Genomic DNA, 72,089 nt, shown 5'->3' with positions numbered 1-72,089 from the left:
CCAGATATGCGATGATACCATTGGTATCCTAGGAGCCCCCATCCCCTGGTTTACTCAAGGTGAATTTCGATAGCAGCATCTCAGAGGGTGGTAGCAGATATGGCATGAATTTTGTGATCAGAGATCAGGACTCCAGGCTGTTGGCAGCTGGAGGACGGCGCATTTTTGATGAGTCTATCCTAGTGGCGGAGTTGCGTGCGGCGTGGGAGGGCCTCGTCCATGCCAGAGTACACTTGGGTGCCCGATGGATCCTTTTTGAGGGCGACTCGGCTACTATGATCGATTGGATCCAAAGTGAGCATGCCAGGACAGATTTATACCCCCTAGTCCGTGATATTCACCATCTTATGGAGGGGTTTGACTCTATTCGAGTTTCGAATATGTTTCGGGAGGCGAACAATGCTGTAGACTAGGTCGCCTCCTCTGCAGCACATCATTCTGGTGCCATCTTATGGGGACTCTTGGAGTGCGTGCCACTAGCACTAGAGCGCATTTTGTATTGTGATTTTTCTAGGCGCACTCACGGTCGCATGTAGTGAGACGCCGTTTCACCAAAAAAAAAGTGTGTACATACACAACGTGATTGGGAAGCATATGCATCAGTTTATTGAGCTAGTTATCAGGTATTAATGTTTTTGTAGATCTACGTAAGTGAAAGTCAATTATCTTCCAAGAAACTTTTTTTATCACTTAATAATAAATGCAAGAACTTGTTTCTCAATAATAAGTACTATATAAATACATTCTTGTCGATCTCTGGTGATGTGGAATATGATGGATGCTTATAATAATCACCCAAAAGTGAATCACTTAGATATACTTGTAACATTATAATTAGAGTTGATCATGGGCCGGCGTTGGGCATAGGAAAGGTCAAATTATAAATAGGCCTGACCCGAAGCCCGATTAAAAATGAATAGAGTTTAGGCTCGAGGCCTGGCCTGTGATCAGCTCTAATTACAATATATCATACTTATCACACGTTTGTCATGAAAAAACTTTGTTAATCATACAAATGTTTTTAGAGTTTTTTGCCCATGTATACCCTTCTAAATATACGAAATTGTATGAATATCTTCGTAAAATTACTATTTGCATGTATATCCTTTTTTTTGCATATGTACCCATACTATCTACGTTATTAAAAATTAAACGGCTTAAAACTAAAATAACTAAAATATCCTTATGGATAGATATACAAAAAAAAAGTTATAAGGGTATACACACAAAATAGCAACTATATGAGAATATTTATGCAATTTCTCATATTTAGAAAGATATACATTCAAAAAAATATTAAAAAAAGATAAAAACTCGACTGAAACTTGCTAAATATTTTATAATTTAGTTGGATCAACAAGTCAAAAAAAATCAAGTCCTATTGTCAATTTTCTTTTTTAAGATCTTGACTCGGTCAAGTTGGAATATTAGGTGATCATTTTGGTAATGCTATTCTCTATTTGATTTTGATATAATTATCATTATTAAATCCATGACATCTATAAATTTTTCATTATTTTTAAAAGATTAAAACATATCAAATTTAATTAATTTTAGATGGTTAGATTAGTAAAATATTTTTTAGTAATTTATAAATATTAAGTTGTTGTTTGTTTTTGAGGCGAAAATTTCGTAAAACTAATATGATTTATTCTATAAGAGTTGATATTAACATGAGATCATGTGATATTATAATATTAATTTTTTGTCATCTTTTTTTTTATTGAGAACAACTGAATTATCTTTACTAGATTTTGATTATTTTTTATTAGATTTTTTAAAGTGTGTAGCCTCCTAAATATGTGTGTTTGCATGAATACCCTTACAAAGTTGCTATTTGCATATGTATCGTTATAAAGTCTTCTTTTTGCACGTCTACCCATAAGGATATTTTAGTTATTTTAAATTTAAATTGTGTATTTTTTAAGGGCATTACATGGTATGGGTGTATGTGTGTGTGTGTGTGTATATTTAAGGGTATACATGCAAATAACAATTTCACGAGGATATTCATACAATTTAGTATTTAATATATGTTGGAGGGTATACATGCAAAAAATCCTGCATTCTTATGATTTTTTTAAATTTTTTTTGTAAGTCATAGGTCTTCATATTGCAATCTAACAATTTTTTTTGGCTATTAGCCAAATTGGTTTCTTATGAAAATTATACATTGCTTCTTATGATCATTATTTCACAATGATGCTATTAAGATCATAACCTTCACTATAGATTATAATATGAAGCGATCATTTTTCCCCCATGAGAAGTGATCTATTGTAAGGCTTTTTTAATCAATACAAACTTAGAACTTAATAGACCTACTATTCCTATCATATAGGATAAATCTAGCTATAAATTTACACAAAGTTACAAAAACAAGAAATGATCTAGTTACTTTAACTAAGCTAGTTGATATGCCCCTTGAGATGTTTATTTCTCTAACCATTGTCTTTCATATTTCATTATACTAAACTTCTTGCTTTTGACAATATTGCAATGTTTAAGGAAATGAGATGGTTAATAGAATAAGAAAAAGTTGTTTGATAAATATTTGACTAGTGTATTTGTAGATTAAGTGTAAATGTATGGCCAGAGGGCCAAATTGGTGAATTATTTGATTTAAACTTCAAATATGGTAATCCATTTTTTATATTTAATTTGTGCATACAAACACACACACACACACACATATATATGTATGTATGTATGTATGCATGTGTCTTTGTTTGTTTGTATATATATATATATATGTATGTATATATTTATCTATATATGTACATACGTACTTATATACATATATATGTTTGTATGCATACTTATATACATATACATACGTACGTATGCAATTACGTAAATATGTATGTATGTACATACTTATATGTATGTATGTATGTATGTATTATCCGTATGTGCATACATATGTGGTATATTATATGCATCGAGAGAACTTAACTTATAAAGAAAATATTATTTTCAAATAGTGTGGCAATGAAAATTGACCAACTATATCATATTTTATAATGAGTTAGAGCTTGCTTTGGTTTGGCTTTCCAACTTAGTTGATTGACCTATTGTAGAACGAGTTAAAAATAATATAGTTTTTTTTTTTTGGAAAACTAATGGAGGAGGACTTAAAAATAATATAATTTGAAGAGCAAGAGCTGACTAGTCATTGCTTATGTTATATGCAACTTAATTTGATAGATGATTATTAGCATGTAATTTGATTTGATTTTATTGAATGGCTTAGAAGTGAGGATTCTTTTATAGTATATATTGGAGTGCTATTGATTACTAACTATTTTAATAAGTACTTAAACTAAGATTTTTTATTGAAAATTAAATGTGAGAATCAAAAAGTTTGTAGCAATTTTTGATTGAGTATCCCAATTTGGGCTAGTCATTCGCAAAGATACTAATAATTGAATCATGACAAAATTTGTCATGGCTTACGGTCGATAGCTATAAATAGATTAAATTTCCTCATTTGACCGAATTCTTGAACAATATAAATAATAATTCAATAAGGGTATTTTTGGTATTTTATTATCAAATTTTTTCGAGGTCCAAAGACCAATTGTCGTTTCCAAATACTTTAATTTGCAAGCACTCAGATTCTCGATATCTTTAGGGTGCGTAAAAAGTGTAAGTTTTATATTCCCTCCATTATGAACTTTTGCTCTTTATAAAGGTTCTTCTTCCTCATAGGCTTCAAATACCTGCAAATTCTCCAACAGTGTATTTGACTAGTGTATTTGTAGATTAAATATAAATGTATGACGAAAGGGCCAAATTGGTGAATTATTTGATTTAAACTTCAAGTATGGTAATCCATTTTTTATATTTAATTTATGCATACAAACAAACACACACAAATACACACACACACACACACATACAAACATACATACATACATACATACATACATACATACATACATATGTATTTATGTATGTATGTTTGTATATATGTATATGTATATATCTATCTGTATATGTATATACGCAGTTATATACTTATATATGTATGTATGCATACATATATACATATACATACATACATACGTACATACATAATTACATATAAATGTATGTATGTATATATATATATATATATATATATATATATATATATATATATGTATATATATATATATATATATATATATATATATATATGTATGTATGTATGTATGTGTGCATTATCCATTTGTGTATATACATCGAAAGAACTTAACTTATAAAGGAAAATATTATTTGCAAATAGTGTGGCAACAAATTGACCAATTATATCATACTTTATAATGAGTTAGAGCTTGCTTTGGTTTGTTTTTCCAACTTAGTTGATTGACCTATTGTAGAATGAATTAAAAATAATATAGTTGTTTTTGGAAAACTAATGGAGGAGGAGTTAAAAATAATATAATTGTTGGAGAGAAAGAGCTGACTAGTCATTGCTTACGGTATATGCAGCTTAATTTGATAGATGATTATTAGCATGCAATTTGATTTGATTTTATTGAATGGATTAGAAGTTAGGATACTTTTTTATAGTATAAATGGAGTGCTAGTGATTATTAACTATTTTAATAAGTATGTAAACTAAGATTTTTTATTGAAAAATAAATGTGAGAATCAAAAAGTTTGTGGCAATTGTTGATTGAGTATCCCAATTTGGGCTAGTCATTATCAAAGATACTAATAATTGAATCATGACAAAATTTGTCATGGTTTACAGTTGATAGCTATAAATAGATTAAATTTGTTCATTTGACCGAATTTTTGAACAATATAAATCATAATTCAATAAGGGTATTTTTGGTATTTTATTATCAAATTTTTCCGAGGTCCCAAGGCCAACTGTCGTTTTCAAATAATTTAATTTGCAAACACTCAGATTCTCGATATCTTTAGGATGTGTAAAAATGGTAAGTTTTATATTTCCTCCATTATGATCTTTTATCTTTATAAAGGTTCTTCCTCACAGGCTTCAAATACCTGCAAATTCTCCTACAGTGTGCGCAAAAGATCGAGAGGAAAAGCCGAGGAATACTTCTGCCTCTCCTTTCATTTATTTAAGAAGATCACCTATTGAGGTATGATAGCAAGTAATAATGTTAATCTATTTGTTTTTTGGATGATAATATGTAGCAAAGTACATGATATATATTTCTAGAATCAATTTTGCGGTAGCTTATATTATTAGTTAGGTCATATTAGTCTGATTTACTTGGATTAGGAAACCGAAAGTTGAAATATACATGTAGCAGTAGATTGGGTATTCTTATTTGTGATCTAATAATCTATAATCATCCATAAGCAGGTTAGTGATATACTTGCAAAAAGAAAGGAAATTGTATGATTAATTTTTTTTAACATCATGCTATATTGATTTCTTTTTCGTTAAAAAAATATGAATATGAACAAAAATCTATGTTTGTTTACATTAGGTAAACCCTGCTAATAGATCTTTATAAGAGAGTGGTATTGAAATAATAGTCACTTTCAGGACCCATCTATTTTCTATCTCCAGATTGGTACCCTCCGCTCTGGTACCCGGCTAAGGTTCAGCCCCGAAATAAAGATCATTTCGATAAAAAATCTGTGACGATTGTTTGCAAATTCTAAAAATGACGACAAGTATTTCTTTGAATAAGTAAGGATCATTTAGCAAACAAACAAATCATAAACGAGGAGCAATGAAAGCCATGATATGTAGATAGGTGTACAATTTAAAATAAAAGGTTTAATTGGCTCTTTATTTTATCTTTCTAATATTTGGTTTAGAGATAAATATGTAAAAGAGGTACTTCTTGTTGACCTTTATTGAACAGAGTTATATTATAGGCTAATATTCATTAAATGATGAATTAAACATGGTAAGTTGATGTATTTACAAAAATAGGTATGAGGAAGATCTCTCTCATGCTTAGAAGGAAGTCTAAACTTTAGACTAGGGGCCTCCACCAGATCTCTAATATGGGGGATCTTGTTTTCTCCTCGATGACATTTCCTCCTTGTTGGATGGGTTAGGATTTTGGGGTTTATAAAAGGTATTAGGGAAGTTGAGTATTTTAAGGGTTTAAGGTTTGAGTGATTAGTTTAAGATTAGATTTTTTTGGTAGAGGAAGGATAACAATTTCAAGGCTACTAAGAGATAAGACTCTGTTTTTCTTATAGGATGAAATGTGCGGATAAGATGGTCAGAGTTTCATGAGTTTACTTAACTAGCGAAGGATGAGTTGGAGGGAAGGGAACATATGGCTATTTAAAATGAATAAAGGAGAGAAGGTAGTGAGAGTGTGTTAGATTCACCTACTAAGTCCAAATAGTTCAGCAGGGGTGCGAGATCAGTACATGGAGATCATTTACAAAATTAGATTTCTCATGGGCTAATAGTCTATGTAAGTCTTGTGAAGTTATAATTTCTTGATCTTAAAGGGATGGTATGGGCTTGAAATTGTGGAGAGTAGTTTGGAGATGTGGAGAGAGATAGAAATGAAGTAGGCTTGGGATGGTTTATTTTTAAAGACCGAATTAATATAAGACAATGAGTTGGTTCGCTATACGTTAGGTTTGGGCTGCTTGTAACGTAGGTTTGGGTTAGTTAAAGGTTAGAAAAGAGTCAATTATGGTTGGGATATGTAGAATGGGCTTGGGTTGGTACTCTGTTAGGCTTGAGTTACCACAAGTCGTGACTGGGTTGGTTGCAATTTGGGTTTGGACTTGGACTAAATTCCTAAGGAAGAGATTATTAGATCATGGGAAAGAACAAGAACACTCAGGGCGTACAAAAGAATCAATGGGAGGTAGATGGAACATGCAAGATCGGACTTCCGTACAGCTACGATAAAATGTGGCTCTTAGAGGGGGAGATTCTTGGATTGGAGCCATAACATAATGAATGAAGTGCAATGTGGCTCTTGGAGTTTGGGTTCTTGGATTGGAGCGATAACTTAATTGACGAGTACTAGTCGATTGGACCGAGGAGGGAGTTAAATTAGGTCGCATGAAGGAAGAGGCTGTTAGGGATTTATAAATGATTGGGCTTATTTTAATTAGTTTTGACCAATATATTAAAGTCTTCTCCCAGTTGTACTCCTCAACTTAAAAGCTCAAGTTACTAGGTGCTAGGCTTCGCTATCTATATGAATCCATCTACCTTCTACTGATTATTCTATGTGAGACTAAATCTCACATATCATCAACTACACCTTCATTATGAAATGGTTGTATACAAGGTCTGCCGTCCGGTGCGTATTGGTCCGGCCTGGGACCGGTACCGGATCAGCGTAGAATCTGGTACCGGAAGTTTATCGTTAGAGGACCGGTATGGGCCGGGACAGAACCTCGGCCATTCAACGAGACCGGTATGGAACTGGTACAGACCGGTACCATACCGGTTTGGGCTGCCACCAGTACGCCGACCGGTACCGGTACTATATAGATATTAGACTTCAATATTTATACTACATGGATCTTTTAAATTCTTCTCAAGTATTGGTTGTATGGATCATGTTGGGTTCACAAAAAGAGTAGAATGCTTAAAATGTGCTTTATTATATTAATTGTTAGCAAAAAAAACTAGAAAAAGGTCAAACTATAAATGGCATCTAAAGTGCCTGGTAAGTTTCAATATTAATCATTGCTTTACCTACTTAGGTTTCCTAATAATCATGCATATCAGGGAGAAGTAAATATAATTCCATTATGTGGTATTCTTATTGAATTTCATATTTTGGTATCTATATATTTCCAATGCAATTTGATGACCTAAGAGAGTGCTACTTTGTGTGGTGTATGTCTGGATGGATTTAGTGACCATCAAACCTAAGTGGGCGAGAAACAATACTTATTTTTAAATCTGAAATCACATCACCATGGTTATTCATTCTCTAAATAAGGGAATCATCCATCTCCTGGTTATTCAAATAACGTTAGGTGTCGTCCAAAAAATCTTTTATCTTCTAGACATGCTACTATAACTACTTTGATGGGATAATTGTTATCCTTTCAACTTACAATTCTAATATTGAACAAAGTATTTTTTCAGCTATCCAAGAACCACGTTATATTTTTTACCTTGGAAAAAAAAAGGATTCAATCCATATTTTATCATACAATATTATGTATGATAAAAACATGAATCTTTTTTCTTGAAATCAGGTCTCAACCCCATTTTCCTACTGGTAATTTTACACAATATGGAAGTGATATTGAAGATATTCTAGGCTAGTCTTTATTAAACACTGACAAGCACAACCCCCCTTTTTTTTATTTTGTTACTGTAGCGATGTGTTGAAGGCGAGTAATTGAAACTGGGAGTGTGGCATAATCTCTGGTGTATACTGCGGTGTGACATTTGGTCACTGCACGCGTCTCATATGGTCATTAGGAGGAACCGTTATTTAAGAGTAACTTTGGAAATCTTGCACAAGAATTTAGAATTCAGAGGAAATAAGGATCAGAGAAGAGGGGATAAAAGCACTTGGAGGAGGAGAGTGGGTTGGAGATAAGGAACAAAGATGGGGAAGATAAAGGGCTCAGTTCATTGAGAACAGCATTAGTCTTAGATTTGCACAAATGGCTGTGGAGACTCTGCATTCATTGTGGTAGCAAAGTACTTCCTTTCTGTCATCTCTTTTCGCGTCAAGATTGGAAGAATAATACATAGAGTTGGTGCTCAATGAACTGCTTTTTTGAAACAGTCATCTCCTTGTCTTTCATCATCCTCTACTTGTTCTTATGGGTTCTGTATTTTCATCAGCCAATATTCACGTTTCTTTACTCCTTGTATTCTTCCTCCTCTTCTTCTTGTTTTCTTTATTTCTTTTTGCCATTGCATGGGTTTGGTTATTCAAAACATATAATTTTTCATCTTAGTTGGACGCAATGGTACATAATCAGCTCACTGTTTGATCACGTCTGCTTTTGAATTATGCATTCAATTTTTCTACACTATTAATCTTCTAATCCTCATTATATTTTTTCTTTTTTGTTTCACTTTTTGCAGCATCGTGTTGATCACGATCATGTCTTCCTTTAATGAAAAATTTATTAGAGATGCCCATAGGAGGCGAGTTGGTCCTTATTCTGAACTGGTTTTCCATTTTCCTATCTTTTATACTTTGCATGACTTTTTTTGGAATCTTTGGCACATCAGGCTCAACGTGCATGTGTACCATTACATGATGAGAATAGGGTTGTTCAATTTGGCTAGGCTCTTTAGGCAGCAGACTGGGCTCTCTATCGAGGATCTCGGTAAGTAGAATTCCTGAAACTTCCTTGGAAACTCTCTGTTCTCTTCTTTTCCATTCAGAAATACTGAAGATGCTGTGATAAGAACAAATGTTGATCGAATTATCTAACGTGAGGCATTTGTATTGTTAAGCAGAAAGCCAACCGCATAGGAATGTTCTATTCAACTTGATCCTGGTTATCGAAGATATACTTCCCTTCATTCAGGTGGTGCCTCCTTCAGTCTGCTCTTTCTCATCACATATACTTTCATGCACGCATTGTTGTGTTTGCATTCATTTGGCTTCTTCTTTTCTCGTATGTAGGCCCAAGGAGATCCCAGAAAGTGCTATCTGAGGCTGCTTCCATTGATTAACGGGATAAGGAATGCGACCATGCAAGGCACTCCAAAACAAGGTTGGCGCCATTTATACTGTGGCCTTCTGTTGTCACCCCCAGTGTGTCCTTATAATGGGCAAATCTACTGGTTTCATTTTTCTTGTTAATTTATAGTCTGCTTTACTACTCTGTTCAGTTATTTTATCCATTATTCCTTCATTAAGTTTGTTGTTTTTCTGTAATTTATAGTAAAAGCTTCTCCTGGCAGTTCCTTGTGATTGTAATTTGAAAAATTACTAGGATAATACTCGTTCTGCCCCTGATGATTTTCTCCCATCTTAGTTGCACAAGCTATCTGACACCAAGGTAGATCTCATGCTTTTATGAAGTAACAAAAAAGAAAAATAAAGATATCTTATTGGAAATAATAACATCTAACTTCTATTCTAACATCATCATCACAAGCACTCCAAATAACCTATGGAAGTCAGGCTTTATGTTTTCAGCTGAATTGCATTGCTTTGATGATGAGGAAAAAAGGTAGTACGCATTTATTGACGATCAGCTAAAAGTGAAGATAATAAAGCCTGAGCAATAAGCCAGACACATTTCCAAAATGAAGAAACACCTTGTATCATATCCGAATGACAATTAAAATCTATTGCAGTGATCACATTTGTTCACTATGATCGAATTAATTTATCATGACTTCTCTCTAACGAGCATTAACATTCTGTCCTGTGATTACCTTGTAGGACCGAATTTATATGGCTATCGGCAGCCTCATTTGCTTCAGACTGTAAGTGAAAGTTGCTTACATTGCGAAGAACTTCTTCCGAGTTTCTGTTTCTCTTCTTTGCTGTGAAGCTGAACGGTCTGCTTGCATTGTATGCAAAATTCGGCAGGGATTTGTGCAATCTCTACCTCGTTCAATGCAGAATACATCTATCGGGCCGGCTGCGACGCCAAACCAATCATCAGTTCATCATCCGAGGCCGTTTCGTCCGCTGATGTCAAACCAACATTTGGCTTGTCATCCACAGCCCCAGCAACCAGAAACTGCTGTGGAACAAGATTTGCTATCAAGAGTCGGAAAAAAGATTCAGCTGGATCTTAATGAATGGTCTGCTCCTGTAGATGCAGTTGATGGCAAACCATCACTGCAACCATGTGTTGGTGACTCAACAGCTAGAAATGGCTGTTCTTATATGGATGGTGTAAGATTTATTTTTACCCTGGCATGGTCTTTTTATTTACATAACAGTGCACCTGTATACAGATACTGGTGTCTGCATTGAAATATTGAGTATTGGTTGCTATATATATATATATATATATATATATATATATATATATATATATATATCAAGAGATATATGTAGGACTTCACAAAGTATATAGAGTGATAGTTTGTGGACTAGCAGGAAAACAATTAGCTAATAATGCATACTGATACAGGTTGGATGGTTCAAACAGCCGGATATGCTGCAAGACGAGCAGGTTGGTAATTTGCTGAAATACACAGCAGCCTGAATTACTTAGATGTTACTACTAAGTTTTTCTTTATATATATGTCTCTATTTGTATGACTATGTAAATAGCAGAATGATCGAAAGAGGAAGCAGCCAGAACAATCTGAGTTTGGTAATGTTCGTTCGGGTGACAGTATAACCTGGCTAGGTAAAAGCTGTGGGATTTCCTCTAACAGCACTTCCATGAGGTAATGTGCTAAAATTTCCCAAGAAAATTTTATTTTGTTACCCTGCAATGTAAGCTTCCAAATTAAATTTCTACTGTGACAACTTATCAATAGATCGCAAGTAAAATCAGAATCAAAATTTTTCAGATATTATAACCTCAGATGTCATGATAGGAATTAAGCAAAGCCCTGCCAGATCCAAAATATGAGCAGAAAACAATAAGAAACCTCTCCACCCAAATGTTAGAGAGGTAACATCAGTTACAAGAGAATCTTATAATCTTATATAGTTGTATCCGCCTATTTGATCTGCAAACTCAACCTGTCCATCCTCTCAAACATAATATGTACATTATGATATGGCTGAACTACTTCCAAGCGAAGCCTGTTCAAGGCACCACGACCGCATGGCAACCTTTCGTACATGGGTTTCACCATAAATTACGCTGTAGTTCTGGATTTTTCTCTTGGTCATTGTATCTCAACTGCAAACCTTCATTGGCTGACCTAATTGAGGGAAGTTCGATATTTGAAACTCTCAGATTACCAATATTTAGTAGCATTAAAAATCTGTCCAAGTTATATTACCTTTCATGTTGTTTGTCTTCCACCTCATTCTCATGGGAAATTTTCTGTGATGCATTCTTTGATATCCATGTATGATTAAAAGACTTTCATCTTGAAATGTATTCAATTATATACTTTTCATACTTAAGTTTCATAAAAGTGGGACTCAGTCCAAGCACATAAGAAGTTCATCAGAATTCAGAAGCAAATATAAACCCCCCGGATTGGCATCATGGTTTGCAACTCAACTGTGATGCAACACGTGTTTCCATCATGTGAATTGGTGCTGACAAATCCTTAGACTTCTCGACACATGCAAAGCCATGACAATTGAGAAAAATCAACTTAAACTAATTCATCTCATTGTTGGATTTCCACCTCTTCTGTAACAAAAAAAGATTAAGCATTTGCAGTGACTGGATAAATTTGTAACTTGAAACTCTTAAGAAAGTTCTGGCAAGATTAAACAAATCGAAGGATAATGAAGAAGGGCATATGAATCAAGCAGATAAAGAATAATTCATTGGTTTTTTCTTTAAATAAAAGTTAGGGAGGATTCTTACAAAACAATAATTTCAACAAATTATTTTACTTGTTCGCTGTTCTATATAAATAAAGTGATTATTCATCTGGTATACTCCTTGACCTTTCCAGGTCTTTGAATTCCATTGTGAATTCTTGATATAACATCTTCTATCCAGTTATCTATAAACAACTGCAATTTCTCTACTATTCACATGATGCTCATTTTATAATTGCAGCAGCATGCAGCAATTCTCAATTGGAAATTCTGGACAAAAACTCCTCAGGGTACAACCTAATTGTTTTTTCTGACAAGCATTGTTTTAGAATTCCTTAATTGCAACAGTTGCTCCTGTATCTTGTCAATTTGCCCAGATTGTGTTCTTATGTTAATCAGAATTACTGTCAGGGGCTACCACCACAACCGTCCTCTAAATGGAACACTACATCATACCAATTACGTGCCATCCAGGAGAAGTCTATCAGAGGGATTTTACAGAGTATAAGTGATATTGGTGGCTCTCAAAAGCATGAGTTATCTGAGAAGGCTGCTGTCATGGTAAATCCAGAAAAAAATAAGATAGATGCTTCGAAAAAGCAGCACGTTTGGCAAGATTCTTATAGACTCATTACTTTCTTCACTCACTAATTAATGGAAATTTTATTTTATCTGGTTGCAAGCAGCAAGTACAGTCTGCATGCCAAAACGTGACTCCAGCCAAGGAGAATATCTATCATTACTCCAATTCTTTGCCATTAACACCTGATCCTGGATCCCATCCTGCAGCTTTTGTGCAGGGTGAATCATCTAAAAGACAGGAGGTATCGTTTTTTTTTTTTTTTTTCTCGCTTGAATCAAGTTCCTATGAGCCGTACAGGTTGCTGAGGGCCTGTTTAGATCCTCAGCAGCCATCTTGCAAGACTCACCCTAAGATAGGAGTCGACTGAGGAGACAATGGAAGAGGGAGATGGCTGGATGCTGATCATTATCACAGAATATGTTCGAGATACTAAAAGTTACCTATCCGGATATATTCGGCATCCTAAAATCTTAGAATTGCAGGGAGCATCACTCTTCCTGATCTAATTCACACCTGTTCGTTCCTTGCCTCTCAGCCAGACTTCTACTCTTGTGGGAGTTACCTTGAAATAAGTTAGCTCCTGAACGCATGCTAGCTTCTGGGAACTTTTGACATTCTGATTATAATTATAGAAATAGTTGATGATGACAACATTGCAGACAGTTATTAATATATTTGGTGTTACTTTCTTTTATTCCAGGGTAATGATGCTGATGTCGGGCCATCTTTCTTTTCTTGAAGATTACAAAGACCAGTGGGCTGGAAAAAAGAGAGGTTTAGGAGGTGTCTCTCCCCTGTCGAAACCTAGAAGTTCAAAAAATCTTATATCCTGCATGCGAAACTCAGTTTACTTTATTGGCTAGATATTTGACAATTTGGTATACCTGTTCATACTTTTACTAATTAATTCTGAACATACTGGAGTGCAAGTGGTTATGATTTATGCTACTTAGAATTGGTATCAAACCCAAAGTTATCAGCAAATGCAAGGTAGTAGGGGGCGCAAGGAAATAATGGAAGTACATTATTTCATGGATTTCTGAGAAGATGAAAACAATGAGGGAGCATGTTGATCCATATATTATAACTTCGATAAGTTAGCTTGAAGAGAACAATATTGGTGCAACCGAGAACTTGCGGCCTGAGACAACAACAAAAAAAAAGGCCTCCTCAATATGATTGAGTGCAAGCTGAGCTTTTGTTGAACAAAGTATGGAAGATAGAACAGTCTCAAATGGAATTCTTACAAAGAGATTGGAGAAAGCTGTTCACTTTGGATGGATATGGGGTATCCATATCAAGTGTACTGCAACAATGCTTATGCATGAAAATCAGCTAAGAATTTGATATACAAAGCTGTTCACTTTAAATGGAATTGCGGCCTGGAACAACCCAGCGCCTGTTCTGGAGCCGAACTGGAGTTGGAGGAGATCGAGTCCTCCTTCTCGGTCTCATTGGAGGCTGGGAAACACTATCTTCCATTGTTATTTAACACCCTTCCTTCCCTCGAAGCAGTCAGCTCGAGCCTCTCTCTCTCTCTCTCTCTCTCGATTTTTCCCCATGCCCTGCCTCTGTTTTCGCCGAGGGACGTAGCTGGGCCCTTGCCGGAGGCAAACTAATACCAACTCCGCCCCACCTGTTTTCTCTCTCCCTAACTGTACCGACCAGAACGAGCGCCGTCGGCGTGTCTTACCGACGATGCTCTGGATTTTCGCCACACTTCCCTGTTCCAGCGTCCATCTCCTCCTCTGTTCCACCGTTCGCCGGACTGGCCTCACGTTTCAAACCACCATTGACTTCCGGTCCTTCAGCAGAGCCTCTCCTTGATGACCAGTTGTGACCAATGCCGGAGACTCAGAGCCTCAGCCATCGGCGAACGAGTTGAGGCTCATACGAAGCCCCGAGACCCCTGTTTTAGCCTCCCCTGGTCTTTTAGTTTTCTTTCTTTTTCCAGTCACCCGCCGCCCCATCAGGTATTTTTTAAAAAGCTGTTTCAGCTTTTGCGGGAAGCTGAAAACAGCTTTTGGGAGGAAGCTCCAATTTGGAGCTTTTGGGAGGAAGCTGTTTCAGCTTTTTCGGAAAGCTGTATTTTTGACAAAAATGCCCATATTAAAATAACATAATTACATAGTTTGTCCCTTTATAAACCTAAAAATCTGCTAGAGCCAAGAACCCTAGCCGTCAGACTCCCTTCCGTAAGAAAAGGTTTTTTTCTTTTCAATTTTTGTATGCATCTCTTGAACCACATTTTAGAAGAAAAAACTTTTAATCCTTTTCTATACCTTCCAAAATCAATCTATTGTTTTTTTTATCATCAACCTTGCGGCCCACGCTGAGGTCCTCCTCGAGCGTGGACCACGAATAAGAGCCCCTGGACCGCGGAAAATTATTTTATGAGAAATTATGGAAAATTATTATGGAAAATTATTTTATACTAATAATTATAATATTTTATACCTTTATTTTTGTATTATACTATAAATATAATATCATATTATATTATATTATATCATAATACATTAATATGTTATGTTAAATAATTTAATATTATGTTATATTATGGAAAATTAGTTTATACTAATATTTATAATATTTTATACCTTTATTTTTGTATTATACTATAAATATAATATCATATTATATTATATCATAATACATTAATATGTTATGTTAAATAATTTAATATTATGTTATATTATGGAAAATTAATTTATACTAATAATTATAATATTTTATACCTTTATTATTGTATTATACTATAAATATTATATTATATTACATTACATTATAATACATTAATATGTTATTTTAAATAATTTAATATTATGTTATATTATGAAAAATTAATTTATAATAATAATTATAATATTTTATACCTTTATTATTGTATTATACTATAAATATTGTATTATATTACATTACATTATAATACATTAATATGTTATTTTAAATAATTTAATATTATGTTATATTATGAGAAATTAATTTATACTAATAATTATAATATTTTATACTTTTATTATTGTATTAGACTATAAATATAATATATATTACATTATATCATAATACATTAATATGTTATGTTAAATAATTTAATATTATGTTATATTACCAAATATTAATTTACTCTAATAATTATATTACTATTATGCTATATTAACATAATATTATTTTATATTACAATAATATTATACTATATCGTATATTTATGTATTAATTTATGTTATATTTTATTATGTTCTATTGTATAATACTGTGCAATGTCCTTTATGGTAATTTTGTCATACAAAAGTACTTTCTCAGTTTGTTTACCAAACACAAAATAAAGTACCACAGCACTTTACGAATGTAGCTACCAAACAGCAAACAGCTTTTTATAACAGCTCTACTTCAGACAGCTCTACTTCCAACAGCTCTACTTCTAACAGCTCTACTGCCAACAGCTCCCCCAAACAGGACCTTAGATAGATTATTAGATTTAGATTTAGATTTAATTATTTTTTTTATTTCATTGACTTATTCACATTTCTCAGCCACATAACACAGTCGCACAAAACACGTAAGGCTTAAAAATTCATTACAACCCCAATAATAATCATGAACACTTATAATCTTAATTCATAATAAGTAACAAACTTGTACAAGTACAAAATTCAATCATCTAACCAGTATCAATAATACTTTATTTATTCATTCTTTCATCCATAACCCCAACTGTAACCAAGTACTAAGCATTTTACAACTATAAGAAAAAAAAAGGGTTTTTTGCATGGATACCCTTCTAAATATCGAATTTTGCATGAATACCCTTCCAAAATTGATATTTGCATGTATATCCTCGTAAAACTCTGTTATTGTACAAATGCCCGTAATATAATGGTTGTTCTAACAGTGTTAAGAAAATCATATTTATATTAATTAAAAATAAAATAAAATTTTAAAATTACCTTATTATCCTTGTCTTGTTTCTCTGCTATCGGCATCGCGATTTAATTGCATGTCTATCCATTAAGGATATTTTAGTTATTTTAATTTGAAACCGTTAATTTTTTAACGTCATTAGATAGCATGGGTACATATGCAAAAATAAAAATAAAAAAAAAAGAATAGAATAGCAAAACAAGTGTTTTACGAGGGTATACATGCAAATATCAATTTTGAAAGGGTATTCATGCAAAATCCGATATTTAGGAGAGTATTCATGCAAAAAACCCAAAAAAAAAATTGGTGTAAGCTTTATAGTCTAGTAAAAATCTCTGCACATTTATACCAATATAATAATATAATTTGAAAGTAGCAACAAGCAATATCAAAATGAAAACATAAATTATAAAATCTCTTTTCAAATCATGTAGTATAATTCAATTAAACTAACAAATATCTGCACAAACATACATCAAATATCTATCTTATCAAAAGATACATATCACAAATACCAGCAAGATCTTTATTTAGCATTTGTTTTATGTGTCTTATCAACCGTTTCTCATTATCTCTCTAAGTTTCATAGCAATTATTTTTTCGATTTTGGACTAATCAAGATCATATCTCAGTCCAAGACCAATAAACAAAATACCCACGCGTAAGCCTGTGGAGGCTGCTCCACATGTAAGCCCATAGAAGCTATTTTATGACGAGAGTAGTCCAAACCAATTCTTATCCATTTGATTATTACACATTATTCTTTTCATATCAATTCCAATTACATGGTGTATTCCTCAAAATTTCAAGATAATTATAATTCTAGTTCATATAGTCATATCTTTAATAGTTGATATCCACATATAATAAACATATAATTATGTTTATATCGAAAATTATATAAATAATATCATCTCATGTAAAACCAAATCTATCAAGCTCACGATGCAGATCTAGCGATAAAAACTAATAAACATCTATGTATATACTGATGATCAAATGCAAGAATTTTTATCTCTACCGCAACCAACTCAGCTACAACGTACCAACCACACTTAACATATCCAGTTAATTAAATATCAATATAAAACTAACATATCCTCAATCAATCACCAACAATATTAATAAATTAATCTCTCACTAATTTTATAATTTTAGGCTTCCAATATTTGAATTACCCATATTTAATTGAAAATTAAAATAATAAAGGGTCAGGGCCTTACTTCGATTTAGAAACTAGAGTATAAAAATCTCATTGGGCTTCTTCTTGCTCGGATGACCGCACCCCTAACGTAACTCAATTCATCTAATCAAGAAATATGTATCTAATCTAAAAAAAGGGTAATATATTAGGAGTTATCAAATATAGGTTTAATGGTACCTGATAAACATCGAGTGAAGAAAGAACATTAGCAGTGTCCGACGATTAGGGTCGGTGTCAATCAAACCAGCTAACTTATAAAATAAGAATCAAACAATAATACATGTAATAAAATAGAGATCAGGGATGATAGTGTCCAGTGATAAGGGTGGGACATATTGCCCAATAAGAAGCATGATTTAGGACTCTCCTTATCGAAGGTCGATTAGAGGTCTATAGAGGAGGCTAGGACTCTTGCCTAGGATTCATAGATCAATGTAATGAGAGACAGAGAGGAAGAGGAGAGAGGGCTCTCTTCTTCTCCCCCAAAATAGGGGAGAGCCCACCTCTTCCTCTTCTTCTTTGAATCAAGGTGGCGGCGACCAAGGCAGCCGGTCCTGGTGACGGCGGCCGAGGGCGAACCCTCCGCCGCAACAACACCGGCGACTGTGGTTGGCCGGTGTAGAAGGGATGAGGGAAAAACACAAAACAAGAGAGGACGGGTTTGGTCCTTTTCCTCCTCTTTCCTTTAACCCACAGCCGACGACCACTTCCTCGGCGTGAGGCTTCAGGAGCTTCGGGCATGATGGAGATTGGTGGAGACCGGCGCCAACCAACTACCAACAATGATGAACAAAGAAATGGGGCCGAAATAGAGGAGACTCGGTTCAAGGATTTCAGCGTCCATCCGACGATAATCCGGCTAGCTACGATAACCCTAAGGCCGGAGAATATAAGAAAGAAGAAATATTAAACGCTCCAACAAGTACATGGCTTCTTTTTCCCCAACGAGAAGGGTGGCAGAGATGCAGCGAGGAGCTCCAAAAAAGAGGGAATTCCGGCGAAGATTGTTTGAGATCCATAAGCGAGGGCTTCGAGGAAGAGGGGAGAGACTTTATAGGTGATGGAGGCTAGGGTTTCCTAGCCTCCGATAAAGTCGAAGAGGAGCCGGAGTCGGCTCCTCTTCCGACTCAAACGAGGGAACTTCGTTCCCTTCTCTTTTTTTTTGGGCCTATTTAGAGATGGCCCGGGCCAAGTGCTAGGCCTTGTAGATATCATGATGGAAATTTCCAAGCTTGTGCAATAATGTCTTATGAGTATACAGCGGTTGCCATAGTTTTGACCCATAATTTCGAATCAGAGAGACATGACACTTTGCCTTGTAAATTATTTAGACTTTGCATTATGGACTCGTTTGTGCCCGAGTTATATACCTCGTTTACACTATAAGCTCTATGCCACATGGGATTGGTGCAATTCATGAGGATTGGAGTGATACATGGTGCATCAATCGAACCATGATGGGTCATTGTTCACGTTCGCATATTTTCTCTATCCTCCCCTTCTTTCATGCAAGTAAGAGTTGTAACGTCTCAATTCAAGTGTAACGAGAAATATTTGAAATTAGGGCTAGCTTAGCCATAGTTGGTGTGAGGTTTGTTCCAACTTTATGAAACCACATTAAACTACACCTGCTTGTATCAGTGAAACTTATAATATCACGATAATTTAATGCTACATACAAATCTATTTTTTAGAAAAATATCTGCAAATACAGCCAATACTTGTTACATTGATTGTGATAAAGCTTATGAATTGTAACGTCCATATAGTTACTATATTTTCTATCTATATTGTTGTTATGCGTACAGCTCAACTGTCGGTATGTGTTTGGTGAGAAGCGGTTTATTGATCATACGCCAGCATGAGACTGTGCATTAATTTTTTGTATCTAAAAATGAGCACATATAAAACTCGTGTGCCAAATTTGTCGTTAACATTTCCTAGTAAAGCTTGCTTGTCTGCTTCTATATTTTTTGATGTTCAAGACATGTCATGAGCAAAAAATGTCAGAGATCGAGCCTGCATACAATATTGTATACATTACCTTGGTATAGAAAATAATGTTATCCATTTTATGTTGAAAAATATTGCCATTCTTGGTTTTTTCCTTGTCCAAGGGTTCAAATCATTGATACGCTTGGTTCCTAGTATAATAGTTTAAATGTTTAATTCTTGAATATTTTTGGATAGAAATGCTTAATTTTTCAACTTGTAATTTAGCTTGTTTGTTCCTCCAACCTTTAAAAAAATTTGTGAATTGCACATACAACCATCAAGCAAATCTTTGTAGCTTATTATAATTTACAGTGCCATCTCGAACATTTATATATGAGTGGAGACTCATAAAATTTTTAAGTAAAATTTTTAGATGCTTTATTCATTACAAACTATTGATCATATCTCGTCCTAATATAAGTACACGAAGACATCCCTTCCCTTGACATTCATTTTAGCATACTTCCGTTGGCAGGAGGTAGGACTGGCTCGGCCCTTCAGGCCTCCGCCATGAGTCGCAGCTAAAAGCACAACTTTATTTCCTTAAACTAGCGCAGGGGCCATAGCGCCATGAGTCGACTCCGATCAAGCCTCGTCCGACTCCGAACTCCAACAGGGACTCGTCAGTGGGTTCAGAGACCCCCTAGTGGTATAACCCACTCTACTCCTCTAGCGCATCCACGTTGGCAGGCAGCAGGACTGACTCGGCTCTTCAGGGCTCCGCCTGCATTGACTCGGCCCCTTAGGCCTCCCGCCAATACTTTCTATTCCTTTATGCGACATTTGAATTGAAGTATGATTGAAGAATAAACATAAAATAAGTTAAATACATACAATATTTTTTCTTATAAAAAAGTAAAATATAAAATTTATAAATAAACGAGTATCGAGAGAATATTCTATCACAGAAGTAGACGAGGCAGGGTGTTGTCCTCTCGTGCGCTCTGGCACGCACGGCGAACCGATAACCGCTATTCTGAAGCAGACTGGCGTCACCACACGCATATCCCGTGCGTCGGACCCGTGCGACATTTAAGAGCAAGAAACCACCCCATCCTTCGCAACCCTTCCACGACCGCCATCGCGTCCTGTTTTGCTGCTCCGACGTCGCATCTTCTTCACCCTCCTCTATTTCCTCCCACCTGAGGAAAGTAATAAAATAAAGAACAATTAAGGAAATACATAAATGAGTAAATGGCTAGAAACCAAGGAGAAAATTAAATCAGTTCAGGGTAAAACTTATACCGTATCTCTCTTATTTGCTCACTTATTATCATTTATGATCACTGGGTTTCCAGTGGACTGGAAATATCTCTGGAGATTTTCATGCGGATTCTAACGATATAGTTTTGGGAAAAATACCTCTAGTTTTTTTCGATTTCCTGCGAGGAGGTTTTCATATCACTAGAGGCCGAGCCGAGCCGTTGGTTTTAGGGGAGGTGGGCGCAGGGGGATTCCCAACCCTCTTACGGACACGTTGAGCCCTTCCCTCTAATCTCTCCATGCCAGAAACGGCAGAAGGCCCTCCCCGGATACGCCAAAACACAACTCCCCTCCTCATGCAACGCACCGGCGCCAGCCCAAAGGAGCGCCCCTGCCCCTCCCAAATCCCAATCCCCTCTATAAATAGCCCCCACCCCCATCACCCCTCTTCCCATCCACAGTATTAGAAGAGGGAAAGAAAAGGGAGTGTGGGAGAGCAATGGCGTCCAAGCAGGCGCAGCGTGAGAGGAAGGCGAAGCCGAGGACAAGGCCGCCGGTGCAGCAGCAGCTGCAGCAGAACCCGCAGATGCCGCGGCTGCCGCTGAGATGCCCGAGGTGCGGATCTTGGGACACAAAGTTCTGCTACTACAACAACTACAGCCTGTTGCAGCCGCGCTATTACTGCAACAACTGCAAGCGCTACTGGACCGTGGGGGGCGCCCTCCGGAGCGTCCCCGTGGGCGGTGGGTCCAGGAAGGGCAGGAGCAGGAAGTCCCGCGGCACCCGCGCCGCCGCCAAAGTTGAGATGCTGGCCAACGGGGGCGCCGCTGGCTTGCCCGATCTCGCTCCTACTGCCGCTCCCTTGCTGTCCTCCATCCTCTTTGGCGATGGGAAGGGAGGGATCTTCTCATGGGGGCTGCAAGCAATGCCGGACTTCGACCCCGATGGCATCATCCGGGGTTACCCGGCCAGCTCCGCCGTTTCCCTGCCGTCTTCCCTGTTCGGCGGGTTTAACTACCAGAAGATGCAGCAGCAGCGGCGTCAGCAGATGCTGGACTTTGGGCTCGGCGGGATCGGCCGGCCTGCGCACAAGCTGGGGCTGGACCCGTATCCCGCCATGGGCCAGACTGGAAACGGCTGGCCGCAGCGGCAGACCATCAATTCTCCTGTGTTCACGACTGTGCCGACTGCTGTCGCTGTGACGGCCAACGCGCCGCCGGCTGGAGGGGGAAGCAGCACGGCGGAAGGGATCTTCGCCGAGGAAGAATGCGGTGGCGAGGACTGGAAGCTGTATCTGTCGGCCCGTGGCCTTGACCCTGCCCCGCCCTCCCCGTCCGTCATGTAAGAAGTGGAGCCGTGTCACCCGGCAGCCATTCCACCTGGAGTCTCGAGTCGTTTTCGTATGTTCTTTTTCCTTACCTTTGGAATCATCAAAATAAAAATGTTCCGTTATGATATAAATAGATAGAGGTATGTTTGGTTGGACAGAGTGGGCGGAGAGAAAGGAAATCAGCCTCCGGAGAACAAAGAGCCTCCGCCGCCGCCGCCAACTCAGTAGATTGAGGAAGAGTACAGAAAGAGAGTGTTCTGAGTACTTCTGTTTCCTGTTACCGTTGTTTTGTGCTATATGTTTGTTTGGAGTCTGGAATGGTTTGCCTAATAATAAAAGATTTTCCGTTTAGTGCACGTGTGTTTTGATTCATGCGATCAAATGGATCGCTCTCCTGCGCTTTTCCCCGTCTGAGATTTGTTTGAGCTCCTTTTTCTTCTTCTTTTTTCTTTTATCGCTCCCTGTCCCCAACCGCAGACATTAATGGGAAACGAGCACAGGAGATTCGTAAATTGCGATGCATACGCTTTTAGTGTACGACATGCAGTGGATTGGTTTCAGGCTCCTGTGAGTCTGCCGCTTTTCCTTGTTGTTCTCCGACCGCCGCACTACTGCTGTGTTTTACTTGTTGTGGCCCCACACACAGAGAAAGGCCGGCGCAGAGTTGGGGTGAAAGGAAATTATAAATTTTAAAGTCTCCGTTCGTATTCCTGCAGCAGAACTGCGGGAATGGAGGAGAGGGAGAGAGAGGGGCACAGGGAGAGCAGATCTTGCAGAAGAAAAAAAAACTACGAAGATTTCTTTTTGTTTTTTTACCATCCGAAGGATTCAAGCCAATAGATATTGGATTGGTACGAGTCATATCCAAATAAATTGTCTAATCCACGAATCCAACATTAAATGTATCTCAATCCAGCTGAGTTATCCAAGCAGATTCTAAGTTTTTATTTATAGTGGGAAGAACAAAGTTATCGTTTCTCGAGTCAAAGACAGATGCGAAACCTGGAGAATGAATGGGAGAGAGGTATGGTTAGGACTCCGGAAGCTAGTACTCCGTTCCCATTTGGTCATCAGTCATTGGTTTGCTTAAACCGTTCCACTCGTATCAAGGAAAGTAGGATGTTAGGCGCGGGCATGACGTAGGGGTGTGAAATCATGCAAAATATATATAATTTTTAAGTTGGACCTCTCTCTCTCTCTCTCTCTCTCTCTCTCTCTCTCTCTCTCTCTCTCTCTATATATATATATATATATATATATATATATATATATACATATATATATATTAAAATAGAGGTATATATATATATATATATATATATATATATATTAAAATAGAGGCTGTATGTTTGCAGAATATCTCGTTCACCATTAAATTTTTTTAGAGGCATAAATAGCAGCAAACTCGAGCAATGAGATCAATCAGAAAAATAAATAGACAAAGAAGAAAATAATTGATAGAAGGGAAGCTTCTCGATCTTAACCAACATGCTTGGCGGTCTAATGGCCTCTCGAAGTCAGTTTATTTACGAAACTATTTTATTCTAAAGGAATATGGACCGTCTAAAGACAACAGTCTACCAAAATGGAAAAGAACCCTTGTTTTAAAGGAAGAGATCCTTTTCCGTATCTTAAAAAGATCTAAATAAAAAATAGAAAGAAAATAATTAATCTCCTCTCTTTAAATGGTTTTTTGCAACTATTTATTAATTAAAACTAATAATACTTTAGTAAAGACAGTAAAATTAATGATATTAATAGTACTAATTGTATTTTAATAAAAATAATATGTTCAGTAATAATAATAATATTTTAAAGATTAATAATGTTTAATAATAACATATTAACCTAATTATATTTTATTTAAAACTAACAAAAATATACTATTTTTTAAGTAACACTGCAATTAGTAGAAAATAATATTTTAGGGTTAGTATGTTGATAAAAAGAAAATTATCCTATGTATCACACTGGTTATATGCTAGTTTATTGCTTTAAAGTCATGGTGAGCATAATATACTGCTGATTAAATCTATGATATTACAAATTTATATTTAAATTAAACTCTACAAGAAAGTAAATGTAATATTGAATAATGAAATATAAATTTAATTTCTCCTATAAAATTCACTCCAAATGCACTAGTGCAATGTATGTAGTAGCAATCTACTGATTTACAATAATTACTAAGTGTGAAATATGCATATGTGCTCAAATACGCAAAGATTGGTTATGTCCATTGTTGGTTTAGAACTGAAAAAAATTGGATATACTTCATATATGAGATTTTGTTTCCACAGAGTGAAAGATAGGCTTGGGTTGGTTATACCTACAAGATTTATCCGCGGGCCCGATTGTCCACCCAGCTTGCTCAAACCTGAAGCCTTTTGAGCGGGCACAGGCCAAAAGTTTAAGCTTGTCGAGGTGGGCCAGGCATAGAAACTAAGCCTTTTGATAATTGTTATTGATATTTAAATTTAATGAGATAATAGGCAAATTGATGCAGGACAACGCAGAGAAGAGAAAAGAAGGAGAAGAAGGAAGAAGAGGAGAGGAGGACAAGAGGAAGAGAACTAGGCTTCGCACCTAGCCCCACTCAGGATTTCATATGCCAGAGCTAAAAAGAAAGGGAATCATAATTTCATTCAACCATTCAATAACCCTAAGCAAGTGCATGGACTCATATATATATATATATATATATAGAGTCACAAAATAATAAAAAGACCCCTACAAATAAAACAATCTCATAAAAATTCTTAAATGACAATATGCGAACAAGCCCCTAAAATAAAATAAAATGAAATAACATAAAATTAATCCAAAATAAAGTCAAGCGGGCTGGACCCTTTGAACTGGCTAGACCTGTGGCGATCGTAGACTCGAGTGCTGGCTGACCCGGCACTGATGTCCGCATCAGATAATGTAGATTGTTGATAATATTTAGTTATTTATATTTAATATTTTTAGTTTTTAAAATATTTTTAATATTTTTTGAAAAATAAAAATTGAGACTCGGCTGAAAGCCTGAGTGAGAGCGAGCTCGAGCCTACGACTCGAATGCCGTTCCCGGCCAGGCCCGGGTGTGGCCGTAAACCTGGCCCGGCATGGACGTCGATGCATTTTGACGATCTACGGCTTGGCCCTTCGCGGTCTCTTCCCGTGCCCGCCCGCTTGGCCCCTTCCCCCAGTTGCTATGGTTTTACACCCAAATCCTCCTCTTCTCAGTCTAGGATTTGCTATTCTTCCCAAGAAAGCGAAGATGGTAGAGAACGCGGAGGGCTGGAAGGAGAGGGAGGGGGAGAATGGGAACAGGGTGAAGGCCGAGGACAAGGACCAGAGAGGCTAGGGATTGCGATAGAGAGGAGAGGAAGGGGATGTAGAGGGAGCAAGAGCAAGGAAATAGGTCATTTCATTTGGTGATATAGAACAACATTTTCAAGAAAAAAAGGCATGGAAAGTCGTGAAATAAGAAGAGGACGATTTTTGGTGGGAATAGGTCATTGCATTTCATGATAACATCAAAGTTACAAGTCAGAGAGTGCCACTAGAGAGAGACACTGGCTTGATAATGCAGGAGAAAGATGCAAGATTATTTAGTGAAAAAAGCTTTTCAAAAAAAAAATTAGAAAGCTTGAAATAATGTTAGATGTAGCCTTAAAGGAACAAGGATCGACCATAAATATATGATTACAATACTTCATAGCCCTATCTCGGCATGGAACAAATCTCCATTGCTCGGCATGGAGCAAATCTAGTTAACTGGAGCAAATCTATAGTTAACTCGGAACTGCATATATTAGATTATTACAAGTACGGTAGAGTGCTTGCACTGGGATGCATTGATGAGTAATTTTAATCTCTTATTGATTGCATGGTCCTACTTTGGACTAAGGCCGGCTTAATTCTTAAACAACTGAGGCGGTTGCCTGAGATCCCAGCCCCCAAATGCATTTATTATAATGAGTTCCAAGGTGAGCATCCAAACGTATCTTTATAGCTGTAAATGCATTGAGGGCTCCAAATGCATTTATGTTAGGACGTATTTCTTACCTAAAAAAATTATTTTTTTTCTCCTTATTTATGCATTGAGGCTTCCAAATGGCCTTTGAGTCCATCTTAGGTCTCCTAATGCATTGAGCTACTCCTACTTTGGACGTAGTTATTTATGTTCAATTTTGAAGCAGTTAACACAGCGAGAGGGAGTTGAACACGGGCGGACCATATCCCTGTCTTGTATGTTGACTACTGCAGTGGTTACTATTTATATGCGTCATATATATCTCTTCTATGGATGCCGAACACAACGAACAGCTTCATATTTAGCTTTAGACCGATACAAGAAATCCATCGTTTTGACTCTGTTGCAAGTTGCCACTGCCAGTGTTTCAGAGTATCCATGAGAATTATTAGCTAGAGTTGCACCGAATTGATGACTGGGGTACTTAGAAAGTTGAAGAAGCGTCACCATCTACGTGGGCTTAATCTTGCATGAAGCTGGGCCACTCCCTAGGCCCAATTTCCATTGAAACCTGGTGATAGAGCTGAGATTGGTTCGAGACCACGCTGGAGCCGGACATTTCCTTTGTGGTGCGGGCTGGCCCAAATTAAACGCGGCTGGTTATCTCTTTCCTTTAGATTTCGTGCTGAGACCCATGAAGAGACGTAAATCTGAGCCTGGACCAAGCTATTTTTCTGGCTAGGCCATCAGGCCGCTCGTGTCGGCCCAGCCCACATATAGCTCAAAATGGTAGCTCCAAGGGTCATTCAGCTGCTATGTTGCATTCTAATTGCTCCCTTCTTAATGATATGATGACTTTCTTGGGGTGATTTTTTCAAGTCATAATGTCTCAATGAATCGCTAAAAAATTACATGTAGAGTAAGCTATCACCTATCCAGTGGAGAAATTAAATCAAAAAATTTGACCAAATGACACAATAGCCTTGTGGATGAGGAGGAAACACGGGTATTACATATCCAGCAATTCTAGACTATAAAAGAATATTACCGAGTGATATAGCCTTTAAAGGCTTAATATCTTTGTTGAGAAACTTCCCATCTAATAGAAGCAAAGAGGGCTGGTTCTTTTTTTTTTTTTTTTTGGTATAAGAGTTAGGAAGTGAAGTTAACAATGAGAGATTGAAGGCTTAAGCAGGTAAAAATGTATTAGAACGAGCATCAGATAGTGAGAGAAAAAAACGAAAAAGAAAAGCATAAATAAGAAAAGGTGATAAAGGCAATATATAGAATATTGAATTCATTCAAAATCAATTATATTGACAAGAACATCAACAACATCATGCCAACAGAACTAAATAGAGTTCTTCAAGATGATACTTGTCATATATAAAACATAATAACAAAATTAGTGATGGGCATCGGGCCGGGCCGGCCCAGGCCCACTGGGCGAAAAACCGAAGCCCGGCCCGGCCCCAGGCCCGTGGATTGGCGGGCCGGGCTCGGCACGGCACGAGACAGGCCGTGTCTCGACCCGTTACGGGCCGTGCCTGGCATGGCCCGTCTGGATGGAGGAGAGAAAATAGCCGTTTCCAACGGCTATTTTTGGTTTTTTCCCAAAATACCCCTCTCAACGTCCAAAAACGGCTAATTTGAGGGGTATTTTGGGAAAAAAATTTTGGAGTCCTATAAATACCCTTTCCTCCCTCATTCTCACCACACCAAACCAACTATTCTCTCCTTCTCTACTACTACTATTTCTCTCTTCTAAAGTGTTCTTCTAGCAATTTAATTTTTAGTTTGCATTTAGCAAGTATTCAAGTGCTACACAAGAGGAGGTTCCTGTTGAGAAGAGAAGGTCACTTCTGTTGAGAGCACAAGAGAAAGCTCAGAATCTCGGCTCTACCTCTGCCCTCTGACCCTCTACTCAATTCCTCCTTGTGGTTAGTTTTTATTTTTTGCATTCATCAATTAAGATATGTCATCTTTTGAGGAAAGTCATTTTGGCATTCCTCCTGTTTCTGAGGGAGAAGAAACTAATCCCCAACCCCATGTTCCTAGTTCCTCTAGAACTAGTGAACCGAGTGGAGATCAAACCTCTTCTCGTAAGAGGACTAGTGCTGTATGGAATGAATTTGATAGAATTATGGTTGATGGAGTCTAGAAAGCAAAATGTAAAAAATGTGCCAAACTTTATAGTTGTAGTAGTAGTGGGGGAACAGGCCATTTAAAAAGACATCAAGAGAGTCATAGGATGCATGATTCTCATACTCAAACTCAAAGTACCCTTAATATATAAGGAGGATCACTTGTAGGTAATTTTGCATATAATCAAGAAAATCAAAGAAAAGCACTTGTAAAATAGATAGTTAAGGATGAATTACCTTTTAGTTTATGCGAATCTTTTAATTTTGAAGAATATGTTCAATTAAACCTACAACTTGCTTACAAAAGAACTAGTAGACGTACATTTAGAAGAGTAGCTATGACTAACTTTTTAGCAATGAGACAAAGTTTAATTGAAACACTCTCTACTTTAAATGTAAAAATTTCATTAACTTCTGATATTTGGTCAGCATCTGTAGGTAGTAATTGTTTTATTGCCATTACTGCTCATTATATTGATAATGATTAGCAATTAAATAAACGTATTCTTGCTTTTCGTGCTTTTGATTTTTCACATTCTGGGCAACAAATTTCAAATGTCATTTATCAAACTGCATGTTCATATAATATTAATGATAAAATTATGTCTATTACTTTTGATAATGCATCTAATAATAATTCTGCTGTTACATTATTAAAGGACTCATTGCATCCCATGTTAAATGAAAATTTATTGCATATTAGATGTGCATGTCATATCTTAAATCTTTCTGTTCAAGCTGGCATGGGCATGATTCAAGATGTGATTTCAAAAATTAGAAATGCAGTTTCTTTTATTCATGCTTCAAGATCAAGACTTCAAGAATTTAAGGAACTATGTATAAATCATGGTAAACGTTTTAAAAAATTTAAACTTGATGTAATTACTCGTTGAAACTCAACATATAGCATGATACATGATGCATACCCATATAAAAACTTATTAAGTGCATATATTAATGATCGTGGATTAGGCTTTACATTGACTGAAACTGATTGGAATAAAGAAAAAATTTTGGAAGATTTTTTGCTTAGTTTTTATAATGCTACTAATGTTCTTTCTGGTATTTATTATCCAACTTCATGTTCATTTTTACAACAAGCATATATAATTAGTCAAAAATTTGCAGAACATAGATATGATGATGTTTTAATGCCTATTATTGAACAAATGGAATCTAAATGGAATGAGTATTGGGACAAGATATGTCCTATGCATAACTTAGCTGCTGTATTTGATCCAAGAGTTAAATTGAATGGCGTGCTAATTTTACTTGATGCATACTGTGAAAATATGATTCAAGATCCTGAACCTGCTAAAATTGAGGTAAAACAACTTCTTTATGATATTTATGCTATATATGATGAAAAAATTCGTGGATCTAGATTCTCCGTACAAAGCTCTATTTCTTCTTGTAGTAGTTCTCGTTCGTCATCTATTTTTTCATTCATTGTATAGAGAAAACACACATATGCTTCAAGTTCATCTTCATCTTCTTCATCTTTAAGTAGTGAACTAGAATTTTATTTACGAAATGATCTTCAGTCTGCATATGATGAAAATCAAATAGAGAGTCTAGATGTATTATCTTGGTGGAAGAGTGTTAAAAATCAATATCCTGTTATGTCTGCAATTGCACGCGATATTTTAGCTGTGCCGATGTCCACAGTAGCATCGGAATCCGCTTTTAGTGCAGGTCGGCGTGTTCTTGACGAAAAGAGAAGTAGGATGACTGGCGAAACGGTTGAGATGCTTCTCTACTTCAAAGACTGGTTGGATGCTGAGGCGAGATTTCAAGATAAAGGTGGACATAATACAACATCCTCTGATGATGATGATACAAACACTACTGAATAGTGAATACTGAATCACTGATGATTAGTAAGATTTCTTAATTTTTTATAATTGTACATTTTTATTTTTTTAATTGTTAAAGTGAGTCATCTCTATTTTTTCTCCTTTCTTATTGTATTCTGGAGGTCAGACCAAGGTCCAAAGTCCAAACCTCCCTTCATGTACCATTTTGATTTAAATTAATAAACTGGTAGGGGTCTATGCCAAACCCCCCACCATTAAGGTGGCTTTATATTAATAAATCCTTAGTTTTCAATATTTATTAGTTTATTAAAAAAATTATTTCCATTTATTTTAAGGGAGACGGGCCGTGCCTGGCCCGGCCCAGGCCCAGGCCCGATTCAGGCCCTTATGGGCCGTTCCGGGCTGGCTCGCGGGCCGTGCCCGGCCCAGGCCATTATGGGCCGTGCCGGGCTGGCCCGCAGGCCGTGCCGTGCTCGGCCCGCGGGCCAGAAAATGGCAACTCAGCACGGCCCCCTTTAATGGGCCGTGCCAGGCACGGCCCGGTACTGTAGCACGTGGGTCGTGCCAGGCACGGCCCACTTCGTGCCGAGCCGTGCTAGGCCATGGGCGGCCCGGCCCAGTGCCCAACTCTAAACAAAATATAGGCATTTACCATCATAAAACTTAAGTATCTAGTTAGTGGCATAAGACTGAGCATTCTTTTTCCCCCAAGCTGTGGATACCTTTGCAGATGAATGAAAAATTCATGCTTTTTGATGAATGAAGGTGAGGTCTAGGTTGAGCAACATATGCGATAATAAATAGCAAAAGAAATATTAAAAAAACTTTCATTAATATAGTTTTAGACAGGCCCTAAGAGTTCCAAATCATCTACAAAATGTTGCATAGTTCAATATATATTAACATGTTTAAAGTGAGAAGATTCATGTGAGAAGATGCTCCATTATTTTCTAAAAAGTGTTCTCGATAGTTTCAAACAAGAAGCTAGAATTATAAATCATCTATAAGATGGCTATATATATATATATATATATATATATATATATATATATATATGACTTCATTATATATATACTAACACGTACATATGGTACAAGAAGATTAATTAGGGGAGACTGTATTTTCTTTAGACAGATCTATCATATGAGAAAATCTTTAGGTGCAAAGAGGTTAAGAAACCAAAATGAACCTTATGGATCATTTTTAGGATAAATGAGGTAAAAGCAAGTAAACAATTTCCATCTCCTGAATAATTCCTTTGCAAAAGAGATTTTTTTTAAAAAAATCAAAAATAGAGACAATATTGTTAGTGCAACAGGTGTATGAACGGAAGCATTCCATAGAACTTGCACTTTACAAAAGAATCCTGTATGCAATTAGGTTGCTTGGTTGATATGTAATGAGGATAAAAACATATAGTTTTTCACATGACGAATGCACACTTAAAGTTTAAAGAAACAAAGCATCTTTTTGTCATTTTAGCCCCTTAAAATTTATATTTTGGGTCAGAGACTTTACTATTAATGGAGAAGAATCTTTGGATATTGAATTTGTATGTGTAACACCAATTCAAATCAATTGGGTCCCAAAAAAGAAGCTGGTAGTAGCTCTCACAACTTTTAAAGACAAATGACTTCGTGATAACCCTGATCAGGTTGACGGTATGTGTTTCTTCCAAAATGGAAGATTTGTAGTGATATCTATCGAACATCAATTAGAAATTGAAATGCAAAAGAATCTCATATTTCATGATTATAGCAACTTACCAATTGATGGCCACATTGTACGAAATAAGGCATAAAAGAGAAGACATGAACGTTTCAGTGCAAGCACAAAGGACTCACATGCCGCCATTACCCGTGAAGTAAGAATACAACGCATGATAGCCAAAAGACATGGCTTGAATAATTACTTCTTAGGAGAATACCGCTAATGTAAGAGTCAAGTGAGGCTAGCGGCCAACGAACTGAGAAGTTTTCTATGTACTTGTTGTTGCTTCCTTGCATCAGTGTGTATTGTTGATATATTGAAACTGGGATAAATTAAATACAATCATATGTTGAAGCATCAGATGTTTTAGAAAGGGAATAAAATAATTAAGACAATATTTTTCGAAAAGTACATAAGACAACTTGGATTGAAAGAGAATGCAATTAATTTTTGAATAGAAGAAAAAATTTCTTTTCCATCCACCTTAATACATGAGATAGCATATTGCTTGCACTATGAAATGTCCATGAGAGCTTGAACTCCCCCTCCATTACACTTATCACAGTATATGTTTAATTTCGATCTTTTCCACCCAAATACCATATAAATATAGAGACCGGATGGACGAATAATGCCACTTGGCAGGCATGGCAGAAGACTACATGCTCCAATGGCTACCAGATATCCAAAGAAGATGGAGGAAAAGAGGAAAAAGGATTTAAAGATGGTTCATATATATACACACACACACATACATACATACATACCTACATAGATACACGCTAAACTTATTGTAATGCGTATTAAAAATACGTGGCACAATGCTTGATGCATATCTAAAGCAAATCAGATAACTGAAAAAATCCTGATTCAGTTTCAGGCACACTTGGGAAACACATCCATGGAGAGATACCTGAGATTCTGAGTTCATTTGAAGTATTCAAGTTTCTTAACATGAATCAGTAAAACAAAGAAAAAGCACTTCCAGTCCAACAACAGTACAATGAGGGAAAAAAAAAAGAAAAAGCGAAGCTGACATCTCTTACAATGAGAGGAACGCCACAAACACCACCCACATTATTGGAAAGAAATCCCACTCTAGATAATTATTCTACCAGATCTTTCTTCTAACCAACCAAAAGCTGAAAAAAGAAGAAAGAAATGAAAAAAAAAAAAAAACTTATTAGTTCCGAATTGCTTCTACAGCAGTAATATCACACGTCTGAGAAAGATGAAGATCCCTTGTCTGTATGCTTGCAAGAAAAACCAACCACTCAATACCCAATACATTAGAAAAGAGGACGTATGCCAATGCCTATATACATACATGAAAACAAACTTCCTGCTTCAGCTCCATTGCTCATCCTTGTGCTGCTCTCTTTCCAATCCGAAAGGAAATCATCCAACGGTAAAGTCGGAGACGGAGAAGATACTACGCCGAATGGATCCGAGGTTCCTCTCGGAGCAAACGGTCTTCTTGACGCCACAAGGACTTAAAAAAGGGAAAGTTAAAAAACACGGGGCTTGAGACGTTTGCAACCGACATGATCTCTCCGATCCACACTCGCACCGCCGCCGCCGCCGCCGCCGCCGCGACGCCCCTAATACAAAGAACGTAGAATATATGTGGGTGGAGAAGACAACAACGAACGAACGACCGACTACGTACCCTTTCTACAAATCCGCTAAGACGAACCCAACAGATAGCAGTGAGATAAAATTAGAGACTAGAGTAAAGATAGCAAGAAGGAAAGAAGCAAAAAGAGGAGGAGGAATACTGATTCTGTTGGGTTGGACTAGATCAGAGGGGCGACCGACGATCCACAGTTGGCAGAATCAGGCCAAGCACCGATGGCGGAATTCCAATAAAGAAAGGAGGAATCGCCGGCGAGAGAAGTAGAAGCAGCTGGGACAATCGCATCGAAGGAATGGTCGAAGGGAATTTGCCATTCTATCCTGCTGGTATGTATCGCATTGCAGTCTCCTTCCTGCTTCACTTCCTCGATCACCTCCAAATTCCGAGTCGCCTCCGCGGAGGCGGCGTGCAGGTCCTCGTAGGACATCAGGGCCTGGTAGTCCTCCAGCTTCTTTGGCTGCCTGAGGCTCGAAAGCAGAAGCGAGGCGGCGGTGGATCCGAAGAGTGGATAGTCGCTCATGACGGAAGCCGAAGTCTGAAGCTGAGATAGGTGGAATTCATCATCACGCCGGCTCTGGCTCGAGGGGAATCCAAGGCCGAGCGAGTCGAGCTGCGGCTGCTGCAGGCTGTCAAAGCCGGTGCAAGGGATGGAGATGCCGTGCGGGACCGACGAGGTCCGGAGGCCCGAAAAGGCGAGTCCCAAATCGGAAGAAGAACAAGAAGAAGTTGCAGTAGGGAGAGAATAGAACAAGGGATTCATAGGAGGGTCGAGATGGGAAGTAGGGTTTGGAAGGGAGATGGAAGGAACCGAGCTAGTTGGAGGCATGAGAGGAGACGGGAGAGGATCGGAGGCGGCGGCGGCGGCGGAGGTCGGCTTTTTGACACGCTTGTTCTTCCGGCAGCCGCCGCCGACCGGGACGTTACGGAGGGTGCCGCCGCGGGTCCAGTAGCGCTTGCAGGCCTTGCAGAAATGGCGGGGCTGGGAGAGGCTGTAATTGTTGTAGTAGCAGAACTTGGTGTTGGAGGAGTCGCAGCGGGGGCATTTGAGGGCAACCTGCTGGTCCTGCGCCGGCTTGTCCATCACCCTAGCTGCACCAGGAGGAGCAGCAGCAGCAGCAGCAGCAGCAGCGTGGATCATGTTGTTGTTGGTACTGGTACTGCTATTGCTGTTGCTGGTGGTGGTGGTGGAAGCGTTCTTCTTGTTGTTCTCGCTGCTGCTTCTGCTGCTGCTGCTGTTGTTGTTGTTCTCGCTCTTGTTGTTTCCGGGCATGGGAAGCATCTCGCCCATGTTCTGCATAGAAAGGAACAAAAGCAAAATTTGGGATTAGGGAGGTGGAGGAGGAAGGGATTGGGAGGCGTGAATAATGGAACCTAGAGGAAAGTTCCGTGCCAAGAGCTAGCCAACAAAACGAGCGGTAGTACTGTAGACTGATTGGGATAGAGAGAGAAGGAGAGCTTGGAGGAGGTGAGATAGAGGGACAGATGGAACATGTGGACTCGTAGAAACGCAGCCAACCTGTGGCCATTCGTTGGTCGAGGGGATGCGCAGCTTCTCTCCATTGTAGAGCATTTCTTACCGAACGGAATCCCTGACGCAGCCTTGAGAAGTGGGTTGAGAGAGAGAGAGAGAGAGAGAGAGAGATAATAGAGACGAACGGATGGTGGAGTCTGCCGCTCTGGGTCCCAGCAACGATAGCAGACTTAGCCAAGACGAAGAGTGGTGAGTATAAGTGGAGTATACGGACGGATGGAGTAGTAGAAGGCAGTGGGTGTGGATGGAGAGCAACGGGGGGGTTGGATATAAGTGGAGAGAGGTAGAGGGAATCCCGAGGGGAGCGAGACCCGAGGCGGGCGCAGGAGAACAATCGTTGCCGCTGCTTTCCTTTGCCGTGTGTCCCTACTAAAACATGCATCCCTGTAGCACCTCTCTTTCCTTAAAAAAAGAGAAGCCCCAAGCGAAAGCGACGACACACACCATGTGGGCTTGAGGAGGAGGAGAGGAGGGGTTCTCTCCGTTTGCCGTTAGCCCAGGCGTGTCATTGCTTTGGCAGGACAATCGATGGCTCTCCCATGTGCGCGGCTCAGCTCTCTCTCTCTCTCTCTCTCTCTCTCTCTTGTGGGAGGTGGAGGAGGAGCAAAAAGAGTCACGTTGGGGGGAGGAGAGGAGCAAACGAATTTTGTAGTCTCTCGAGGGATCTCTTGCCATACCCCACACTTATTCTTCCCCCCTCGATTAAAGCAAAGCCGGAGCTGCGTTCTTCCACCGCACCGGCCGTAACCGAAATGTTATTAAATACAATCCTAGTCCAGGATCGTATCCGCGGGTGGGGTGTTTAAATCAAGAACTTTTTGCATTAATATCTTCCTAAACTTTAGATTTTACATAAAATTAATATATATATATAATATTTATTTTATTTTTTTATTTTTGCAAACGTACCAACACTATCTAATAACATTAAAAAATTAATAATTTCAAATTAAAATTATTAAAATATTTTTAATGAATAAACAGAAACAATAACGTAATTTAAAATTTTTATTTTATTTTTAATTAATATAAATATAATTTTTTTTGATACTATTAAAATAACTGTTATATTATTAATATTTATATAATAATAAAATTTTATAAAAATATATATGTAAATATTAATTTTAAAAAGCTACTCATGCTAAATTGGATACTCAGAAAAGTACTTATGAGAAAAAATTTTAAATAAATTGGACGGAAACCAGGGAGACGCGCCGGTCAAATCCGGGGGGTGAGACGTGGGCCCACCACGCCACCCACCACCCACCACCACCACCAGTGGATGGAGATTCCCAGTGGATTGGCCGAGGCGGAAGAAAATTGTAAAATATAGTGACCCCTAAGTGCACGGTAAACGACGTGACGAGAGAGCGAGAGAATGTTGTCCAAACGAGAGAGAGAGAGAGAGAGGGGCAGAATAATCCAGCTTATCCACTACGGGTCGACGGCCATGTTCCACGGGCCACAAGGCAACGACAAGGATCTCACTCCAGGTTATTCTATGCAGTCGTATGAATTAAGCAAGGGTAAAGTATTCGACATAATCCGCAAGGAGACAATTGGTGTGGATGCGGGCGGCTTCAAATTAAAACAATTGGAGGCATCCTGCCAGTGTGGGGACGGACATGCACCGCATACAGATATCACGTCGACGACTGGCTTGTAAGCCGCACCATCACGGGCTTCTCCGTGATCCCCCCAAGAAAGTTAGATGATCTAGTTATGGAATTTGGAATGAATTAATAATGTCCGTTTCAAGAAATAAGTATAATAGCGTATTTATATATATGCTGCTGAGTCGCTTGATGGATGAGTCGACTTGGGAGAACGATCAATGCAGTGGGAAGAACGAGTTGACTCGGAAAAACTTGCATCGCCGAGCCTTTTGCTCGCTCTCAGGGCTTGGAAACCCATATGGTGCCTTGTCTCCGTCTTCTATTTTGAATTTTGAATTTGATTTGATTTGCAGGTGTCTCACCATCTCCACTGGCTTGAATTCATTTATGGGAGCCATCACTTCGGGTTAGGTTGGATGGAGCAATCCGTTCCTTTTCTTCTTCTTCTTCTAGCTGAAGATATGCAGGTTACTGAACCTCGACTTCCATACTGACATTTGAAGTCCTTAGTTGTTTTATTTTTTTATTTTATAAATTATTTTATATTAGAATGGACGATTTATATCTGACAAGTATGAGTGCACCTAACAAAATTAGAAAACAGAATATTTTGGAACGCATAGAGAAGCTCTCCATTTTCAGCCCACAAGGTACTAACAATATGGCTGGCCAGATAGGCAGTCATCCAATCTGCAGCTCCATTTGCCCCATTAGCTATGTAGGCTGGCCTCCGTTTATATAAAAAAAAAATAAATCCAGCATGAAACATATATTTCATTCTTTTATTCTGGAAAGTTCATCTAAATCATATGGTTTCGCAGGGCATATGATAGCGCTCCACTTCAACATGGCTGTAGATTTAACTTTTCCAATGGTCATTACGAAGTTGCATTAATCTGAAGGCTGCCCATTGAAAAAAAGAAATCAGTAGTTATTTAGTCTTCATGTTGTTAAACATTCATTATTCAAAAATACTCTTTGTCTAGTTAAAATAGTATCTTTTATTCAGGTCTCTAAATATCTTGACATTACATGTACCATAAAATGTTGGCGTCTTCTGTTATTATTTGTTATTTTTCAAAATAATTGCCAACAACGTCCATTATATTTTGAGAAAAATATATAAATATATACTTTGTAATAGCTTTAATTTCTTAAAAATGGTAATTAATGGTTTTGGAGGGGGTACGTTATTCAGGATATCGCCTTTGGTGATTGCCTCTCTGAGTCATCAGTACAAAATGATTCTTTCTGAGTCATCAGGTTGCTGACACGCGCTCTGGTATCAGGCAGGGTCCGGCTACTTGGTACTGTCGTATGTCTTTGTGCAGTGCTTTGCTTCCATCTGAAACGCCTCGTTTGGATTCTTAGTGGGTGGGTGGAGTTAGGTATATATTTCTTGCCGCACGGTGCTGCCAATCCAAATTCTGATCTATGATCAAGCTCTGAACTCAAATAGTAAAGATAAATAATTTTTTTTTATCAGAGTATGTTCGGTAAAATATCTTCCGATGTTTAAAAAATAAAGAAGATTCTTAGTGGTTTGTTATAGTACACGAGTACTTACGTAGAAGATCCTCCGATAATGAATTGTACAGGCGGAGACGTAGCCTGTCACCCTAAGATTTGGGCATGTAGATTGGCAGTCTTCCGCATATTTCGAAAATCAGGCCGAACAAAAATATATAAGAATCCGTGCAGATGGTTGTTTAATCCCACATTAGCTATATGCTAGATAGATCTTGGATATTTATACAAGGATCAAAGGACCTAAATAATATCCTTCGGCTAGTCATTTTAGATGAGGTTCTGATTGTTATAGAGTCAACTTTTAGTAAAATGACTATCAAGTTCAATTCTATACTTTACTTGTATTTACAATTATGAACAAATTGCATCTAATTGCTTGATTGAGAATGGATAGACAATTCAAGTAAATCTTGGTTTCTTATGATACATCTACGTGCTCATATAGTGGTTAGAATAGCATATTACCCCCACTATTCTAATTTATATTTTTAAATTCTAAAATGCCTGTAACAATCAATATATCCCTTTTATCTAGCCAAAAATAAAAACATCAATACATTCCTATGCCAAATACTTGACTAACTAGGTAAAATTATTACCATGATATTCCAAGTCAAAATGACGTAATAAATTTATATGATCTCATAAAATAGTAGTCGTATTACATGGCTTATAATCTCAATATCAGATGAAGTTTTAGGTCTTTACATGTCACTAGATTTTTTTTTGGGGGGGTGGACATGGTATTAGAACTTTCAAGAATAATATCAGATATCAGAAATAGGTCGAATTAATTTTAGTTTACAGAGAGAAAATGATCAAACACACCATCACAAGCTGTTCTGTCTTTACGTACATCATTATAACACAACACTGTCCAATTCAAATACGCAATAATTCTTGATTCATTATAATGGTCTCATTCATTATTTGTGAATAATAGAGTTGCATAGTAAAACCACATCAAAACCTTTTGGTGGTGGCTGGTAATAAATATCACCAGGAACACTGCAAGCACTGCTAAGAAGCTGCTCATTGCACGCGAATGGAGAGTATATCACAAGAAATGGAACTATTGACCTCCACGAAGCAATCAAAGGTACCTCCACGATGTCTCTCTGTCTTCCTGCAAGCCATTATATCAACGGCTAACCACTCAAACCCCCATGGCTCACCTGCTGATTCGAACAGCACCATTTCCACCGTGGTACCTAATTAATGGCTCCCAATGGATGACAGATTGGACAAAGGGACCACACAGCACTACAATGGCCCATCATCCCAAAGGTCAATGGAATCTAACTTCTCCTACAATCGGCCACGCCCAGTTCTTAATCCCTTATCGTCTTTTATGGGCCCATAGAATGCAGGAATAATATGGAATGCACTGCTAGATTAATTAGGAGTGGTTTAAGAGAAGGTAGACAGCTTTAATATTTCATGTTGGTGAGGAACAGGTGGAACTTCCTTGCTACCACCACGCCTCTTGCTTTAAATCTTTTGAGTATTATTGTTTAAGCCATGCTTGCTTGTTTTGTTTATGGATCGATGCTTCTGCCACCCGGAGTGATACAGTATTAGGTATCGAGAACGTGGGATTAGCTATGTCCTAGAGCTTGAATTGACTTAAAACATTTGTGCTGGCTTGGCTTGGAATTTGACTTGAACATGCGTTTCTCGCCATGCTTTGATGTAGTAATCAGATGAACCGGATTTTAGACACAAAAAAGTAAGAACTCAGCGGAACCTTACACAACTTTAATCAAACAAAGGAGGGTCCATTGAGTTTTTACTCTAGAGAGTCGAAACTTTGATCTACTTCCTAACGTACAAATTGGATGTCAAGAGCTCCGTTCATGCAGATAAGATTACAATTATAATAGTTGTCATCAGCAGCTATTAAATGAGGAATAAATACAATTGCACGCGCTATTTACTTTTGTTAACAACATTATTTTTAAATTGATGTGTACAATTAAATTGTCAAGAATATCACTTTAATTTGATGAACAGTGAAAAATGCAGCATGTGTTGCCCCTTGCTTTGGGACATTCGGGTTATGATCAGTAGCGGTATGATCTTTTAAGCTAAGCATGTATTCAGAAAAGCTAATAAGATCGCGTACTGGGTGGCTTCGTATATTTTCAGTTATTTTAGAGGTACTATTTGGCTTCGTACTAGACTGTTTTCAGTTTTATTGAATTTATCTGCACTCTAACAGTACGAATCATGGGTTCTAACACACACAAAAAAAAATACATTGAATCATGTTTATGCTCCAGCGTAACAATGTAGCAATGTAGTCTTTTAAGCCAAGCACGTGTTCAAAGAGGCTAGTGGGGCTGTGCATTAGGTGGCGTCGTATATTGTTAGTCATTTCAGAGATAACATTTGGGTTGGAGAAAAAAAATTGTCTAAAGCACTTTGGAACGTATTCAAATCAACGGTTCTACAAAAAAAACTATATACACACACACACACACTGAATCATGTTTCTGCTGCAGCGTGATAACAACGAGACAATGATTTTATTTAAACTTCATGAAAAGGTTTAAGCATTATGATCACCGTCTGAATGGAATAATGGCCGTCACTTCAAAGCAAGCATGACATAGAAGGAGAGGTCAAGGAGATTGCAACCTGAAGTATTAATTAATAACGGGTAGTGGGGAGATTAGGTCACGAGATTCCAGGCTTATTAGGGAGAATGTGAAGGGGGGCGAGGACTTGGGCGGGTCTTCCCAAATTGTTCTTTTTCAAAAGACTTGGAAGTCGACGAATGTTGGGGATTTCTTCCGGGAGAAGGATGCTTCTCCTCGCTTTCCTCGAGCTCGTTTTGTGTTCGAGATTGACCCCAGTCTCCGCCTCGGCCCCTCGCCTGCGAGTCCATCGATATTTAAAGATGCGTGCCTGGATTTGCGGGAAAGGGATCTTGGGGTTGCGTTTTGCGGTGGGAGAGGCGAGCCTGACACAGGTAGCATCAAGAAGGTGACGGCTTAATCTCCATGGTGAGCCCACAAAGTAGCCAAGGTTTAATCGGGCCCCACACTTTAGTGGATTTGCGGTCCTCCCAAGGTCCCTTGTCCGAATTTGATAGTTAAAATTATCATAAGGGACTTAAAATGTTTGGATACCAAAATAGTATTTTTTGCCCCCAGTATACAAAAATATTTTATAATGATGTTTGAGAGGTGATTTTGGAGTATAAAATACTCTCATACATGAGTATTTTCATATTCCAATCAGACCTCGAATAACAAAAATCCAGATTATGTTGGGCTGCAGACTACTGTGCCCTGTCCTCCGTCGCATCCTTCTCTTCTTTCTTCTCTCTTTCTTGAGGTCCCATGTCCACTCCGCTAGTAATGGCGAGGGCATCGGCGGCATTTGGCGTCTCCATTTCTTCCTCCATCTTTCTCTCTCTTTAGACTACCTCCAGGCTCCAACCCATCCTTCGCGATCCTGTGCCCCACTGTCGGCAACCACCGTCACCCTTGTCACCGGCCATCCTTCCCTAAAAACAGCCGTCTTAAAAACTCTATCCCTCAACCTCCATTTAAATTTAAGATGTCTGATCTACTTACTTACTTGGTGGTAAAGATAATTATAAAATGAGATTGTATAATCTGATTGTGAACTTGCGATAGATCTTTCCTCTACAAAAAAATCTAAGATAGATCGGCTGGTAAGTGTGATTCTAAAATCGGCAATAAACCTGTTTGTAATTTGATTGTAAAATCTGGCTCATATTTTTGCTTCTTTTGACGGTTGAAGGCTGTTTACTGTTGCAACAACTCAGTTCATATGTTCATGGGGGGCCTTAGGCCTGTATCTTTTCCTTGTACCCATTTCATGCCCAATGAAATGAGTGGCAATATCAACCCTCATGTTGCTTAAGGAAAATAAAATAGAGATTGTAAATAATTAATAAACTTTTTCGGTCAACAAATATGATCCTCTGTCGTATGTCTAATAATGATCACTATGAAATAATATTTTGTTACCTAAGCAATGTTTAGGTTGATTTGCTTTATTTGATGTGCTTCGAGTAATTTGTCATTGTCTTAAACTATTCTATCAACCGTAGGTGCCGAGAGCTTGCAAATAGAATGAGGTGCAGAAAGCATATCTAGTGTCTTTGTCACCCTTATTGCTTTCAAAGGAGCGTTCCTTAGCTTCTCAACAGATAAATTTCTCAAGATTCTCAACTAAGAGCTGTTCAAATATCTGGTGATGTTCTTTGCGTACCTCCTTATAGCCATACCTACATCAAGCAACAATTCTAGAATAAGTTCATAGAGAAGTGATGGACATTGCGTGCTTGTATAATCTATGATCATGAAATTTAGTATAATCTATACTCTAGCCCGTATATATATAATTTACTTAGTGGCTTCAAATAACAGTTATTACAATGTCGAAATGGTACCCTGATGTGTTTTAACAAACCTAGATAATATTTTAAATATAATTTATTACACTGCTATATTACATTTCAAGAATAATTTTTAAAAAATAAAAAAATTTTGTACCCATGCATTGTGCAGGTTACATGCTAGTTTTTAACTATAAACTGTAAGATTTAGAGCCTGGCACTTCACTAATAAATAGTTGAACTAGGCAATATGTTAAAAGGAACCTCACTGCTACTTTGTACACTAACCAGATCATGTAACAGTTACAAATATTAATTGACAAATATACCATGAAATAGCATAAATCGAAATTTGAAAAAATATAGTGTTCCAACAATTTTTAGAAAAAAAATAAGGTTATAGCTCTTACTTATGCTTTAAAAATGTTGCTACCTAGATGGCCATTTCTAAAGATAAAGAGTTCAGCCTACCTAGCAATGCAACAAAACATGTGACAGCTTTTCGGGCAAGACCCGCTGAAAGAGACCTTTCATCCTGAGGCACCAAAGGAACTGGTACATACTTTATGCAGACAAAAATGATCGTTGAATGAATGGTTGGCAAGGTGGTCAGAAAGTGGCCAAAGATTGCCGGGATTCCTTTCACCAGTTCACTGTAGACCAATACAAGTCCAGCGGCTCTAATGGAACCAAGGTTGCGACCAACTCCATCATCAAATCCATCAAAAGCTTCTGTTTTACTTCACTTTCATACTTCAACTTGCTGCCATAATTCCATATATACATGATCATAAACAGTACTGCTGCAAAGGCCAACAAGACACAGCTTCCATCTCCTACACTGCCCAAAACAGAAGAGAAGTAATTCCAGCCCTTGAAAGAAGGTGAGAAAGCATGACACGACTATGATGTTAAACTGCCATATAAGAAGCATAAGGATAGTTGCTAAGATTGTAGTCATCATCATCTTTCCAAGCAAAGCAATGCCTGCAGGATAGATCCAACATTAGAGAAATAGTAAGGAAGATTAATGCATAAAAGACAATAAGAGTAGATTGCGTATGCTTAAGGATAAGAGTTCAGTCCGATTTGAAATACCATATGCATTGCCAATCTCATTTATGCTTTCAAAGGTGGTGACAAATGCCAGGGAGGAAACCGGCAAAAACCTGTTTTTTCACTGGAATACATATCTGGCCCATGAACTACTGAGACAAGTGAATAATTTTTAGGAATGGAAAACAACCACGAGTTGTTGATTGCTTTATGCATGAAAATGTTGCTGTTGTCATTGCCCGGCTTGCAATCAGCGCAGCTATATTGGCTAGGAAGAAGACTGGCCAGAAAGCTCTGCCTGCAATTACAGACCATGTATTTTCTCCCTAGTATCTATTAAACAACAAAACAAAAGGAAAACTCATCGGAGGGTTTAGACCCTCAAAAAGTGTTCTTTCCAGATAAGTCAATTATAATACAACTCATTTATAAATGGCACCACAAATTACACAACAGATCATATTTGTAAATAAAAGTCAGAGCCACTTGAGAACAAGAAAAGAAATGGACCAATCTAGCTTACTCGGAATAGATGAAAAGAAGACCCGCTGATTCTCAATTGAGTTTTCCATAAGGAATGCAGAACCAAGGTCTCCCAGCAGAAGGCAAGGCAGAACCAGAAACATAAAGGTGAGCTGCAATAAATAGCTAAATCAATCAACTATGGAAGGTACACACAGAAGAAGATATGAATAAGTAAACTTAAGCTATGCCTTACCTGAACTGACCTAGAAGAGAAGTAGCAAAGATCTGCAGACATTGCCTCAGACCCTGAAATGTGACCAACAATGTAAATGACGGTCATACTTCATCATAATTACTACACAAAATTAATTAACCTGCAATGGAGGAGATATGGAAGAATGCTGCTGAAGCGTAGGGACTTACCGGCAGTTAAGATATTTCAGTTTCCTCTTGCGCATAATTTTCATATTTATGTAATATTAATTATTTGAGTAGGGAATTCAAGGGACATCTAAAGTTAATTTTATTTTATTTTTCACCAAAGCCATCTGCTTCCATTACTTTGATCAAATTTGTTGTCCTTTTCCGAAAAAGTATTATATGAAGGATATCTAGTCTTGTTGTAATATTATTTTACAAGTATTTAAAAGACCATAATTATTGAGATCTATTTTGGTTTTTAGAGTTTGTACATACATATGTTATACGCATTTCAGATTTTGCTTTGATTTACGCATTAGTTTATACAATTTTGAAAGTTGTTTCTCCTTACTCTCATGGTATTGAGAATGTTCTAAAACGAATATAACTATCCAGTTGACATCTCAACCGAGTTGTCTAAATTTTTCAACAATTGTCGATCCACATACTTCTTAACTATTACCTTTTATTTTTGTTAGATCACATTAAGAATATCATAGTTCAGAAAATTACAATCCCATCAGCCCTTCTGCCAAAAGTTAGCATATAGGTTCTAGTTCCCATATGCATTTCCCTGCAAGTTATTTGTGTTCCTTGTAAGAAGATCTGGTTTGGGCCCTCAGTTGTACTATCATAGAGATGTAGAGTTACAAAATGGTATCGGAGTCAACTAAGGTTACAAGATCTACAAGAATAATTTGTTCTTTGTTCATTTTCTTTTATCTCTTCATATTTCATCCTTCTTTCTGCCTCCAGATCATCATGATGAAGGAGCCATAAAAAGTTTTCAGGGTCTCACCAACCAATGGTGAGAACAAACTTATTTTTGTTTTAGCGAATCTATGTTATGGCAACAATGATATACAGTTTCCATATCCTACATTGATACAATTTCTTGAAGAGATGTAAAACTACGGCTCATCAAACTTCAGATCTGATCAAAGTCCTACAGTTCTGATTTAAAGTTGCTCTCAGGATGATAAGTGTTCGAGTTATATTATATGAAGCCAGTTTGAGAACAATAATGTAACTCATACATAAAAGTTGTGATGGAATCATATAAGAATTGACAGATTTTATTATTTTATTTAGAATCAAGTCGGCATTTGTAGCATATATTGGCTGCTGTCCTGTGATCTTGATGACTCTTTTTGGTGTTTTGTTAATACAGTAATCAAGCCAGTACCTCCAGTAATTTTAGAGAAGAAACCTTTCCTGTTCTGTCTACCAATCCAAAACCCTTTAAGTCCCAAATTTAGTCCCTATAAACCTCTCGATCTCTTACACCTCCCACTTACATATCCAATTATATAAAATCCTGCAATAGCAAACTATAATCAGCAGAGAGTAAGAATGTGGAGCAAACAGATGCCAACAGCAATCTTATATCTTCTGAATTTGACATGCATATCATGGATCTTCAGAGAAATGACATTTTCTATTAGGTTCCAGAAAAAAGTGGTCCTCACTATAATAATGATAACCTGAGCGATTATTTAATATGTCATACACAGATTTATTTGCTCTTAGCAGTATTTGAGTGAATACTTGTGTTTCAAGGAACGAAATAACTGTCCTACAAGAAAAATATATACAGAATTCCTGAGCCAGTTGACCTGAAGCGTGATAAAGGCAGCACAGCACTTATCCAGATAAGGTCAAATCATAGGAAAAAAAGATAGCATGCCACCACCCACACTCTTCAGATAGTTGAGATAGTACTTAATAGAATGATACCAAAAAGACCAAGGTGACACTCAATACCATCCATACCGGTGGCACACAGAAGACAACCCCCAAGAGACATCCAAGCCTAAGTTGGATTTCTCTATAAAAAATGATAGATGTAAACATGATAGAATGCCCTCAAAACTTTTGTCCCATATTTAAGGAGGTTGTAGATCCCAATGCTCCCAGGAGAGCAAAACCATATGAACAAAGCAGGGCCCCCCCACTTTACTCATCCCAAACCTCTGTACACTGAACAAGACTATAAGAAATGCAACCGAAATCATCACCACTTAATCTGCAACAATAATAGGAAAATTAAAATGAATAACTGCAGCAGTATATCATGAAAGAGCAGATGCATAGATAAAATAAAGAAGCATTATTTCAATCTTACGAATGTAGTTTCCATTACAAATATCGAAGGTCTATAGCATAATGATCAAGCACAGAAAATACTGCTGGACAGGCTCACTACCCTAGGAAAATCAGTGTGAAAAATAAGAGTGTAACTGTGTAAGTATGTCTTGAAAAGGACAGATCTTTTCCTTCAAATGAAACATATTATTCATGAAATCGATATGTGAAAGATATAATGTACATTTATATGATGTAGAAATTCAAATATGGTAGCATGAATTCATCTAAACAAATCTATAAATGTATTCACACTTCTTTCTTTATGTTTGAATGAACAAGCAAAAGTGATAATTTCTTTTAAAGTTAATGTTTCCAACTGCGTCATGATTGTGAGCACAGCCCTTGGATTTTCGCCACGTGCAATTAATGTGAAGTTGTGAACAATATCAGAAAACGTCAGGTCAGAATATTGATGCGAACTTCAAGGTCATGATTACATCCCAAATACATTCCCTTTCTAATTAGGTTGAAGTCAAGACAGTGAACATACTAAGAAATGTTCACTTGTGAAGAGTCTGATCCCCATCTCTCCAACATAACATCTGCAGTCAGATTATAACACTGACCTCCACATTCTCTTAATTTCAAACTCCCACTAGAAGGACCAACTCACAAGCTGATCACACAAATGGGAATCAACATCCTAGAGGAAACCCTCTTTCAACTTGTAGGACTTCTGGAAAAAAATTCGCTAATTAGAAGTGGAAATTGGTCAGGTAGGTTCGTGTTCAGGGGCTGGTCTGAGGTGCGGATTTTAGAGAAAAACTGCTAATCTGAACCTAGCCTGTTTATTATGCAGGACAAAAATTAAAACCTAAATCCAACTCATTTAATAAACAGATTACCCAACCCTTGGCTTAAATTTTTGGTTGCTTAAGAAACATGTCAAGTCAGATCAAATCTCCAGGAACCTGTGTATCCGATTTGACATAGGCAGAAGAGTCATAAACAGGTTATAAATGGATCAACCTGACTTAAACCAATTATTACAGATATCAACAGGTTAAATGGGTCAGAACTTTGAACCTAAATCCAACCCATTTAATCAATAGGTTCAGTCGTGTCAGCCTGTTTATGACCGAAACCGTTCACGTCAGACCAAAACCTGCTTATCATGGGTTGGTTCGTGTCACGGATTGCCATCCTACTTTTAATTTATTTATAACCATAACCTCCGACAGATTGAAAACAATCTTATTATTAGGAGTAGAAATACAGTCTGCCACCGCCAAAAAATAAGTCCAGGATAATGTTAAGATCAGCAAAGCATTCAATGCACCAGCTTCTCATGACACGACAAAGGAGGAAGGATGTCATAAGATTTATAATCTAAACAATAAAAATCGGAGAAAGACTGTGGTTATTGACATAGGAGACATGAAAAGCTGATTGAAGCCAATCCTCTCTCTATGGATAAGTTGCATCACATCCATGGCCAATAGTCTGGTTAACCGTGGAATACCTGGCAGGCCACAATTCAAGGATGCTTGGATAAATCAGCTCATGTCTTCGACAAAAGAGCTACTGCAAGCCCCACATCTTCAAGGGATCTTCCATGTCCCACATTGGCTATTCAACAGGAGGCTAGTGTTTGGGCAAAAAGATGACACGAAGGAGACAGAAGTGAAATTTGAAGACCCATTTCTTACGGAGCTGGCTAATGACAAATCCAATCAGAATTAACTGGACAGCTGAATACCCAATCGTTGATCATGTATTACCAATGATTCAACAAACTTACTAACAAAAACACAAAACTTGAGGATCCTATAATTTAAGATCTATCAGCTAAAGAAAAACTAGTAGAAGAATCAAAGACGGTGGATGAATCACTCATTGCAATTAATTCATCTTCAATATAATACGTCACCAATTTTATTTCATCCAAACAATGAAAGAGTGCAACTACATTGCAGATCCAATATCTAACATTTGATCAGAATAAGGAGTTATATTGGCCTCCACCATCAGATCATAGATTTGCAATTCATCATGAATTCACGATGATCTTGAAACAAGCTCCTGGAAGCGGAAGCAGCTGATATATATTGTAGTTTGTGTTAGTTATGTATTCTAGCTTATGTAAGAACTGAAAATTACTAAAATGTTATGAAGATCTTAGCAAATCTGAAACACCTAATAATAAGTAGTTGGTTGGTTAGAAATCCTTTGGATTGGGGAATTAAATATTTTTCTTGTTTCAGAATCCTGTCAAAAAAAAAACATAATTTTTTAAATAGGCAATATTAGGAAGGTTTTCGATTTATCAGGATTATATTGAATTGACTTACCTACATCTTACAATCACCTTATTGTGAACATATGTATATACCAATTGTCAGCCAAATGGGAAAAGAAAGTGAGATATATAAGGCACAGGCATGCTTCAAGGCCATTCCAATATATGCATGAAAATGTTACAACTACTTGCTAGATTGACCATCAAAAACTATCATATTTAACAAATAGCATGACATTTCTTGCAAGCATGCAGCAGTAATATATGCATCCGTACTTGAATTTATAATAGAAAACTGTAATATAATATGCAGATATTATCTAAAATAACAGAACAATAGTAAGATTACCAGTGCATGCTCATTTTTCCCAAGCTGGTTAAGGATAGGATGCTGAAACAAAATTCCAATATTTTCTACTATTAGCAACTAAAATTAGAGGTTTACCTTGTTGAACACTAGCTATTCCAACCTTCAGTCCACTCACAGCTGACATGACAGTAATTTTCAAAAAGGAACAAACAAAAAGGTATAAATAATGACAAGGGGATAAACAAAGAATGAACATTCTATACATTCCTTTTGCTGAGAAACTGATAGAGGTTATTATATTCAGCAATAGTATGTTGAGAAGCATTTTTGTCGATTCTAATGAGAGTACAACGTACAAGGGTGACAACTCCATCTGCTATGACCATGGAGGTGCCAAACAGCGCCAACATTAGAAATAACTTCTTCAATGTTAATGAAGTCTCAAGATGCTCCTTAATTTTTAGAGACCTCTCAAGCTTTGGTGATGGCACCTTGAGACGGAAACTTGATATGGGAGCATCAGAAGGCAATTAGTTTGGAAGAAGACTTGCCTTGTTTTCCTGCATATCAATGAATACAGAGCAAACATGCCCCCGCGCCCCCCCCCCCCCCCCCCCCCCCCCAAAAAAAAAAGGTTGGAGAAATGAAACAACACTAAGTTAAACTCTGTCAGTGCAATACCTAAATACAATGAGGACCAAAAGCATGTAAATATTAACAACCTCTTGCATACCTTCATCATCATTACCCCAGAGAGCAATAAGATACACTTCACCAGCAGTATCAAAATCAAAGTATATATAACAAGAAAGAGTGCTCCAAGAATATCTTCTTTCACACTAGTAGCATATTTGTTGAACATAACATCAAAAGTCATCCCCAAATACCACTCCAAGTGCTCTGAAGAGCAAGTACAACATTCCTGCCCAAATGAAACTCCTGCAATTGGGTAGAAAAATTTCAGAAAGAATCTATTAGCGTACTTACAGACTTTTCGGGACTTCAATTTTACAGAAGTGGCAGTTCATGAACTCAGGCAATCATTAATTAACCATTCAAAAATTTGAAAAGTCTGAAGGGCACAAAAGAATATAAACTAGCAATACTGGCCAATTTCTAACAGTGATACCAACATGGCTGTGAAGCAGGGCATAATTAGACCAAAGAATGGGGTAGAAATCCAATTCTATGTTTGAAATTGCCAATCAAGATTCAATCTTTAACGCTTCCGTGTCCATTCAACTATGAAATTAAGCTAGACAGCACATAGGTAAATCAAGATACAACTTTTGGAGAAAATTAAGATCCAGTTAACAAAGTGTGGAAGGCCTAATCATGCCTCGTAGTCGTTTCTGTGGGCTCCGGGGACCTCAAGGGCCTCTACATCCAAGGAATCGATCCGGGGACCGGCCCGTAACAGCCCCTACTTCATATTGTCTTCTTCTTCTGACTCGAAACTCGCTTGGCGCGACGATTCCTCCCCTTCTTCCTCCAAGCCCTCCTCGTCCTCATTCTGGAAGACCCATCGAGATTCCGTAGAATCCATCTTCACCAAGTTCCTACTCTCTCTCTCTCTCTCTGAGCTTTCCGCCATGCAATGTCACTCCAAAAATCCCAAGAAAAAGCCTTTAAACCATCAAAACCTAAATCCAAGAAACGATTGAAAGGGGAGCAATCAATAAAAAATCGAACGGAGAGAGACAGCATGACGGGAATCAAATCAGCAGGAGTGAAGGGAAAGGAGAGAGATTTTGTGATCTGATGTCGATCGAACATTCGACAACGACCGAAACCGAGAGTGCTCAGAATGTGAGAAAATATGAAGAATCCGAAGAATCGGATTTCTGAGAGAAATGAATCTTGGGAAATCTGGAAGTTTGAGAAGTGCACGGGCGGAGCCCCTCCTCCAGGGAGAGATTTTGATTCCCTGAAACCATGGGCCCTATGTTCAGGTATCCACTAACGGCCGTCATGACTGTTTGGGATACCTCCGTTAACGGCCGTGCAAACATTAACCGCCACTGGACAACGGTCTTGAACATGAATAAACTTGAAAAGAGTTTATTTTTCAGCTTTATATTTTACTCTTGAATAAACAATCCACTAATAGAATTTAAAATTGTAGAAAAACTGAAAAACACTTTTTGATTGTTGATTCAGTTTTAATAAGATTAAACTATTCGATAAAGTTATTCAAATACAGAGCTATATGTTCAATCTAATTTTTCCTAAACATGGCGAAATAGTAAGTGGACCCTGGCAATTAATGATGACTAATTAAACTAGACCTTTTAGCTATTAAACAAAACTAGAAGGCTATGAATGAAGGGGATTACAAATCCTTTGAAGCCAAAAGTTCAAATAATGATGTCATTGCCAGATAGTTGACCCCTCTAAAATTGCTACTTATTGTTACATGAAAATAATGGGCTAGAAATATGTAAGAATAAAACAATAATATCTTAACAATTATAAATACTCAATATAGTAGAAAAATAGTAATATTATTTTGTTCGAGTCATGGTTTACTAAGTAACAAATCATTTGCTTAAATATGTGAAAGATAGAGGTATCCTATGAAAATTCATTCATGACTATGGCAGTAAGGATTAAGATCATGACATTTCAATAGCTATGCATTGTTAGTTCAAAAAAATTTAATTTCAAGATGGACTCTACTATGTTATACTGCAAATGTTGATGCATTCAACTCATGGGAACTTTTTTTGGTAAGAAATTGAAGTGTGAACATGAATAACAGGACACTACTGCTTGCGCATGTTGAAGCTCCTATAAGTGAATAAGAAGTTGCTATGCTTAGATATCATGATACAACTAATGATTTAAAATGGAAATATAATTAGTAAATTTGCTGACTGATGGGATCATAGTCACTAACAAATACTTTCTTGTTTCCACAACTTGGGAACATTACTTGCATTGATCAAAGTTGTCCTCTGGAGGCAGGGAGCCTACCTGAGGGTTGCTTTATTTTTTTGAAAAGTGGTTTGAGAGTACCTACCAATCAGCACCGTCCTAAGTGGACGTGAGTTGAGCATTCCATCGACCTGCCCTTACTGCAAGGTGGAGGAGTCTATTGATCACGTCCTCTTCTAGTGTGACAGAGCAGAGCGAGCATGGAGGCTGACAACATTCCTCCGGAGGTTCTTTATTCGGCAACCCTTGGGACTCCTTTCTCTAGCATTTGAGGAGTAGACTAGATAGGCCATATCTCATGTCGGGGGGTGTTTTGGCGGCTTATATTGCATACCATATTTGGCTAGTCTCCTACGTCTTTTCCCTTTGGTCTATCAGCTTTGTCTAGGAGCCTCTTTCTCTTATGAAAAAAAAAAGCGATGATATCTGTATTTTTAGAGAGAGCAGCCACTCATTGAGGATAGTTCTAGATAGGGCTTGGATGCAAGCTGTGGAGATCACCCACCTCGGCCCTCCGGAAGAATCCTTGATAGCACGGGACACCTAGGACTCTATCTTTACTTCTGTAGCATTCTGGACTATGTTTATAACCCAGGAGCTCCTGCCATCGAGTTTTCTCAAGATAAATTTCGACAGATGTGTGTTGGATGGTGGCAGAGGAGGAGTGGGCTTTGTCATCAGAGGTCTAGATTCTGAACTGCTGGCTGCGAGTGAGTGCCAGATCTTTATACACTCAATGCCTGGAGTGGAACTGAGGGCCGTTGGGGCCGGCCTCAGCCATGTGCAGCGCACTTTGAGAGCCAACACCATCTTGTCGACAAGTGACTCAACGCCATTGATTGGCTAGATTCAGGGTTGAGCTAGGGATGCGAGGTTGCATCCTCTGATTCAAAACATCTAGTGCTTGGCGAGAGAGTGTATCTCTTTTTGGGTAAGGCATGTTTACCAAAAGGTGAATAGAGTTACAAATTGGATGACCTTCTTTATGGCCGATCATTTTGCTAAATTTTTCTAAATTTTTAGGCACGTGTACCTAGAATTTTGAGCAATATTTTTTTTTGATTTTTTTATTAATTTAAGCTAGGGTGGTGTGAACCGGCGGTCTTAGCATAAAAACAAAAAAAAAAAAGAAAAAAAAGGAAAAAAAAGAGAAAAAATCGGCATCCTGCTTCTCCAAGGCCCGGTTGCTCGCACAAAGCTTCATTCTCTTTTTCCGCACCCAAGCACACTGCTACAAGCTCAGGCAACAAGGAGATGACGACGATGCCGAAGAACGTGACAAGCAGAAGCCAGCGGAAGGAACGCATGGGGCCGTCCATTCCATCTCCACAAGGCCCGGCGGCGGCAAATCTTCACCAGCCCCCGCGTCACTGTCCTTGAGATCGGTCCCGGCACCGGAAATCTCACCGTGAGGCTCCTCGAATCCGCGCGACGGGTGGTGGCCGTCGAGATTGATGACAGGATGGTCGAATGCCTGGACGGCCCCGCGCCTCCCATCTCAACCTCCAGGACCGGCTAACCGTACGTATTGTACGGACACAACTCGTTTGTTCTAATTTCCCAAAGAAGGAATTGAAACTGTCTAACCTACCGGCTTTCTCGCTGGTGTTCTCAGGTGATCAGAGGCGATGCACTCAGGAGATTTCCAGAAGGTAATCTTTGTCTGGCCGAGCATTCCTCATAGGATATTTTCTCCCCTCATCGCAAAACCTCTGTTTGAGTTGAGTAGGCTGTTGCTCCAGAAGGAGTTTGCTCGGCGCCTTCTGGGCAGCCCTCGTGACTCGGAGCTCAACCACCTGCATGCGAACGTGAGGCTGGTGGCCCCAGTCGAGCTCCTCATGGATGTTAGCAAGAAGGATTTTGTTCCTTGCCGAAAGCTGACTCCTCTTTTGTTAGATTCCGACCGAGGTCCGATGTCCCCTCTGTCGATCTAGATGAGTGGTTGGCCTTTCACCCGAACTTGCTTCAGTAAGAAGAACAAAAAGCTTGGCGCCATCTTTAAGCAAAAGAAGAAGATTGTGGAGTTCTTTCAGAAGTCCAAGTCCGAAGGCAGAGCTTGCAAAGTTCTAGAGGAAGATGGAACCAAAAATTCTGATTCTGATGATGATAATGATGATGATGAAGATGATCATGTGGGAAGTAAGGGTGGAGAAAAAGTAGGACATGCTTCGGAATTGGGTGTATTCAAAGAGAAGATTGTTGCGATACTGAAAGCTGGAGGATTCGAGGATAGGAGGCCTTCCAAGCTCTCCACTGAAGAGCTGTTGCATTTGTTTCAGCTTTCAATCAAGAGGGCTTCTTGTTTCATTAATAGATGCTGCTAAATTTGTGCTGGAATTCACTGAAGCTGCCGCAACTGAGACACTCAGGTGGTTCCCTTGCAGAATTTCTTGATGGGATGGAATTCATGTGGTGGAGACGTGAGATTCGGTTGAATAATAAATGAAATAGGTGGGGTTGTATGGTGAGTCTCGGACAGCAAGCCATCTCTAATACTGCGTATCATTCACCAATGTTTCATCTTCTCTTCAGAAAAAAGTTCTACCCATCTTGTATGTCTAAATGGAGCAGATGCTAAAGGTTGGGAAGGTGATCTTGTATAGATTACTACCAATGAAATCCTAGATAATTGAGGTTTCAAGCTTAATGAAACTAACAGAGGAGTATTTCCTTCTGTCTTCTTCACATCCGATGCCTTTGAACAATGGATGGTGCAGTTTCTACTGAAGATCTCTATATTTTTTCTGCAACATTGTGGAAAAGAAAAGCAGGGCGTGAGCCTTTGTACTTATTATACCTCAAAGTTGCTGTGCTGAAAGTAGTCATTCAGCAAGTTATTCATAATCTGCACTGCAAGATTTAGAAATGTTTGAGCAACTGAACTCCCATTTATATGTATTTTTAATCACTCTGCATGATCAATTGAAAACAAATTGTGTTGGGTCGTTGGCTGGATTTACACGATTTCAGTTTTTTGAGATCCTATTTTTTAGGATCTGTTTTTTACACGTATTGGACCCACGTCTCTACTTTTGTAGTATGAAAAAAAAAAAAAAAGTGATCAATCCTTGCTGCCCGTGGAGTAGGCTATCGCCGAACCACGTAAATATGTTTCTCTTTCTTGTGGTTGATTGTTCTTTACTTAACTGCATTTTTTTTATTGATCTATATTATCAAGCAATCATCAATATCATGTGTAAGAGTTTTCGCGAGGCTTTTGCACAACAATTTGGTATCAGAGCTTGGGTTTCAACCTAGGCATTGGAGTTGTTTTTTTATTTTTTTGTGATTGGTGATTGTTTGTGGATTTGATATTTGGAGGAAAAGATGTCAAACGAATCGTTTTCTAAATCGGTATCAGCAGTAAAGACTATGGTCTCAAATGCTAAATTTGAAGTAGAGAAATTCGATGGAACAAATAACTTCGGCATGTGGCAATGCGAAGTTTTGGATGTTTTGACTCAACAAAAGTTGGATATTGCTCTTGAGGATAAACTTGCAGAGATGGAAAAGAATATTTGGGAGAAGATCAATCGTCAAGCTTGTAGCACTATACTTGTAGCACTATTAGGCTTTGTCTTGCTAAAGATCAGAAGTATTTTGTTATAAAAGAGACTTTGGCTAAGGAGTTGTGGAAGAAACTGGAAGATAAGCACATGACCAAGAGCATGGAAAATCGTCTCTATCAGAAGAAGAAACTTTTTCGTTTCCAGTATAAATAAGGTATTTCGATGTCTGAGCATTTAATTATAATAAAATTCTTGCTGATTTACAAAATCTTGATGTTGAAATTAAAGATGAGGATAAAGCACTGCTACTGTTAAATTCGTTACCTGATACTTATGAGCATTTGATTACCACTTTACTATATGGGAAAGATGAAATTAAATTTGATGATGTGTCTAATGTCTTGATAAATAATGAGTATCGGAAGAAGGACAAACATGCCTATGGAGGCTCAACATCAGAAGCTTTGATTTTAAGGGGCAGGTCAGATAATAGGAAATCTGGTAAGCGGGGTAAGTCTTGTTCCAAGACGAGAGGAATATCATCTAATAGAAAAATTTCCGCAAAAGATGAGTGTGCATATTGTCGAAATAAAGGGCATTGGAAAAAGGATTGTCCACTTTTGCATAATAAGGACAAGAAGAATTCAAATGTGAATGTTGCACGTGGTGACAATGATGATTCTGAATTTGAACTAACTGGTTCATCATTGGTATGCCATTCAGATGAATGGATTTTGGACTCGAGTTGTACTTATCATATATGTCCCAACAGGGACTGGTTTTCCAGCTTTGAGGAGTTGGATGGTGGAGCAGTTTTTATGGGTAATGATAATGCCTGTAAAACAAAAGGAATAGGTAAAATCCGTTTGAAGTTGCATGATGGAATAGTTAGAATGTTGACAGATGTTCGGTATGTACTAGATTTGAAGAAAAATCTCATCTCATTGGGTGCTTTAGAATCCAAGGGCCTCAAGATTATTATGGAAGGTGGAGCTCTAAAGGTTGTTTTGGGTGCACTTGTAGTAATGAAAGGTACTCGTCAGAGTAATTTGTATTTCTTACAGGGAAGTACAATTATAGGTGGAGCAGCAACAGTTATTGAAAGAATAGACAAGATTGTTTCCGACGATACCAGATTGTGGCACATGCGCTTAGTGTCACGCCCCGGACCCGGATCCGTGACACGGCCATGCTATTGCCGACTATCGCCCACAGTAGCACGCAGCCTCATACAGGGGTAACAGGTAGCCAAAAGGATTCAAACTTTTATATATTAAAAGATTTGCAGTACAACCTTGAAGTTTGATACCAAAAATACAGAACTTCTGTGCTATTCAAATGTACAAAAGTATATAAGCTTCTCCAAAAATAACGAAGCTCTGTAACAAAATAAAAAAAAAACATATCTGATGGCGATCACTGGTGAGGATCTGAAAGAAAACGAAGCATAAACAGACGTGAGCTACACGGCTCAGTAAGTAATCCTGCATAATCCTACCGGATCAACTAGTAGGCTAAACATGTATATCAGGGTTTGAGAAGCTGACATGCATATTTATCTAATAATCATCATGGCATAATATGTATGCAAATTAAACAAGGCAGTAGTGCAAGTCACAAAAATTTTCATAAATATGCATATGAAACCGTGCCCCCGGCATGCCGTGGTCCATACTCTCGGATGCTACTGCGAAGTCAGTCTCGGCCACTGGCGGAGCCAGCTCAGTTATTATTCAGCCACCGAAGGGGCAGGCTCAGTTACTATTCAGCCACTGGCGGGGCAGGCTCAGTCATTCTCAGTAGCATCTTTGAGCCCGTTATAGTGCCTCTTGGCTAGATAGTATTTCGTTATACTAACTTACATGCATGATTAAAATATCAGCATCATCATGTTGCATACATAGCCATAGCTTCTGGGATCATGCAAGTTACTTATGCATTGTAACATATTATGCATGAAACATATATACTTAAAAAAAATGCTGAGGAAACATTAATAACATGACATGATCCATAACAGGATTAGAACAGGTTACTTACAATAAGTTGTTATCAATCCTTTGAGTCCGGACGACAAGTCTTTAATTCCTAGGACCATATTATAAGACTCACATTATCCTCTATTATCATAAATCTTAACCCAATTAAAGTAAATTTGAGTCTACCAGGCCTAATTGGGTCTCTATGGGAAAGATTGGGCCTGATTTGTGGTTAAGTCCACTTTTTCTAGCCAATTTGGCCTTCTGCCAATTTAATTGGGCTTAAATTGGGCCTGATCAATATTCAATTGGGTCTGCTGGATCTAATCTAGCTTAATTGGGTTCAAATTTGGCCCAATTTGCTTGATTTGGGTTCATTCAGGCTTGGTCGGGTTCAGACCCAACATCAATTAGGCTTAATTGATCCGTTTAATTCAATTGGGCTTGGATCAACCTTACATTGGGCTCACCCAAACCGTTTGAATCATTTGGACCTAACGGGTTTTGGATCTGGACTTGGATCCGACCCGTTAGCTCGTTAAGGCCCTCCTCTCTTTTTTTTTTCTTCTTCTTCCGGGAGCTTCCAGAGGCTTCGGCCTCTCCCTCCCGTTCACCCCTCTCCCTCTTCGTCTCCCCGCTTTCCTACGAAACCCTTCCCCGGCCTCCTCCGCCTCCGGTCTCCTTCTTCTTCTTCCCTCGCCGCTTTTCGGTTCTTCCCCTCCTCTCGCAGATGACTGGGGAGGCGAGGCTCCCGATCCTCCGACCGGAGTGGTGCTCCCCCTTTCGGGCGGCGGCGGTGGAAGGCCGGCTCTTTCCCCCTTCTCCGAAGTGATGCCGAAGGAGAGGAGAAAAGCCGGGAGGTGGGATCGAGGCCGATCTTCCTCCGGGGTCTTCACCGGCTCCGACCACGGCTAGGTAAGGCCGTGGCCCGAGGTAAGTATTTTATATAAATTTTTTTTTTGTCTTTCTCCTTCTTCTGTTTCCCTCTTCCCCCTTTTTCCTTTTTTTTTCTCTTGTGGGAGTCTCGCCACCACCTCTCGGCGGCGGAGAGGTGGGGCTCGGCTGGGGCTGGCGGCCTTGAGGCCGCGTTGGTCGCCGGCACAGCAGACCCGACGGCCCTTGGCTGCCCCTCAGCCCTAGGGCAGCCATGGCCGGGGCCTGTCACCCGCAGGCTGAGTCCGGCTGGGCTCGACCCGGGTGGCATTGGGCTCGGCTTGGGCCGTTCTCAGGCCGGCCCGCGGCCTGTAGGTCCGGCCCGCAGCCCGTGGGTCCGGCCCGCGGCCCTCCTCCTGTTTCTCTCTCCCGTGCCGGTCTCCTCCTCTCTGTGCCAGTCTCCTCCCCTCTGTTTCATCAGTGAAACAGAGGGGAGAATACCCCACAGAGGGGTACCTCCACCCTGTCCTTGCCTAGAGACCTACTTACAGAGCCTTACCTTTTTGTGGTCGGTTGAAGCTGTGGGGTATCACCTCGGTTCACAGTCCCTCCTTCCTCTCCTGGGGCTGCGGGTACCTTCTACCTCCAGCTCCTGGGCCTAGCTTCCTGGTACAGCAATTCCAGGGGGTTAGAGGTTAGGGAGGGTAGATGCAAGGTTCGGGGGGGGGGGGGGGGGGGGGTTTGCAGGCTTTGGGCTATAAAAGCTTGGCTTAGGATTTGACCCCAAGGAGAGGTGGCATTCTCTCCTTTCTCAGTGCCCTGGGAGCCACCACCTGCCCCTCCCTTCAGGCCAGCTCAGGGTTCAGCTGCCGAGGAGGAGGAGGTGGCGGGCTCTGGTTGTGCATGCTTGTGGGGGTCTCTTCGTTGGCCATCTGGTGGTCCTGTCTTTTCAGCCATCGGGGAAGATGGCATTCTGTTCTTCCTGGGCCTGCAAGGCTGTTAACCCCTCACCCTGGCCCAAATCCTTCAACTGGGCCCTACAGTATTGGGCCCGGACATTACATCCTTCCCCCCTTAAATAAATTTCGTCCTCGAAATTAAGCATACCTCGGTTTTCGAAGAGCTGAGGGTAGCATTGTCGCATCTCTTCCTCCAATTCTCAGGTAGCTTCCCTTTCAGTGTGGTTGGTCCACTGGACTTTAACGTAGGGAATGGTGCGCCTTCGGAGGATTTGCTCTTTTCTGTCTATGATGCGCAGGGGAGCCTCCTCATAGGTTAAATCTTTATTTAATTGCAGAGGCTCATGTGGCACCACATGGCTGGGATCCGGGACGTACCTCCGCAGTAGTGAGACATGGAAGACGTCGTGTACGCCTGATAGCTCCGGGGGTAGGGCCAATTTGTAGGCAACCTTACCTATCCTGGCAAGAATCTCGAATGGGCCGATGTAGCGAGGACCTAGCTTGCCGTGTCTTCCGAATCGGGTGATACCCTTCGATGGAGAAATTTTTAGGAAGACAAAGTTCCCCTCCAAAAATTCCAAGGCCCTTCTCCCTCTGTCAGCCCATCTTTTATGTCTGTCTTGGGCAGCCTGAAGCCTTTGCTTAATCAGGAGCACTTTGTCTCTAGTGTGCTGGACCAGTTCGGGCCCCAACATTTTTCGCTCCCCGACATCATCCCAATGTAAGGGGGATCGGCATTTTCTCCCATAGAGAGCTTCGTATGAAGCCATCTGGATGCTGGAATGGTAACTATTGTTATAAGCAAATTCCACCAGTGGTATATGACTATCCCAATTTCCACCTAGGTCCATAGTGCATGCCCTCAACATGTCTTCCAGAGTTTGGATTGTCCACTCTGACTGGCTGTCAGTCTGGGGGTGGTATGCTGTATTGAGCCTCAGTCCGGTACCCATAGCCTTCTGAAAGCTTCCCCAGAATCTGGATACGAATCGGAGGTCGCGATCGGAGATGATGCTCACTGGTACTCCGTGCAGGCGTACAATCTCGTCGATGTATAATTGGGCTAGCTTGTCCAAAGGGGTTCCAATTCTGAAAGGTAGGAAATGAGCCGATTTTGTGAGGCGATCAACAATCACCCACACTGCATCGTTCTTTTTTACCGTTTTGGGGAGTCCTGTAATAAAATCCATCGTGATGTGCTCCCACTTCCATTCTGGGATTTCTATTGGTTCCAGTAGCCCTGCTGGCCTCTGGTGCTCTGCTTTTACTAGCTGACAGGTCAAACATCGGGCCACAAACTCAGCTATCTCTCTCTTCATCCCCTTCCACCAGTAATGTTCCCGAAGGTCCCGGTACATTTTAGTACTGTCTGGGTGAATAGAGAAACGGGATTGGTGGGCCTCTTCCATGATTTCCCTCTTTAGGTCAACATCTGCCGGAACACACAATCGGTGGCCAAACCTCAGGGTGCCATCTGGGTGGATTTGGAGCTCGGGTCGTAACCCCTTCTCCACTTCATCCTTAAGCTGACAGGTATGCTCATCGGACTGCTGGGCAACTTTTATTCTGTCAATCAATGTGGGTTGTATACTCAAAGTGGCCAGCAGACTTCTTGCAGTTCGGGTAACCACCTCAACCTGCAGTTTATCGAGATCCTTCCGAATCTGTGGTTGAGTGGTGAGTAATGCGGCGGAGCCCGCTACTGACTTCCTACTTAGGGCATCAGCCACCACGTTGGCCTTTCCTGGGTGGTACTTAATACTCAGGTCATAATCCTTCAGAAGTTCCAACCACCTTCTTTGCCTCATATTCAATTCCTTCTGGGTGAATATATACTTTAGGCTCTTGTGGTCAGTGTACACTTCACAGTGTTCGCCATACAAATAATGTCTCCAAAGCTTCAAGGCGAACACCACCGCGGCCAGCTCCAAGTCATGGGTCGGATAATTCTGTTCATAGGGTTTCAGCTGTCTTGAGGCATAGGCTACCACCTTGCCATCTTGCATCAACACACAGCCTAGCCCGTTCTTGGAAGCATCACTATAGATGGTAAATTCTCCAGTTAAGGACGACAATGTTAAAATTGGGGCAGAAACTAACCTTTGTTTAAGCTCCTGGAAGCTCCTCTCACACTTGTCGTCCCAGATAAACTTGGCCCGTTTTTTAGTCAAATGGGTCAAGGGAGTAGCTATTTTGGAGAACCCTTCCACAAATCGCCGGTAATACCCGGCTAATCCCAAAAAGCTTCTAATTTCCTTGGCGTTGGTAGGACGAGGCCAATCCACCACCGCTTCTATCTTCTTGGGGTCCACTGACACTCCTTCCTTGGAGACCACATGGCCGAGAAACGCCACACTGTCCAGCCGAACTCACACTTGTTCAACTTGGCATACAGCCTTTTCTCTCGAAGGATTTGTAGCACCACCCTCAAATGGTCTTCATGCTCCTTTCTGCTCCTTGAGTAGATTAGGATGTCGTCAATAAAAACTATCACAAACTGATCCAAGTATTGCCTAAAGACTCTATTCATCAAGTCCATAAATGCAGCCGGAGCATTGGTCAGTCCGAAAGGCATAACCAGAAATTCATAGTGCCCATACCTGGTTCGAAACGCCGTTTTTGGTACATCATCAGCTTTAATCTTCAACTGATGGTAACCTGACCGCAAATCTATCTTGGAGAAGACTTGGGCGCCCTGCAGCTGATCAAACAGGTCGTCGATCCGGGGTAGGGGATATTTGTTCTTTATGGTTATCTTGTTCAATTCCTGGTAATCGATGCATAGCCGCATACTCCCGTCTTTCTTTTTCACAAACTGGACAAGAGCTCCCCATGGCGACGCACTAGGCTGGATAAACTTTTTGTCCAGGAGTTCTTGCAGTTGTATCTTCAATTCCCTTAACTCAGCAGGGGCCATCCGATAAGGAGCCTTGGAAACTGGCCCCTCTCCTGGTGCGAGGTCGATAGCAAATTCGATCTCTCGGTCTGGGGGTAATCCCGGTAATTCCTCCGGGAAGACATCCGGATATTCTCTGACTACTGGAATGTCTTCCAATTTGGTCTCTTTCTGAGCATTCTTTACACAGGCCAAATAAGCCATACACCCCTTTTTTAGAGCCTTTCCAGCTTTCAAAGCAGAAATGAAGTGCAGTGTAGGAGCACCTTGAAGGGGTATGTCGCCCTGAAAGAAAAATTCTTGCTCCCCAGGTATCCGAAATACCACCCTTTTATGGTAACAATCAATGTGGGCGTGATACTGTGACATCCAGTCCATGCCCAAGATAATATCAAAGTCTTGCATGTCAAGCTGTAGAAGATTTGTCTCTAATTCTTTTTCCCCTATCTGAATTATGCAACCTCTATATTTAGTGTCAACAATTGCGGTTTTCTGAAGGGGTGTAGCAACATGCCATGGTTCCACTAATTTCTCAGATGTGCTATGTAATTGTCTGGAAAAGCTAACTGATACGAAAGAATGCGTAGAACCAGAATCAAATAAAATGAGGGCAGGGGCCGAGTTGACTGGAAGTGTACCTGTCACCACCTGATCGCTAGCACTAGCATCCTGATGGGTCAGTGCGAAAACCCGAGGGTTACCCCTCGACCTCTGGTCCTCCGGTGCAGTATGCCTGGGCTCGTCCCTTTTTCGGCTAGGGCAGTCGCGGGCGATGTGTCCTGTCTGCCCGCAAGAATAACAACCTCCGGTCTTCTTCAAGCAGGTACCCTTGTGGTTTCTGCCACAGGTGGGGCAGCCTCTGCTCTGTCTCTTCTTGGGCACAGACCCCTTGTTGCCTCCGGACCTACTACTCGGTGCTTCCGACGACCGGGTCCTCTTCAGGTCCTCCCTCTCTCTCCCGGACCGTATCAGGTTAGCCTCAACCTTCAAGGCTCGGTCCAGTACATCCTTGTAGCTTGAGAACAGATGGGAGGATATTTGGGACCGAATTCCGTACCTCAACCCCTGCTCGAACCTGTTTACCTTGCTTCTCTCCTCCTTCATGAACTGGGGGCAAAATTGTCCCAGCTCGTTGAATTTATTGGTGTACTCCAGAATGGACATCTGGTCGGTCTAGGTCAGCGTCAAAAATTCATTCTGTTTCGCCTGGTGGACTGAGTCCGGAAAATATTGGTTGTAAAACAGCCTCTTAAAGTCCCTCCAGGTGAGTCTGTCAACGGCATAAGCCGTCTCCATGACCGTCCACCAGTATTCGGCGTTTCCTGTCAGCATAGAGGTCGCCAGTCGGACTGTCACCTCATCAGGAAAGTGGAGGGCTCGGAACATCTTCTCCATCTCCCGGATCCATGTTTCTGCCGCCATGGGGTCAGACCCACCCTCAAAGGTTGGGGGGTTCAGTCGGCGGAACCTCTCGTAGCAGGAGTCTGCTGATGGCATAGCGGCCAGCTGCATCATCTGTTGCTGTTGCAGCACTTGTGCCATGAGCTGATATACTCCGGCTAGGCCTGCCTGACCCGCTGCAGACCGTGGAGTATCCGGGAAAGCTGACCGCTCGCTGGGCTCCGGGGAGGGTGGTCTCCGGTCGTCGTCCATGTCTTTCTAATGATCGCCTAGCAGTCAAAAATTTTTAAAGTGAGATTATGATAAACTAGCATATTATAAAATTTTTCATGACGGTGACATTCTTAACTACCCCTTTCCTCAGGCATTTTATGGTTATTCTATTGTTTAACCTAAGGCTCTGATACCACTACATGTCACGCCCCGGACCCGGATCCGTGACACGGCCGTGCTATTGCCGACTATCGCCCACAGTAGCACGCAGCCTCATACAGGGGTAACAGGTAGCCAAAAGGATTCAAACTTTTATATATTAAAAGATTTGCAGTACAACCTTGAAGTTTGATACCAAAAATACAGAACTTCTGTGCTATTTAAATGTACAAAAGTATATAAGCTTCTCCAAAAATAACGAAGCTCTGTAACGAAATAAAAAAAAACATGTCTGATGGCGATCACTGGTGAGGATCTGAAAGAAAACGAAGCATAAACAGACGTGAGCTACACGGCTCAGTAAGTAATCCTGCATAATCCTACCGGATCAACTAGTAGGCTAAACATGTATATCAGGGTTTGAGAAGCTGACATGCATATTTATCTAATAATCATCATGGCATAATATGTATGCAAATTAAACAAGGCAGTAGTGCAAGTCACAAAAATTTTCATAAATATGCATATGAAACCGTGCCCCCGGCATGCCGTGGTCCATACTCTCGGATGCTACTGCGAAGTCAGTCTCGGCCACTGGCGGAGCCAGCTCAGTTATTATTCAGCCACCGAAGGGGCAGGCTCAGTTACTATTCAGCCACTGGCGGGGCAGGCTCAGTTACTATTCAGCCACTGGCGGGGCAGGCTCAGTCATTCTCAGTAGCATCTTTGAGCCCGTTATAGTGCCTCTTGGCTAGATAGTATTTCGTTATACTAACTTACATGCATGATTAAAATATCAGCATCATCATGTTGCATACATAGCCATAGCTTCTGGGATCATGCAAGTTACTTATGCATTGTAACATATTATGCATGAAACATATATACTTAAAAAAAATGCTGAGGAAACATTAATAACATGACATGATCCATAACAGGATTAGAACAGGTTACTTACAATAAGTTGTTATCAATCCTTTAAGTCCGGACGACAAGTCTTTAATTCCTAGGACCATATTATAAGACTCACATTATCCTCTATTATTATAAATCTTAACCCAATTAAAGTAAATTTGAGTCTACCAGGCCTAATTGGATCTCTATGGAAAAGATTGGGCCTGATTTGTGGTTAAGTCCACTTTTTCTAGCCAATTTGGCCTTCTGCCAATTTAATTGGGCTTAAATTGAGCCTGATCAATATTCAATTGGGTCTGCTGGATCTAATCCAGCTTAATTGGGTTCAAATTTGGTCCAATTTGCTTGATTTGGGTTCATTCAGGCTTGGTCGGGTTCAGACCCAACATCAATTAGGCTTAATTGATCCGTTTAATTCAATTGGGCTTGGATCAACCTTACATTGGGCTCACCCAAACCGTTTGAATCATTTGGGCCTAACGGGTTTCGGATCTAGACTTGGATCCGACCCGCTAGCCCGTTAAGGCCCTCCTCTCTTTTTTTTTTCTTCTTCTTCCGGGAGCTTCCAGAGGCTTCGGCCTCTCCCTCCCGTTCACCCCTCTCCCTCTTCGTCTCCCCGCTTTCCTACGAAACCCTTCCCCGGCCTCCTCCGCCTCCGGTCTCCTTCTTCTTCTTCCCTCGCCGCTTTTCGGTTCTTCCCCTCCTCTCGCAGATGACCGGGGAGGCGAGGCTCCCGATCCTCCGACCGGAGTGGTGCTCCCCCTTTCAGGCGGCGGCGGTGGAAGGCCGGCTCTTTCCCCCTTCTCCGAAGTGATGCCGGAGGAGAGGAGAAAAGCCGGGAGGTGGGATCGAGGCTGATCTTCCTCCGGGGTCTTCACCGGCTCCGACCACGGCTAGGTAAGGCCGTGGCCCGAGGTAAGTATTTTATATAAATTTTTTTTTTTGTCTTTCTCCTTCTTCTGTTTCCCTCTTCCCCCTTTTTTCTTTTTTTTTTCTTGTGGGAGTCTCGCCACCACCTCTCGGCCGGCGGAGAGGTGGGGCTCGGCTGGGGCTGGCAGCCTTGAGGCCGCGTTGGTCGCCGGCACGGCAGACCCGCCGGCACGGCAGACCCGGCGGCCCTTGGCTGCCCCTCAGCCCTAGGGCAGCCATGGCCGGGGCCTGTCACCCGCAGGCCGAGTCCGGCTGGGCTCGGCCCAAGTGGCGTTGGGCTCGGCTTGGGCCGTTCTCAGGCCGGCCCGCGGCCTGTAGGTCCGGCCCGCAGCCCGTGGGTCCGGCCCGCGGCCCTCCTCCTGTTTCTCTCTCCCGTGCCGGTCTCCTCCTCTCTGTGCCAGTCTCCTCCCCTCTGTTTCATTAGTGAAACAGAGGGGAGAATACCCCACAGAGGGGTACCTCCACCCTGTCCTTGCCTAGAGACCTACTTACAGAGCCTTACCTTTTTGTGGTTGGTTGAAGCTGTGGGGTATCACCTCGGTTCACAGTCCCTCCTTCCTCTCCTGGGGCTGCGGGTACCTTCTACCTCCAGCTCCTAGGCCTAGCTTCCTGGTACAGCAATTCCAGGGGGTTAGAGGTTAGGGAGGGTAGATGCAAGGTTCGAGGGGGGGGGGGGGAGGGGGGGTTTGCAGGCTTTGGGCTATAAAAGCTTGGCTTAGGATTTGACCCCAAGGAGAGGTGGCATTCTCTCCTTTCTCAGTGCCCTAGGAGCCACCACCTGCCCCTCCCTTCAGGCCAGCTCAGGGTTCAGCTGCCGAGGAGGTGGAGGTGGCGGGCTCTGGTTGTGCATGCTTGTGGGGGTCTCTTCGTTGGCCATCTGGTGGTCCTGTCTTTTCAGCCATCGGGGAAGATGGCATTCTGTTCTTCCTGGGCCTGCAAGGCTGTTAACCCCTCACCCTGGCCCAAATCCTTCAACTGGGCCCTACAGTATTGGGCCCGGTCTGTATTGGGCCCGGACATTACACTTAGGGCATGCAGGTTAGAAGGCTATGCAAGGATTGGTGAAGCAAGGCCTGTTAAAAGGTATCAAGACCTGTAAAGTTGGATTTTGTGAACATTGCATTCTGGGCAAGCAGACTAGAGTCAAGTTTGGCACTGCTATTCATCGTACTCAAGGGACTCTTGATTATGTTCACACAGATGTATGGGGACCTACCAAAGTTGTATCTTTAGGAGGTAAGCATTGGTTTGTCTCTTTTGTTGATGACTTCTCAAGGCGAGTTTGGGTGTACACTCTGTAGCATAAAAATAAAGTCCTTGATGTATTCCTAAAGTGGAAGAAAATGATTGAGACTCAGACTGGCAGAAAAATCAAAAGGCTCAGGTCAGACAATGGTGGGAGTATAAGTTAGATCCATTCTTGCAAGTATGTCAGGATGAGGGGATAGTTAGACATTTCACAGTAAGAGAGACGCCGCAACAGAATGGGGTGGCAGAACACATGAATCGTACTTTACTGGAGAAGGTATGGTGTATGTTGTCCAATGCTGGGTTGGGCAAAGTGTTTTGGGCTAAGGTAGTGACATATGCATGCCATCTCGTCAATAGGTTGCCTGCAGCTGCAAATGAGGGGAAAACTCCCATGGAGGTATGGTCTGGAACTCCTGCTACAGATTATGATTCTTTGCATATATTTGGTTGTCCTGCCTATTTTCATGTCAAAGAAGGCAAATTGGATCCTAGAGCTAAGAAAGCTTTATTCTTGGGCTTTAACATAGGTGTGAAAGGTTATAGGCTTTGTGTCTCGAATCGAAGAAGGTTATTCTTAGCAGGGATGTAACTTTTAATGAGTCTGTTATGTTTAGACAGAAGACACAAAAGGGCTCTTAGGAAGATAGCACAACCAAAGGTGCTTCACAGCAGGTGGAGTTTGAGGCTCCAATGATCTCAGTGAAATCTGTCGTAATAGATGATAGTCTCCCAGGGGATTTAAATGGTGAGGACTCTAGTACAAACGAGGTTAAAGCCCCAATTGTGGATTCTCCACAGCAACCAGACTCTATTGCAGCCAGTAGACCAAGGAGAGAGAGTCGAAAACCTGCACGTTTACTGTCATGGTAGCATATGCACTTCCAATTATTAATGATGATATTCCGGCTACTTACAGAGAAGCTATGAGAAATTCAGAAAGCTTAGAATGGAAGAAGGCAATGGATGAGGAGATGCAGTCTCTTCACAAGAATCAGACTTGGGAGTTGGTACAACCTCAAAAGGAAAAGAAAGCAATTGGTTGCAAGTGGGTATACACCAAGAAGGAAGGTTCTCCAGGGATGGACAGTGTGAGATTCAAGGCTAGGTTGGTAGCTAAAGGCTACGCGCAAAAGGAAGGGATAGATTACAATAAGGAATTTTCTCCCGTTGTTAAGCACTCTTCAATTCGCATTTTGCTAGCTTTGGTTGCACAATTTGATCTTGAGTTAGCACAACTCGATGTCAAAACTGCTTTCTTGCATGGTGATTTGGAAGAGGAGATATACATATTACAGCCAGATGGGTTTAAGGTTGTTAGAAAAGAGAATTGGTTTTGCAAACTGAGAAAGTCGCTTTATAGTTTGAAACAGTCTCCAAAGCAGTGGTACAAGCGATTTGACCGATTTATGATAGAGCAGAAGTACACAAAAAGCTATTATGATCATTGTGTTTATTTTCGTAAGCTATGTGATAGATCCTTCATATATTTGCTTTTGTATGTAGATGATATGCTCATTGCATCTAAAAGCAAGGTGGAGATAGACAAGTTGAAGACTCAGTTGAGAAATGAGTTTGAAATGAAGGATCTTGGGGAAGCGAAGAAAATACTTGGCATGGAAATTAAAAAAGACAGGGTGAAGGGTAGAGTTTGGTTATCACAGAAACAGTATTTGAAGAAAGTGCTACAGCATTTTGATATGGATGGAAACACAAAACCTGTAAGTACACCTTTAGCTCTTCACTTCAAGCTTAGCACTTTGATGTCTCCGTGTACAAATGAGGAACGTGAGTATATGGATCAGGTTCCGTATGCGAGCATGGTTGGTAGCTTAATGTATGCCATGGTGTGTACGAGACCTGATATTTCACAGGCTGTCAGTATGGTGAGCAGGTACATGCATGATCCTGGAAAAGAGCATTGGCAGGCAGCGAAATGGATCTTATGGTACATTCTGGGTACCGTGGATACTGGTTTGATGTTTGAGAGGGTTGATAGATTTGGTCAGCATGTGGTTGGATATGTGGATTCGGATTATGCCGGTGATTTGGATAAACGCCGGTCTACTACAAGATATTTTTTTACACTTGCTGGGGGACCGGTTAGTTGGAGGTCGACATTACAGTCTACAGTTGCACTATCGACTACTGAGGCAGAGTATATGGCGGTAACAGAGGCTATTAAGGAGGCTATTTGGCTACATGGGTTGATTGAGGACATGGGCATTATTCAGGAGCACGTTGTTGTCTACTGCGATAGTCAAAGTGCAATTCACTTAGCAAAGAACTAGGTTCATCATACTCGAACTAAGCATATCGACGTCCGTTTCCATTTTGTATGAGAAATTGTGGATGAGGGTGACATTCTCCTTCAGAAGATTGGGACCGCAGATAATCCTGCAGATATGCTAACTAAGGTTGTAACTAGGGTCAAGTACCAACATTGTTTGGACTTGATCAACATTTTGCATGTTTGAGCACCTTCGGGTGCGTGGCGCCTACGGGCGCATTTGGAGGCAGCATGATTTATTCAGCTTGTTTGAATGGCATGGGGGGTTATTTGCATTTGGAGAGTATATGGCCTGCAAATCTCGCCAAGGTGGAGATTTGTTGGGTCATTGGCTGGATTTGCACGATCCCTATTGTGTTGGGATTTCAGTTTTTTGAGATCCTATTTTTTAGGATCTGTTTTTTACACGTATTGGACCCATGTTTCTACTTTTGTAGTATGTAAAAAAAAAAAAAAAAAAGTGATCGATCCTTGCTGCCCGTGGAGTAGGCTATCGCCGAACCACATAAATCTGTTTCTCTTTTTTGTGGTTGATTGTTCTTTACTTAACTGCATTTTTTTTATTGATCTATATTATCAAGCAATCATCAATATCATGTGTAAGAGTTTTCGCGAGGCTTTTGCCCAACAAATTGTGTTATCAATCTATGTTCATGGATATGTCAGATTATTTAAACCTTGCATATCTCCTTAAAAACTCTGAGTAGCAGTAGCTTTCAGATTTTTGTAGGGTTCCTAAGCAACTGCTAAGACCGGCAATGGCATTCACTGAGACTAGACAGTGCAGATGAACTACTAGCTGCTCCCCATCAGTAGTATCACCTTGCAGGACTAAAACAATTCATTACTCGATACTGGATATTAATAAACCCCTCATGCATTATGAGAAACATTGCCACTTCTACAATACAAACTTACAAGCCCTGCCACTGAACGTACAGGTCTGACTGACTGGTATACGTCTTGATCGATCTATACTGCAATCAGTTCTTGCATGGAGAAATTTCAGAAAAAGATACGAATGAGAATAGATCTAAATTTTTCCATGCAGGAATTCTGGTTCTTCTCAGGAGCCTAAGTTGATATTTCATCGGCTAGTAAGGTCCTACTGGTGGCAATCTGTAACTTATAGCTTAGAAGTTGCTTGAGAGAAGCTGGCTTATAATTCTGTGTCCGTACATTGAGGTTGTACCAAATTTCACTTTATTCATGTTTATGGATGGAGAACAACCTCGGTAAGTCAAATGAATATTCTGCTTGCTGAAAAGCTATAGCATTTTGGTTTTCCACTGGCTTTCAATCAAATGCCCTGTTCATTTCTGATTACATAACCTACTGTAGCTCTATCTTGATTTACAGAACCATCAAAATTGATCTTAAGAATACTAAGGGGAGACTTAAATGTGATGAAAGGCCAGATTGAGGAGTGACTGAGCTCAGATCAATCATAAAACGTAGAGCTTTTCTTACCAACTGTATGGGGGTGCATGTCAAAGCTTGGAACAGCCTTTGATTCCGAGCTGTCCATAGTAGCCACTTGACATTTGCTGTTAAGATAGCGTTTTCCCCTCTCTACCAAGGCATCTGCTTAACTATTCTTCCACTTGCCCTCTCGCTCTCTCTCTCTACTTGACTATTCTTCAAAGTTTAGTTTTGTCCGTCAGATGTCATAATTAATATTGAACTTTTACAAATTCGAATTTACCTGTTTGTATGAAATTGAATTTTTTGGATAAATTTAGAGGTTTTGCACAAGTTTAAAGTTTTTGGCGCAAATAACCTATTCGTTTACCACGAAGATATATGCTTAAGACCTCTGAGAACTAAAGAGCTTTCCCTGTTGACACATACACACGCTCGTTTTTCTTCTAAAGGAGCGCGGATTGTAGTGCCTTTCAGGCTGTGCGTGTGTATTGGAAGACGAACAGAACTGCTGATTGGATCGCCTCATATGCAATACGGCACTCCGATGAAGTCTTCTAGATATACCAAGAGGTTCTTCCTTTACAGTTATGCAAGATTGTAGCTCTTGATTCTGCTAGCTACACCAATGCTAGAGTAGGATGAGCAACCGTCGTACGAAAAAAAAAAAGCGCGGATTTGGCCATTTAAGATAGAGCTAGCCTATTATGATCTTAAGAATATGGAACAACTGACATAATGACTTGGACAGCCTTAGGAGAATCTTTCTGCCAACATGTTTCAATCTCAAAAA

At 39.7% G+C, this 72,089-nt stretch overlaps 4 protein-coding genes and 2 pseudogenes across 7 annotated transcripts; 3 read left to right on the top strand and 3 right to left on the bottom strand.

Annotated features, from left to right (window-relative positions):
• The first annotated feature begins 9,170 nt into the window (after positions 1-9,170).
• Positions 9,171-14,597, top strand: LOC113462720. The gene is made up of 11 exons (XM_026804664.2): positions 9,171-9,264; positions 9,398-9,468; positions 9,567-9,657; positions 10,335-10,378; positions 10,485-10,796; positions 11,038-11,079; positions 11,184-11,299; positions 12,607-12,655; positions 12,777-12,926; positions 13,052-13,189; positions 13,649-14,597. The coding sequence occupies exons 1-11, from the start codon at positions 9,192-9,194 to the stop codon at positions 13,685-13,687; spliced, it is 1,125 nt and encodes a 374-aa protein (XP_026660465.2). The 5' UTR covers positions 9,171-9,191; the 3' UTR covers positions 13,688-14,597.
• A 7,151-nt stretch (positions 14,598-21,748) lies between these two features.
• On the top strand, positions 21,749-22,952 carry LOC103707220 (dof zinc finger protein DOF1.7-like). Its single transcript, XM_008791623.2, has one exon. It carries the CDS (start codon positions 21,771-21,773, stop codon positions 22,614-22,616), a length of 846 nt encoding a protein of 281 aa, XP_008789845.2. The 5' UTR covers positions 21,749-21,770; the 3' UTR covers positions 22,617-22,952.
• A 10,185-nt stretch (positions 22,953-33,137) lies between these two features.
• On the bottom strand, positions 33,138-36,098 carry LOC103699276 (dof zinc finger protein DOF1.4). 4 transcript variants are annotated; one of them, XM_039126060.1, is made up of 3 exons: positions 35,386-36,098; positions 34,012-35,160; positions 33,138-33,907 (listed from the first exon to the last, which is right to left on the bottom strand). In XM_039126060.1, the coding sequence occupies exons 1-2, from the start codon at positions 35,437-35,439 to the stop codon at positions 34,030-34,032; spliced, it is 1,185 nt and encodes a 394-aa protein (XP_038981988.1). In that variant the 5' UTR covers positions 35,440-36,098; the 3' UTR covers positions 33,138-33,907; positions 34,012-34,029. The 4 variants fall into 4 exon arrangements, with proteins under 4 accessions (XP_038981988.1, XP_008779535.2, XP_008779536.2 ...); XM_008781313.4 differs by having other exon boundaries at positions 33,138-33,918; positions 35,386-36,097; XM_008781314.4 differs by having other exon boundaries at positions 33,138-33,834; positions 35,386-36,096.
• A 6,430-nt stretch (positions 36,099-42,528) lies between these two features.
• On the bottom strand, positions 42,529-50,497 carry LOC103707192 (annotated as a pseudogene).
• On the top strand, positions 49,947-55,454 carry LOC103707221 (annotated as a pseudogene).
• Positions 55,455-63,891: 8,437 nt separating this feature from the next.
• LOC120110684 lies at positions 63,892-64,371 on the bottom strand. Its single transcript, XM_039126274.1, has one exon. It carries the CDS (start codon positions 64,369-64,371, stop codon positions 63,892-63,894), a length of 480 nt encoding a protein of 159 aa, XP_038982202.1.
• Between the last annotated feature and the right edge of the window lie 7,718 nt (positions 64,372-72,089).

Source organism: Phoenix dactylifera, chromosome 4 (genome assembly GCF_009389715.1).
Source record: "Phoenix dactylifera cultivar Barhee BC4 chromosome 4, palm_55x_up_171113_PBpolish2nd_filt_p, whole genome shotgun sequence".
In the NCBI taxonomy this organism is placed as follows: Eukaryota; Viridiplantae; Streptophyta; class Magnoliopsida; order Arecales; family Arecaceae; genus Phoenix; species Phoenix dactylifera.
This window is presented reverse-complemented; position numbering and strand designations above follow the sequence as displayed.

What these genes read in the sequence shown, in the direction of transcription:
- LOC113462720 (XM_026804664.2), top strand. Translation starts at nt 9,192, where the DNA reads ATGATGAGAATAGGGTTGTTCAATTTGGCTAGGCTCTTTAGGCAGCAG. An exon ending in AGCCTCATTTGCTTCAGACT is followed by an intron (nt 10,379 to 10,484) that starts GTAAGTGAAAGT and finishes AAAATTCGGCAG; the next exon opens with GGATTTGTGCAATCTCTACC. An exon ending in TCTAACAGCACTTCCATGAG is followed by an intron (nt 11,300 to 12,606) that starts GTAATGTGCTAA and finishes TTATAATTGCAG; the next exon opens with CAGCATGCAGCAATTCTCAA.
- LOC103707220 (XM_008791623.2), top strand. Translation starts at nt 21,771, where the DNA reads ATGGCGTCCAAGCAGGCGCAGCGTGAGAGGAAGGCGAAGCCGAGGACA.
- LOC103699276 (XM_039126060.1), bottom strand. Translation starts at nt 35,439, where the DNA reads ATGCTCTACAATGGAGAGAAGCTGCGCATCCCCTCGACCAACGAATGG. An exon ending in CGACCAACGAATGGCCACAG is followed by an intron (nt 35,161 to 35,385) that starts GTTGGCTGCGTT and finishes CTTTCTATGCAG; the next exon opens with AACATGGGCGAGATGCTTCC.
- LOC120110684 (XM_039126274.1), bottom strand. Translation starts at nt 64,371, where the DNA reads ATGGACGACGACCGGAGACCACCCTCCCCGGAGCCCAGCGAGCGGTCA.